Source organism: Calypte anna, chromosome 5, assembly GCF_003957555.1.
Source record: "Calypte anna isolate BGI_N300 chromosome 5, bCalAnn1_v1.p, whole genome shotgun sequence".
Taxonomy (NCBI): Eukaryota; Metazoa; Chordata; class Aves; order Apodiformes; family Trochilidae; genus Calypte; species Calypte anna.
In genome coordinates this window covers 575,019-642,958 of record NC_044250.1, presented here as the reverse complement: position 1 = coordinate 642,958, position 67,940 = coordinate 575,019, and the positions used below count along the sequence as shown (strand labels likewise).

Sequence of the window (67,940 nt, the reverse complement as noted above, 5' to 3'; positions counted from 1 at the left end):
AGTCACAGTGTGTTCAGATTTCTGGAATGATTTATCCAGCAGTGGAATAGTTTAGAAAGCTGATCTATAAACCCCTTGAACAAGGGCAGTTTACCCCTTTCCAGTATTATTTCCAGCTGTCTGTATCACTTCATGACTTTACTGTGTGGATTTACATCTGGTTCTTATTTTGTTAATTACCTTTGTTGCTTGCTGAGCTCCTGCCAGTGCCCTCAGCCATCACTTCCACAAAGTGAGTACATCTTTTGTACAAAAATACATGCTTTTTCTCATGTAAAAGTATTGTATTTCAGTTCCATCATCTGCTTTCTTATTTTTGCCTTACAAGGAAATGAGACACTTAATAAGTCATCTCTGTCTTTATCTCTGATCTTTTTCTTTTCATCTGTATGATCCCTCTGCTCAACTCTATCCTCAGAACTTTCCCTCTCTAAAGGATGGGATATTTTCCTCTATTTTTCTCCTTGGACTTCCACACCTACTGGAGTCTTGTTTTCAAAGCAGCTCAAAATCCCCAAATCAATTCCTGTGACACCTGGGAACTCGTTGTTGCTACAAACTTGGTTTCAGAACCAAAGAGTCCACACTGACCTCTGATTTTCATGGCAGTCTTGCAAGCAGCAGTGGCTTTGCCCTGCCACATGACAGCAGGACAGCTCTCATCAGCCTCATCCTCACTGGCTCTGCCAGCAGCACAGCTGGGAGCAGGGAGGGAGCCTTGCTGCAGACAGCCTCCCTCAGCACAACCTTTTTTATTGCTCATCCAATCCCTGAGCTCCCTGACACATGATAAATGTTTTAGGAGGTGCTGGGCTACTTCCAGCATCAGACCTTCAGTCTCTTATTCACTTTTTTGCTCACATCTGTGTAGCTGTGCTGGCAGAGCCAGTTCCTGACTTAGTCTGATGGGTCCAAGAGGAGGAGAGGGTCCCTGCTCTGTAGCTGCTGTGTCTGAGCTGTGTGGAGAGGGTGGGAACCTCTTTCTGCATCCCCCTGGGGACACACAGCTCTGGGTTAGGTCCCTGCTGTAGCTCCTGACAAGTTCTGCCACCCTTGGTAGGACCCTTGCTACTTCTGTTCTTCTTGACCCAAGTGAAGCCCCATGTTGGATCCAAGCAAGGCTCTGCTGCCCTCCGTGGGTGCTGCTAAGGCCTGAGAAAGGTGCTTCATGCAAACAAATTCATCTGCACCCTGCAACAGGGAACTCAGGGGGAGTTTCCACAGGGTCCCAGCAAAAAAATCTCAGAGATCTGTTCAGTGGCCATGCTGCAAAACCCTGGCAGAGATGTGAGGGCAGCAATGGGATCTAAGTGCCAGTGCTCTGTGCTAATACAAATCCCCATCTAGGACTTGAATTCTGAGCTCTGGATTATGGAAACAGCTCCTGGGGACACAGCCTTCCTGTGAGAGCCTCTCACTCTGCACGTGGAACTGCTTCAAGTAGAATCCCCCTCACACACAGAGCTGCAGAGCCATGAGAAACCTTGGAGGGTTCTCTCAAGCACCTCCTTGGTAAAGCTGAGGCAGTGATGAGGAGGGGTGGATTTTGATGTACCCTCTGTTCTAAGAAAAACCCAGCATTTTCCCCCTGTATATCAGGAGGGGGTTTGGTTGTGTTGGAATAAGATTTCATCTGAAGGGGATGCTCAGGCAACTGGGAATCTGTCTGGAACAAAGGAAATGAGAGGCCTCAGCCCCTTTCTCCTGAAACATCACTGTGAAAGGTGCATTATTTCCTAAATGATTCAGTTTTGTCAAGATAACATATAATGGCTTTACAATAGTACAGTGATTGTGGCCTGTTCCTTCATGGAAAGAAAGGGTAACTGGTCATGGAGAGACAGAAATGAAAAGGCATTTGAGGCACAAAATCAGAAAAATATTTCCAAGCTGCCTCAGAGGCAGAAATGGCTCTCTGCCCCTTGTTTACAGCCAGGGTTTTCAGCACTCCTACCCCAAAGCAGCAGGGCAGCAGGAAGGGTGGGGTTTTGCTTCATTACCCTGGAGAATGTTCTTGGCTTGGACCTCAGTTCCAAAAAGCCCACTCTGGTTTTGTGGGCCAAGCACGTTGCTGTGCCTCAAAGGGGCCCTGGGGGAGCAGTGTTTGCTGCCACAGCTCCCTTATCCCAGTGCTGCTGTGGCAGAGTTGGGAGCAAAGCCTGGGGCCAGTGAGGCTTTCCCTCTCCCTCCCAGCTCCATGGGCAGCACAAAGGAGCTGTGCTCACCTGGGCACTGTGTCTCACCAGTGTCTCCTTAGTCTGAACAGCTAAAACTGCCTCCTGTATCCTTTTGGAACACACTCTACAGCAAGAACCATCACCTGCAGCAACCTTCTGCCTCCTGAGACTCACTGCCTGGAGAGCTTCCCTAAGCTCCCATCCAGGAGCCTGTGTGTGCACACAGACACCACAGTTTTCCAAAGAAACCCCATTTCTGATCCTCATTCCTATTTATCTCCCTGGCCAACCTCACAGACACCAGTGAGAGCAAAACCAGTCCCCTGGGATACAGTCCCAGGGAAGAAAAGAGCCTGAAGCTCCCCCAGGCACACACTTCACTTCCTCAGCCATCCTGCCAGTGCCAACTGCCGAGGGTCTGTCAAAGCCTTCTTGGCAATTCAGTCCTGGAGCTGCCAAAAGGATCCTTAGAGCTGAACTTTAGCAGGGACAGGGTTGTCCCCAGGAGAGGATGTTTGGGGATTTCAAAAATGAAGTGGTATTTTCAATTATTCTTGTCTTTTTGCACAATTTTTAATTAAGCCAGCAAATACTGGGTCACATTTCCTGCCCATCACATCAGCAGCTGTGGCAAACACTGGTGTCACTGTTTTCTTTTGTATTTAGGAATTTCTGGAATACAGTAAGAGGGAGAAATGATGCTGGTTTTACCACCAAACACCACTGGCTTCCTGGGGAACAGCTGGGACATGAATCTTATTTCCAGACATAGCAACATGGTTTAACAAAGAGTTTCCCTGACGAAGGGAACTGGCTCCACGTGGCTGGGTGAAGCTGCTGGGAGTTTTAGCAAGGCCTGGGGGCTGATTCCTGTGAATCAGACATGGGGAGCAGTGAATGGCAACTCCAGGTGAAGGCTGAGGCTGTGCTGAAGGATGGAGAAATGACAAAAGGAGCAGAGAAGGAACCATTCCCTTCAGAGAGGAGGCACCAGGGGACAAGCTGAGGCAGAACAGAAGCCAAGAGGCTGCAGTGCAAGAGAAATCATCTTCCCTGCTCACCTTGCCTTTGTTGTCCATGGTAACAGCCAGCTGCATCCTCTTCCCCATCCTGAACGTGAACATGTGATCAGCTTCCTCCTCCTCCTCCTCTTCCTCGCTGCCAATGGTGTACCCAGAGCTTGGAGGACAGGGGCTCACCCATTTCTCACTCACCACCCTTTTGTCCTGGAAAACAAAGGATTTTGTTAGCACCCCAGGTGCCTCAGCTCAGCAGTGTGGTGCTTCCCTTCCCCACACACACCTCAGCCAGAGGGAAGGGGACCACAGCCCCAGGAAGCTCTCTGTGCCCGGCCTGGTGCCAGGACATTCCTGGGGAACAAGGGGCTCCTTGTCTGCTCAGCAGCAAAACCCACAATTACAGCAGGCCTGGAAAATCCTTTGCATTTAAAAATGTGACATTTCAGCCTAAAATACCAGAGTTATGGGAAACAAATGTCATCCTCATCTCTTTCTGCAGCACTGTGAGTTAGGTGGGGAAAGCCTCAGTCCTGATGGAGGTGGCCTTGGAAGCCAAGTGCTTCTGAGGAAGCTTCAAGAGCTCCTGAGGGTGGTGCTCACCATGGAGAGGCTTGGGCTATCTTCTCCATAGTGTTCAGTCTGGGTAATTGCATCTTTCAGGTCCTGTATGAGAGAAAAATGTGTGCAACAGTGCACCCCAGGAGAAAAGCAAGGGCTGCTTGCTCGCCTCGTTCCCACAGCCTGGGCAGCCCCTGGCTTTGCTGTGCCTGCAGCCATCCCCAGAGGCATTCCTGCTGCTGACACACACATGCCTGGGAGGTTCTGCCTGTGGATTGCTGCAGTGGTGACACCTGGGACCAAGCAGGTTCACACATTCATTCTCTTAGTTCTGGGAGTTTGGGCTGAGGTGTAAACTTCTGCTGAGCAGTTAAAATCACCTTGAGCACACATCTCCCTTTGTGAGAACTCTGGAGCTGTGTCCTGTGCCTGCAAAAGCTTTGCTGTGGAGGCTTTCTGGTTCAGAAATGTCACTCTGCTGAGGTAGGACTGGAGTGAGAGCTGTCCCCTGGGGGAGGAGAGGCAGCACTTACATTGTGAGCCTTGGTGATGGTAATGGTGAGTCCATCATGCTTGGGCCTCCTGGAGGTGACAGCCATTCCCTCCTGCTCTGCTCGCTTTTTGTCCTCTTCTATTTCCTGAAACACACACAGAGCTTTACCCCCTGACTGTGCCTCTCTGTCTGCAGATCTTGTTCATTTTCCTGTGTAGGATTTCTCCTGCATGGACCCACCACTCTAAGAGGGAGTGGACCAACTCATCTCTCATCCACGTGCCCTTGGAAGGGGTGACAGGCAGCTGTGACAGACCTGTGTTCAGCCTTCCCAACACCTTCCTGCTCTGTACCACTTTTTGCTGCCACCAGAAAAGGTCCAAAGGGGCCTCTGTGGTATCAAAGGAAACATCTCCTAAGAAAGACCCAGCCCAGAGCAGCACTCAGCCTCTCAGCTCTGGGTCTTCCACCCAGCCAGCAGATGTTAAAGAGCCCCTAAAGCCAAGGGGCCTTGGGCACAGGCAGGAGAATGTCCCAGACAAGCCAAGGAAAAATGCCCTTGCCAGGAGCCCCCTCAGGCTGCCCTGCTCTGCACAGCCATATTCAGATGGTTATGGAGAAGGGTAAATAAATCTACAGAGAAAGCTCTAGGTTACCACCACATCACCCAAGCCAGCTCCCACACATCTGGGTGTCTCCTGCAGGCCACTGGGGAGTCTCTTGGCCAAGGCAGGATCAAAAATGCAGAGGGTGGAGCTGGAGTACTTCCTACTAACTCAGAAGGCAAGCTGCAGCAACCAGCAGGCTGCTAATGCCTTCATTTCACTTTATTTTTTTTTTTAAGCAGTCTTTTCTGGACACCTCTGTGTTCCACAGAAGCTCTGGGATCAGCCAGGAACCAGGTTCCACCCATTCCACTGCCCTGGCAGGGAAGATAAACCCATGAAGTGTCTCTTGAGGATGCAACCTCCTACGCATCCAAGAGTTAGATAAGTAGGAGGCACTGGGAAGGACAGATGGGGGAAGAGTCAAGGGAGATGAAGCAGTGGGAAAGTGGAATTCCAGCTCTGTAGCTGAAGGCAGAGCTCTGCCCACCTGCTCCCAGTGCTTTCAGAGGTAAAAAAAGTTACAGCCAAGTGACTCCAACACTGCAGATTGTTCTCCTCTCACGGTGGGTTTCAGACTCCAAAGCAGAGGCAGGGAAGGGCAGAACCTGGAGGCTCACCTGGTACCTCCGGATCAGCGCTTCGTTCTTCTTCCGCAGAGCCAGGATTTTCTTGTCGAGTTCCACATCTTTCTGCTCCTTCTTCCTCAGCATGGCATCATCCACAGCTGCCTCCTGGGAACAGAGAAGCTCTTCTCAGGCATCACACCAATGGGACAAAACCTGCTCCTTCTGTGTGGGCAGGGTGGGCAGTGGAAGAGTCTTTCCCCTCCATTAGAAAGGGCTCAGTGTCTGATAAATGGAGCTGTTCCTGGCAGAACTGACCTCCTGCTCCCCACAGGCTGTGACCAGCAGTGGGGCAGGTGGAGCAGAAAGCTGATGTCCCCCTGTGGTGGCTGCTGGTGGGCTCCAGGGCTCACACACTGCCAGCTGCAGGCAGTACATGCCCCCTCTCCCTGCTGCTGGCTCAGGTGTTCTCATCAGTTCCCCTCCATTTACATTCTGAGAGCACCGTGGTTACCACAGGGAGAGAAAATTGGATTTTTCTGAGCTCTAGTGACAGCAGTGTCTGGCAAAAATTCATGCTGGTGGGAATGAGCTGCAGCAAGCTGATCCATCTTGTCTAGGCTCTGCCTGGTGCTTGCATGAAGAGCAAGGTGGCAGGGCTGAGGTGTCCAAGGCTCTACAGGTTTATTTTTAAACAGCATTTTTGTGCTCTCCTTATCGCAGAGCATCTGCATGCTGCAAAGGTCTCACACTCCCTCTGCTCAAATAGAGAGAGCAGGAAAAGATAAAGTGAGATAAGGGAAGGGAGGAAAGGAAACCCAAATCTCCCAGTGGGCACTGAATGCCTGGATGTCTGTTCTGCTGGGAATGGAACCCCATCTGACTGCTGCCTTTGCCACTGGGCCCTGTGCAGGGAGTCTGCTGCTGCAGCACTGCAGCAAATTCAGGTGCTGTGCAGAGTCCATATTGCCCACAGCACTGGGAAAGTTTGGAAGAATCAAGAAGCAAATTAACCAAAGTGTCACCCATATCACCACAAGTAGGTGTTGTTCCTGTGGGTGACTCTCAGACTTGTGCACCTCTGCTCTGGAGAGCAGCTGAGAGAGTTGGCATTGAGAGCCTGGAGAAAGATCCAGGGAGACCTCAGAGCACCTTCCAGTGCCTGGAGGGGCAACAGGAAAGCTGAGGAGGGACTTTGGACAAGGGCCTGGAGGGATGGGATGACATGGAATGATTTCAAGCTAAGAGAGGGAAGATTGAGATGAGATAATGGGGATGAAATTCTTTAGTGTGAGGGTGCTGAGCCCCTGGCCCAGGTTTCCCCCAGAAGCTGTGGCTGCCCCATCCCTGGCAGTGCTGAAGGTTGGATGGGACTTGGAGCACCCTGGGCTGTGGGAGGTGTCCCTGCCCATGGCAGGAGGGTGGGACTGGATGATCTTTAAGGTCCCTTTCAAGCCAAACCAGTCTGGGATTCCATTGTTCTGTGAAGGTGGAGCAGCCTGGTGCAAGGCCTGTTGCTGGTGCCCAAGGGCTGGTGAGCAGGTCAGTGTGTGGCAGTGTCCTCTGGGGCCAGCAGTGCCCACCTGAGGCTCTGGCACTGCACTTGGCCATCCTGGTCCCACCCTTGCCTTGGCCCTTTTGAGGTGTCTGGGGCCAGCGTCAGACCCTGCTCCAGGGGCACCTCAGCCCCAGGGACAGGGAGAGGCTCCCACCCTGAGGGGAGCTGAACCCCACCTTCCACCCCGGCCTCAGAACCTTCCCCAGCCCGGTGCTAACCTGATGGTCCTAAACCCAGCCCAGCTCTGTGGGTGCACTGGGCAAGCTGGTGAGGTCTGTGCCGTGAGGGGAGGCTGCGGGTGCCCTGTGAGGGAGAAGGCCCCGACTGACCAACCCGGCAACAACCGCTCCCAACCGCCTCCCTCACGGCCTCCCGCCTGAACTCAGCCAATCAGGAGAGGCGACGGGGGTCTCTGAGCCAATCAGAGGAGGCGGCGGGATCTCTGAGCCAATCAGGGGAGGCCACGAGGCCCCAGAGCCCTGAGGGGAGCGATGGCGCCTGTGTGGAGAGGCACTGAGGAGAAAAGGGCGGGAAGGGGGAGGTGGAGAAGAACAGCGATTGACTGGGGAATCAAACTGATTAAAATCCCCCCAAACGGGGACGTGGTTCTGCTCGCCACGCACAGGCAAGGCAGCATCTTCTGCCCATCCCCGTTGGCTTCCTTACCAATTCCCCCTCAGAACCCTCAGGTTTCCCCATTTCCAGGGCAGTGAATCACTGCTGCCTCCCTGCCAGTGTCCTCAGGGCCAGCAGCTCCCGGCTCTGCCCACCCCAGGGGCAGAATCCCCAGAATCATCCTCCATGGCAAGCCCGGGACTCTTCCGAGCTGGGAAGAGCTTCTGGTTTTTCCTCCATGAGTGATGACACGGCAGGTGTGAGCTGCCTCAGGGAAGGACACGTCAGGGGACAGCCGGGCCAGCTGGGGACACGGGATCTGTTCCCAACGCCAGCCCTGCCCCGGGTGCCTTCCTCCTGGTGCTCGGGCTCTCCATGGCTCAGCCTCCAGCAGCAGCCAACGGGCTTGCAGAGCCCCTCTCTTGGGAGGGTTTCTCCTGGAGACCTCAAGTTGCCTTTTGCCTGGTCCTCATGAGGAAAAACTGGAGCTGTGGAGGCCAAGAGGAAGGGCTGGAGGCTGCTGTCTAACACAGCCCTTCTCCAGCTGATCAGACATGCAGGGAGAAGCCCAAGGCTTGAAGGCAAAGGGTAAAACCCCACATAGCTGCTAAAGCCTTTGACTCTGCTCCATGCTCACAGCTACATTTGTGAACTTTATCCAGAGATGTAAAGGGGCTGCAGCCCCCTGAAGAGTTACATGTTCATAGGATGCCAGGGTATCAAACGGGGCACAAAACCCCCTTCATTTCTTGTGTGCCATGCAGCATTTTACCTCCTTAATGTGGGAAGGTTTTCAGGTAGCTGGGAGATGGACACCAAGTCAGAAAGTGGGCACTGGCCCTACAGACAGTGATTCCTGGGAATTCAGGCAGGGATTGGCATCAGTGAAGTGTCACCAGACCCCTGGAACCAGGGATGCAAATCATCCCCTGGGTGCATGGCCAGCACTTGCCTCCACAGGGGAGGATGCAGCTGCTGAACCACTGCTCATCCTTGCACCCTACATCTTCCTTCCAAGGGCTTTATGTTAAAAAGAAAAACCCCAAAGGTTTTTGAAACTCCATTTCACCTCTGATGGAGAAGATCCGTGCTTGATCTGCGGAGTGTAGGGCTGTGGATGGGGGGAGAAGTCTGTCCAGGTGATGTTCTTTGGAGACAAGGGACAGAGGAGCTGTGCTGGGTCTCAGAGAGGGGAGAGGCAGGAAAACCAGTTTTCCAAACCAAAAGCAGCCCTCAGATCCTGCCCAAGTGCATCTTCACTCTTATCCCCCACGGGGGGCATTTTGTCAGTGCTGATTTAGCCACTCTGACCAGACACAGACATGCATTTGTGTTCAGGTGGAACAAGAGGGACATTTAAACCACCTCTGCAGCTGGACAATGGGATTTTGTCAAGGTCTGCAGAACGAAACAGGCTTTTCCATTGCCATCAATCCTCTGGGTACATGACAGATGAGTACACTGTAGCTGTGGGTGGATACACTTTCATGGCCATTTTGCAAGGCTGATTAAAGCTGAATTCAGTGTTTACCTGAACAGAAGCTATTTTGCGAGCAGTAAATTGGCAGGTTGGCTCTTTGCTGAGTGCTGGGGCGTTGGCTGCTTGAGGGTGGGATGAAAGTGGTGCATGCCCTCAAACACACCCTTTTCATCTTCAAATTCCTTTGAAGGAGGACTGACAGAGCTACCGGCTCAGGAAGGATTCAGTAATTCCTGCAGAGGCTGTATCTGTGCTCTTCCCTTTCCAAAGGCAAAGGATGGACAAGGCTCTCAGGCTGCTCTCCCCACCCGAGCTGTGCATTTGTCAGCATTTTGTCGACGTTGCAGCACAGTGTTGGGGAGGTCAGGGGGGGTCTTCCCACTTCCAGCTGGAAACAAGTCACTGGGAGGAAAGTTTTGCTGGTATTCAGCGCTTCTCCTCCCCTTTATCAGTGAAGGTGTTCATTTCTTTCTCTCTACACCATCTCAGTGAGTGCAGGTGCCTGTGGTGCTGTGGTTGCTCTCAAAGGCCTGGGTGGTGTTTGGAGCCCAGGCAGGGGCTCAGCCCAGTCAGCGTTTGCTGCGATACCGGGGGGGGGACGTGGCCTCTGCTCTGCTTCTGGAACCAACACCCAGCTGGAGCTGAGGTCCCCGCAGGAGCTGAGGATTGGGGTGACAAGAGGCTCTGCCGTGCCCTCCCCGGGGTGAAGCTCTTCCGGGGACCCGAGGCGCCCGTATGTCACGGTGACGGGCGGGTTATAAATGGCTTTGGCAGAGCCAGCGTGCGATGGCTTTGAGTCAGAAAGCAGCCGAGCCCGCTGCCTGCCAGACAGCGAGGCAGAGCAGGACAGGAGGCCCCTTCCTACTGCAAACAGAAATGTCACAAAAGGAGCAGTGGCAAGCTGGAGGCTTGGTGCTCCAGCCCCGTGACGCCATCCCCTCTGCCATCCCCCTCTGCTCGGTGCCACACGCACTTTGCTGCGCAGCTCCTCGGCACCCACAGGGACACCTCGCTCCACGCTCTCTCCGTGCGTGGTGTTCTCCCACGCAGCCCTACGGCCCCTGCTTCTCCCGAGAGAGCCCTCGGAGGCAGCAGGGTTGGAGAAGTGAGAAAGACAGAAGGTGGGGGGGAGGGAGGGGAGAGGGGAGAGGAGCGTGGCCCTCGGCTACCCCTCTCCCGCGTAAGGAAACGCATCCGCTCCTGTTAAGAAATACCCTCTGGCTTGACAGCTGCGGCTGAAGCCCTGGCTGGAACAGGCATCCAGCACTGCCCGGCTTTCTGTTTGTTATCCACAAACCTCCTGCCCTCCTGGAAGGAACGTTGTCCCGAGTCAGACCCTGCAGCCTGCCCCGGGGATGGGCACAGAGACCCCATACCCACCCCCCGCACACCCCCCCGGTGCCCTACGCCTCCTGTGCTCCCAGTGCCTGCTGGCAGCCCAGCAAGGGGAAAAGAAACAACAAAGCGACAGCCACGGAAAGGACAGCCTGAAGGAAGAGGCGAGTGCCAGTCGTTTCGTGGCCTTTTCGGGTGGGGGACCCCCCCACCCCACGCCCCTCCCGGGCCCCTCGCAGCAGCACTCACAGCTCGGTGCATGTTGGACATCGGCGGCGGAGTGGGGCGGATTCCAGAGCAGAGCTAAAAGAGCAGAGCCATCAGCCGGCCCTTCGCAGCACTGGTTGCACAGCATACGAGATCATGTTTTGATTACAAAAGCCTCGTCTGGGCTCCCAGCCAAGAGCACTGGCTGCCTAATATACCCAGCACAGACAGGGTTTGGAGTGCCTGTGTCCTCCTCTCCGCTCTCACTCTCTTTTAAAAAGAAACACTCCCCCTTCCCCCACCCCCCAACCTCCCTCCTGACTCCTTTTAACTTCCTGATGCCACAAGCCCTGGTTCAAAGTGGGAAAAGCCGGGGGAACAATGAGGAAGGGATCAGGCAGCCAGCTTGACTTCACTTGGTGGCCATTCATGGGGTGGTGGTGTTTGTTCTGCATGGTTAGCTGCACGCCTGGCAGGGAACAGGGGAAATATCTGGGGTCCTGGCTGTCTTGCCAGGGCCAGCATGTGCAAGAGCCTTCATGGGGAAAAAGCTTGTCCCTGACGTGCCTTGTTCTGTTTAATTTCAGTATTCCCCAGGAATTATTTCCCTGCTTTTAAAATGGGCCTTTCTGTCAGGAGTGATGCTGTGGGGTGAGCATTACCAACCAGCACCATGGCTGGCAGAAAGCCCATAGGCAAAGGAGAGCCCCCACCCCATAAGTCTGCAGCCCCCAGAAGAGTCCCAAAGAGTGGAGCTTTGGGAAAACATCCCAGGCTGCCCCACGTGAGCCCTTACTCAGCCCCACGTCCTGGCTGGGTGTGCTACATCCCCTCAGTGCAGGCTGCCTGCCCCTCCAGGAGGTGGAAGCACACAGGGGAGTATTTTGCTGCCCGAGGACTAATGCACACCCCAACATTAATGTGGGCCCCACTATGTTGCACAGGTTTGCTGCTGGCACCCCTCCCCTCTAAGACCTTTGACCATGTCAAGGGTTCACAAAACCCAAGTTCAACCCAAAATCCATCCTGGTTCAAGGGAAGCCTACAAAAGACTTTGAAGAACTCAGATTTTGGCCCCTCCTCTGCATGTACCTCTGATCACTGGAGATCAGGGTTAAGGCTCAAAGGAGCCAGACAAATAACTTGGTAAAAGCACTTAGAGGGAAAGACTGACCCACATTCATCAGTAGCAGCTCCAGTGATGAAAGGGAACTGAAACCATTTCCCAGGCAATGCCTCTGGATTCAGGCTTGGGAAGAAAACCTCAAGCTGACAAAGTCCCTCGTGAGGGTGGAGTGATGGCCCATTTTTGGTTGGGTTGGTGGCCGGAGGGAGAAGCTCAGTGAGCAGTGCCATGAGGAGGCATGAAGAGCCCCCAGACACCCCCTCTGCCCTTGCCAATGTCTCTGCAAGGAGAGCTGCAGTGCTGGCTGCTCCACTGCCCCCAACACAAACAGATGTCATGTTACCACATCTGAGTGGCATATGTGACAAGCACCTACTTTGCATCCTCATCATCTGAGGCCACTGAGAAGATGAGTGCTTGGCTAAAGACACAGAGACCCAGGGGCAGAAGGGCCCAGTCGAGGGAGCAGCATTTGCAGCTTCAGCACTGGGGCAGAACAGGTTGGTCTGGGGACCTGTTTGTGCTCTTGGGACTCTCACAGGACGTAGAAAACAGAACCTCATAAATATGCTGAGATTTATGGGCTTATGGATATGCCCATGGATCTGGTTACTCCTGGTGTCATGGCCAGGAAGGACTGCAATAGCACCAGGGCTGTTCTCAGCTCGAGGGCTTGCTCTGGACTGCCAGAAACTCTGATTTGCTTTCAGGTGCCACCTCAGTGCCAAGGTCAGCACTGCCTGCCCATGGGGTCTGTGCTGACCTCAGGTAAGGGCAGTCCCCCAGGAGCACCCATACCCAGAGGTCTGTCACTGGGGTAGGAGAGGAGCTGAGATGAGCCCCAGTCTCCTGCTCCAGTGGGAAGGGTGTGCTGGGTGCCTGACATCTCAGGGGTCCTGCAGGACCTGAGGACACACCAGATCCTGTTCACACCCCATCTCAGTGCCTGAAGTGCACCAACACTGCTCCCCCAGGCAGCTGGTGGCAGCTCTTTCCCAGCGTTCCCAACTCAGCAGAGTACTTGAGACAGCAAGGGATATTGCATCCATGGGCAGGGTATTTGATAAGATATTTGGTGAGACCAGCTTAATTGATCAACCAGGGGTATGTCCACCATCCCTACAGTTCTTCTTTGTACTTCTAAAACCACCAGGAGACTTTCCATAACCTGGATGTCCTGATCCTGGGCTCTTTATTGTGCTCTGGCTGCTGTGCAGTGGCTTGAGCCATCTCTGAAGCCCACTCAGCCCAGGAGCCGTGGGGCTTTGATACCCCGGGCTGGCTCTGGGGTTTGTCCTTCATGGGAAGGGATGTGTCAGCTCCTGCCAAGGATGGCAGCCCCTGAAGGAGCAGTCCCTGACATGGACTGCACGTTGGACTGGAGCAATCAAGAGGACCTCAGGGGATTTTTGCAGCCTTGTCTTGCCAGGACTGAGCTGCTGAGCTCCAGCACAGCCTCCAGCTGCTGACTTGGAGCCCTTGCTCTCCACTCAGGGCAAAGTTTGCTGGAGATTTTTCTGGAGCAAAGGAAGGAAATCAGGGCAATGACCCCTCTTATGACAGTGAAACAGTCCCTTTCTCTAGCTGTGTGCTTCAAAGCTTCTCCCTGACAGGTTTCAGCACAAAACCCCTCCATCTCTGGCAGGAGGTTACAGTCTCCCTGCTCCAGGGCAGCACTCAGCAGCCTGCAGGGAGCATCACCCCTCGTGTGACAGCAGGACAAGACTCCTTGTTCCTTCTCTGTCTCTCTGCCTTATGCAAAGGCTGGAGGAAAGAATTCGATTCTTCAGCAAACCCAAACCTGACTGCCACAAGAAGCATTCCTGGCCTCCTCTCATCAGCCCTTCCAGCAGCAGGAACCCTCCTTCCTTTCCCTTTGGCACTCTGGGAAGCTCCTCCAGAGCCACTCAGTCCCCTGCTGCCACTTTTCCCGAGTGCACTTCACCCATCTCCACCTTGGCTCCGCTCCATTTTTTGCACGGTCTCTCTTCAGTCAACAGATGGCACTCGGGAACTGCTGGGAGAGGTGGGAACCGGCTGCCAACGAGCCCCCTGGAGCAGGAGCCTCCCCTCTGCCTGTCCGGGTGGTGTTCGGTACCGGGTACCGGGACTGCGGCTGAGCCGCCCGGCCCAGCACTTCCTGCGAGGCTCCTGAGCGGAGGGAACCCCCCCTCTGCAGGGCTGGGGACAGGCAGGGTGGCAAAGGAGGGAAAGGAGAGCTTCCCGGCAGCCTGGAGGCACCTTTGGGATCGATCAGAGGGCAAAGTGCTCTGCGAGAGGCAAACTCCTCCCTTGGCCCCCCCGCTCCGGTCCTTGGGGCGGAAAGAGGAGGCAGGAGGGAGGTCAGCACCTTCCCCAGGCTGGGAGAGGGACCAGCCAGGAACCTGGCATGGGATTTAGCTGGAGGGACTCCCAGAGGGATCGAGGGGGTGCTGGGACATCGGGCTATAAATGCACCGAGATACAATGAAGATGAAAACTACCAAAGGTTGCAGGGTGTCCTGGCAGCTCGGCTCTGCCTGGGGTCAGTGAAGGTCCTCGCTGCCTCCGGGCACTCCCCACAGTGACACCACTCCTAGCACCAGCACAAAAACCTCTCCAGACACGCAGAGCAGCCCTGCTCCCACGAGTGGACATGTTTGTCCCCTCCTTCCCCCTCCCAGTGACACCATCCCAGCCTGCAGGTTCTTGCCCCGGGTGCAGTGGGTGAGATCTGTGCCTGCCCCACGCTTCATGGCACCTCCACTAACTCCTCACCTCATCCTCTCATCCTCTCACCTGCCAGTTTCTGCTCCTGAGAAACGGGGAACTCCAGTGCAGGCTCTGGAGCTGAGGGAGCAATAGGAGGATCTGTGCTTCCAGTTCTCCCCTCTTTGGGCCACGCACAGCAGGGCCAGGTGCAGGTTTGCTGACTCCATTTGCTAACCCAGCCTTCAGATTAAGGACACACAGCCCAGGCTTGGGAAGGGTTCCAGGCTCTGGAAAGTGGCCGGGACAGCCAGTCAGGCAGGTTCTTGTCATCTCTTATGGAAATGGAGTCCTTGGGGAGAGCATGGAGAGCTGCAGACAGCACCTGGTTTTCCCTGGGTGAAAGCTGTCACCAGCAGGGGCCAAGGGAGGTTCTGCATTCCAGCCCATGGCTCCAGCCCAGACCCAGGAGCAGCCCTGGAACTCACAGTTCACAAGCTACAAATGAACATGTCAGGAGCCAGCTGGCCCTTGGCACCTCACGTGCCCCTTGGCACCCTCACATGCCCCTTGGCACCTCACATGCTCCTTGGCACCTCACGTGCCCCTTGGCACCTCACATGCCCCTTGGCACCCTCACATGCCCCTTGGCACCCTCACATGCCCCTTGGCACCTCACATGCTCCTTGGCACCTCACGTGCCCCTTGGCACCTCACATGCCCCTTCTGAACCACAAAATGTCAAAATCACTCAACACAGAGCTGCTTTGGGGCTACACAACATGACCCCCTCCAGCCTAACACAAGAAATGGTAAAGAGAGTGGCAGTTCTGCAGCCCAGGGGTGCCTCTCATCCCACCTGAGCTCAACTAAAACCTAACAAACCCTTCATTTCCCTTTGCCAGCAAGGTCCAAAAGCAAACTCCAGAGACCAACCTTGGCTCCAGGGTCCAAGGCAGGGTGCAGGCTCTCCATGGGCTCCAGCTGGGCCCCAGCACACGGATGCTGCATGGACTCAGCTTGGGATTTCCTGGCGTGGGGTTAAGGTCTGGGGATGATTTGAGGAAGAAGCCCAGGGAGAGGGCAGGGGCCACCCTGTAAGAGGCACAAGAGATGCCTGCAAAGGGAGGAGACAAAAGGGGAGCCAAGGTAGCAATTAGGTATTAAAGGACCTGTTGAACAATAATTAATACTCGGGTGAAGAGCTGGGGTGGAGGGACATGAAGAGCTTGCAGCCTCTTGCTGCACTGTGCCTGCCTGGCCAGGTGCTTCACTCAAGTGGGAGAAAACTCTTGAAACTACAAAGACTCCATGCTCCAGCAGGATGGGAATCGAGATTCAAGAGGGATGAATTAAAGCCCAGCTGGAGACCCTGGTCCTTCTCCCAGCTGTGGTCAGAATTTGAGCCATGTTGGCCTTGTGTCACCCCCTGCACAGGCTGGGGAGGTTCAGCTTGTGATAAATTCGTGGCACATTTACTGGAGATCCCACAAAACCTCCTGGGAGGTCCCAAAGTGGACACATCCCCTGAAAATCCCCTGAAAAACCCTTAGGGAGCCATGGTGGGACTTGTCCTGTTCTTACTCCTCTCTGAGCATCCACATCAGGTGTCTGTGTGAGCTCCTGCCTGGACCTGCATCCTCTCCACCTCCAGCAGACCTCGTGTGGGCTGTGCCCCAGCACTGAGTGTACACAGGAAAAACTCCAGTTTCTGGGGTAGGCACAGGATGAGGAGAGTGGGAATAACACCACGCTGGGCCTCTCCTGAAGACTCAACCCCTGCCCCCTCTGCTTCCTGCCAGCACACATTTTGGAAGGTGGCAGCTCCCACCCCAAGTGGTCACAAATGGTTTGGAATAAATAGGTCCCGAATCTTGGTTTTGTCCAAGTTACACTTCTCCGAATTCCCAGCAGCAGGGCACCTGTGAGCCAGAAGAAGGAAACCACGGAGCAGCTGGTCTGAGGTCTGCAGATCAGCAGCAGATCAGAGGGGCTTCATCAGGAGACCCCCCCCCAAGCCAGGCTTTTCTCTCTGGGCACCCAGCACCAATGGTTTTGGCACAAGGCTCAGTAAATGGTTGCTCAGATGCAGAGGGCTGACTCAGGTCTTGGCATTCAAATGGTGACTAAAGCTCATTTCTGTCTCTCAATTAATCCCCCCTGTGGCTGCAGAGGCTGAGTAGCTACACTTGCCTGTAAAACAAGTCCTGTGCTGTGAGGGTGAGTGGGGCTTCAGCTGCTAACACAGCACCAGCCCCTCCACAGACCTGCTCTGGCTCAGGAGGCAATTTCATGGGCTAAGACAAGAGGAGGTTTATGAAGCAGAAGAGGTCAGGACTGCTGCTGCTGTACCCATGGAAATCTCCCAGCATGGGAGGTGCCTGGTACAAAAATGCCCTCACTGGTTTCTGGCTGCAGGGCAGGGTCTGAAGGCAGCTGGGAGCAGAGCTGGCAGACACTGCAGACTGCCTGGAGATGGGCAGCCTGCACAGAGCCAGCACAGCCCTGCCCTGGCTGTGGTCACTGAGGCCTTGGCTGGCCAAGAAACTCCTGACACCAGTGATTCTGGGCTGCCCAGACCATCAGGGTGGTGTCAGCACTGCAAGCAGGATGCTTGGGATGTGGTTTTCCTGAGAGCCAAGGTAGCACTGCCTGAAGGAGGGGCAGGGGGGGCATCCCCACCCCACAGCACTCTGCCTCCCCCCTCCTGCCTCACCCATCCCCTGGGAGCTGCTGGGAGCTGCTGGGAGCTGCTGGGAGCAGCCCTGTGTGCCCAGGTTTGGCAGCACAGACACTGCTGGGGGCCCCACAACAGAGCTGCTGGGCTGGGATGTAGAGGGGGAGGGAGATGATCACAGCTCACTCTGGTTCTGAAGTCCCACCACGAGCCTGTGCACAGCTCAGTGATGTTTTTGTGAGTGGGAACCTCTTCCCACAGAGGAGCTGGATGCTCTTGGGTACTTTTCCTGAAATGAGGAGCAGATGATGGATTCCTTGAGTTCCTCAGGGTCAGCAGCAGCAAATTGCTGCCTGACAAGACAGAGAGCTCTTTGCAGCACAACAGCCTCATAAATCTGCCTCACCCCTCAGCCAGCTCTTACGTCACTCCCAGTGCATCTTTGTCCTTTCACCTGTCCATCCATTCCCCTTCTCCTTTCCCCCTCTCTCCTTTCTCTGCTCAGCAGCTTTTTCCTCCTTTCCACACACATCCATTACTCTCTGCTGGGTTTTGTGATACTCCTGACCTTATGCCTCCTTTTTTGCTGTCCTCTCTTTGCTCCTGCTGGGTTTTTTGTCACCTCTCTCTCTATTCCTCCACTCCTCCACCTTCCTCTAGGCTGGAGGAATGCCAAGAGCAGCTGGACCTGCCTGATGCTGGTCTGGGCTGTGGGTTGCCATGGCAAAGAGACAGCTCCCAAGCTGCTGAAGAGAGAAAAAAAAAAAAAAAAAAAAAAGCCAAGGTGATGTACTGACCAACTCCTCCAGCCCTGGCTGTGTAACAACAGCCCTGTGTTTGCAGCTAGCTGGGAGTGTCAGCCCTGCTCCTGTCCCTGGGAAAAGGCAATTAAAAAAAAACAAAATCCATTTGTCAAATACTCTGCAGGCCCCAGAGGAAACCTGCCAAGATGTGGGAGTGAGGAAGTGTGATCACCCCCACTTCACAGACAAGGAGTTCACATGAGGGGCTGAGCCAAGCTCCAAGCTGGGTGATGCTGCCTGTCACAAGTGGTGGGATGGTTGCAGCTCAGCCCATTCCCACCCCCCTCCCAGCTCCCGTGGCTTTATTATTGTCAGCACTGCTGCCTGTGGTTTTATTTAGCACTGGGGAGAAAGCAAAAGCAGCAGCACCCGTATCCTTCCCATCACAATGCCAGCCAATCTTCTCAGCACTCTCTGGGTCCTGCTGGGCCACAAACCCCAGCTCCAGATCTGACCCTACCAGAACAGCAACATTGCTGTGGCTTGGGCTGAGAGCAGCAAACTGATCCCCTCCAGATCCCCAGCAGGGAGCAAGGTGCTGGGACACTGCCTGCAGCCTGTCCTCAGAACTGCCTCCTGGGTCAGGCTCTGGTCACCCACCCTGGTGCTGAGGAAAAGCTTTTTGGTCTTTAAGCCCTCTCAGGCACTGGAGTCGTTAAGGCAGGAAGGGCTTACTGTGAGCAGGCAGAGGATTAGTGGGAGTTACAGGATACTCTCCAGTCTAATGCTCTCCCTTGTTGCTTCAGCTTCTCTGCAGCATGGGAGGTGACCAGGATGCCACCCTGTGAGAAGCAGGGGCACTGCCACAGCGAGGGCCACAGGCACGGCCACGAGAAAGAGCAGTAAAAACCACAGACTGCTTTGGGCTGGAGGGAACCTGAAAGATCATCTGAATCCTCCCTTCCACCAGGCCAGCTTGCTCACAGCAGGGGTGTTGCCATCTCCATGGCCACACAGAGGATGATGAGAAGAGAGGAAGTCAGTTCCACACCCCTGACCATCCTCAGGGCCATGAGGGAGGCAGAGGCCCCTCCTGGCACAGGGCATGTCCTGGGCACTGCTGTGGGAGGGGATGTGTGAGAAGCAGACACCTTCCACAGGCCACGGGTACAACTCAGGGCAGAGTCGTGGTACCAACAGTGGGAGTGATCCTGCCCTGAGAGGAATGGCTCTGATCTCCTTGAGTCCCCTCTGCTTTCAACTCACTTGTTTCAAAACTATCGACTGCATCAATAAATTGTTTGCTTCTTTAATGCTACTGAGACCCAAAGAGTGAACCCAAACACGTCAAAACGCTGCCTGCACCTGCACACGAGCCCAGGAGTGCTCCAGCAGCTTCCCCACCTGGGCTGGAGCAGAATCACCTCTGCTGCCAGGAGAGTCCTTCCACCCAGAGAGCTTTGTGCAGTTTTGAACCTGACACCCCCACGAGAGCTCGGGAGCTCGGGCTGAGGGCCTGGGGACTGGGAAGGCGATTTGGGCGCCAGAAAGGGGATTTTGGGGCTGGGCGAGGAAGTTTTGTCCTTGGAAAAGACCCCTCTGCCTTCCCCCTCCCTGTCCCGGAGAGCGGAGGATGTTCCCCATCACCACCACCACCTCCGCACCCTGCTCCCCGCACCCCCTCCCCGAGCAGCTCCCCGCGTTCCCCCCGCGGCTATTGGCCACCCGCGCCGGGTTCCGCCTCCGCGGCCGCGCAAGCGCCGGGCGGGTGAGCGGCGGGTGCGCTGCCGGCGGGAGCGTTCAGCACCTGGGGCTGCGGACAGCGCCCGGGCCGCGCTCAGCACCGCGGACAGCGCCATGGAACCCGCGCAGCGCCCGCAGCCCCGCGGGACGCGCCCCGCCTCGCCCAGGTGAGCAGCGGCGGGACCGCGGGAAGGAACGCGGGGGGTCCCCTCCTCTGGCAGGCGGAGCAGCCGGAACCCCGTCCGGGCAGGGTGCGGCGGGGCGGATGGCCGGGATGGGGCGGCAGCGGTGCAGAGGGGAGGAGAAGGGTGACCGGGGGGTGGGACATACCGCCCCGCAGCCTCCCCCGGCTCTGTGGGTGCCGAGGTGGACGGTGCCCCCCGGGCTGTCCCCACTGAGGAGTGGAGAGCAGGGGGCAGAGCCCCGCTGGCTGCTGCCGAGCTGCCTGCCCCGCGGTTCGGGGCTGCCCGGGCGGTGCCCCCGGTGCTCGGCATGGGGCCGGCGGGCGAGTGCCCGGCTCGGTCTCCCGGGAAGGTTTTTAACCTGCAGCAGGGTGAGGTCTCCCTTCTGCAGTGCCGGGTGAGCTGTTGTTGTTGGAACTCAGTCCTCATTGCGCCAGGCTCTGGGCGGGCACTGTTTTCACTCCAAAGGTCTCCTCTATAAACCTTGCAGCCCCCGTCCTCTCCCCCCGGCACCATATGCTCCCCTGCCTCCTGCCCTAAACCAGCTTGGCAACCAAGAGCGTTTTCTGGAAAACGTCAACAAGCCCAGGGCCACGGGCAAGGAGCCATCCCCAGATTTGCAGGCACATTCCCATTTGTTAGACCGGAGACAACAGATCTGAGCAGGGCAGAGCCCGAGCTCAACAGCACGGGAATTCCTGCTGAAACCCGAAGAGTTTCGGGTCTGTCTGATACAAAACTGGTGCTGAGCCATCCCCACCTGCCCGGGGAGCCAGCAGGGCAGTCACTGCTCTTCAGGCAGCCCTGAGGAGCTCAGCCAGCAGCCGGGGTGCTCACTCAGTGCCTGTCACACAATCCAGCAGGGGTTTACAGCTGGGGGGTCGGGGGGGTCAGAGCCAGCCCTGCAGCCCTGCTGGCTGGGCTTGCCTCAGCAGCCCTCACTCACTCAGACAGACAGACAGACAGGGGATTTGGAGGGAAGGCTGCAGCCTGGACGAGCTGGGTTACAGAGAGGAGATAATCCAGGTGACACAGGTGTGGTCTGAGCCCCACTCGTGCTGCTCCCTGAGGAACAAACATCCCTGGCAGCACGGGTGGGAGGGAGGGAGGGAGGACTCTCCCTGCTGAGCATGCGTCTGCACAGCTGCCTCTCCGTGTGGCTGCTGAAGGGGCAGCTCTGCAGCCCCCTCCTCTGCTCCCAGAAAATGCTCTGCAGCAGCTCTGCTCAGCTCCTCACCACAATAACTCACACACCTCTCCCCCTTCCTTCCTCCTGTGCTGGCACAGGGACACCCAGGTGCTCTTGCCTCTCCTCGTTTCATTGTTTTCCTTTCACCAAGACAAGGCTTAGCAAACAGGGTTTCACCAGAGCCAGGGCAGACAGAGCAGGCTGCAGCCAGAGCTGTTCTGGTCCCAAAACCTGGGTGGGGGATCTGGAGCCCTTTGTGTCCCACCACACATCCCTCACCCAGGGGGGAAGGGAAGGCTGTGCAGAGAAGTCAATGGAAAGGATTATAAAGCTCAACTTTTCTTGGCAGACACCGTGGGAGGCAGAGTTGTGCAGTCTCATTAATTTTTCATTATGATTTAACATCCTCAGGAGTCTCATTAACCAAAAGATTGTAGGTTTTCTCAAGGCTACACACTACCCTGCTGCTAGACTGGGAGAGAAGCACAACAAACAGCAACCACGCAGAATCTTTTCAGTGCCTGAGCATCTGACCCTGCTGAAGGAGGAGAGGGATGGCTCAGGAGGGGCCTGTCCCTCCCTGCCAGCAGCCAGGGGAGAGGGAGAGGGAACAACCCCCTGGCTGAGCTCCTGTCTGCCCAGGAAACACCAGCACAGAAGCTCTTTCTTCTCCAGAGCTCCACTGCTGCTGTAATCTTCAAAGTGAAAGCCTCCATTTAAATTCCATTACAAAAGCCATTCCTAAAAAGCCATTTACAGCTCTCAAGGAAAAAGCCATTCATCTAGGTGGAAGCTGACCTTGGAGCACATGGGTTTAATTCAGAAAGAATTCGAGTTGTTTTGTGGTTGGTTTTTTTTTTTTTTTCCATATGGGAAAACCTGTGCAGCTGACAGACAAGCAGAACCTTGCCAAAGAAGAAGAAGAAGAAAGAAAAAGGACAGGAAAGGAAATCAGGTTCTTTTTTGTTTTGGTTTTTTTTTTTTAATGAATGAATGAAATTCTGCAGTGCTTAATGTGTAATTGAGCAAAGGTTCCTGGGGAAAGCAGGAGGTGGTTCTAGGCAAGACATAGACTCTTGCCCTTTCTCTGCCTTGTTTTTATTCCCCCCTGAGCTTCATCTGGCAACAAGAGAAGCTGCAGTTGGCTCAGGCACCAGGCAGCTCCATTCCCTTGGTCAGAGGTTCCCATCTGCCACATGCCAAGTGCTGCTTCCCTCAGCCTCTCCTTAGTGTGCACAGGGGGAGATGATCTGACCCTTAAAGAAAATCAAGAAGTGCCTCCAGAACTGGTGTTGGGATGAGGGAGGAATCAGCCAGCCAGTCCTGCACAGTGCTGCAGGCTCTGCAGTGCCACCCACTGCTCCCCAGCCCTGCACAGGGGGGAAGGCAGAAAGCTTTCCCTCTGGCATGGGGACTCCTCCTGCCTGTCTCCTGCTGGGAAGAGGCTCTGAGTGTCTGCTGGCCCCTCCCGGGAAGGAGCTGCCTCTGCCCTGGCTGCTCTGCTCCCCCTGGCTCCGGCAGCCTCGGAACCGGGATTGTTTGGGGTCTGGGCAGCTGAAGGGGGAAGATGGGGAAGCAAATGGTGTGAGAAACGCAACCCTGGGTAACAGGAGAAGTTCAGTGCCCTCTGTCCCCCACCCAGCACCTCCCTGTCCCCTCTGTCCCTCACCCAGCACCTCCTCATCCCCTCTGTCCCTCACCCAGCACCTCCCTGTCCCCTCTGTCCCTCACCCAGCACCTCCCTGTCCCCTCTTTTCCCAGCATCTCTTTGGTTGCACCCAGCTGAGGACCCACGAACACACCAGCTGTGTCTGTAGCTCTGTCCCAGCTCTCTGCTGGCTTCACACCTAAAATTCTCACTGCAGGGGGGTTAATCCAGGGAGGTCCCTCTGTTCCTGGACTGGCACACTGTGCAGGTGACACCAGTGGGGTGCCTGGGCCAGGAGTGCCCACAGCAGCACTGGTGTGGGTGCTGCCAGAATCAGGACTCTGCTGTAATGCTGTGAATGATCTAAGCCCATTTCATCCAATCACAAAACACCATTTCTCAGGGTCAATAAACTCCATTGATATTGGAAAGCACACGCCACAAGTTGCCAAGGCCAGGGTGTCCTTCTGGCTGGAAAAATAATGAGCTAACAGGATTCTTCAAATCCCTTTTGTCATTTTTATTGTCATGCTGCTCCTGGTGCAATTCCAGACTTGTTACAGCCCAAAGTCTGCCTTTTTCCATGGCTGTCTGAAAAAAGACACCAGAAGGGCTCTAAACATTTTCAAAAATATTCCCTTCTCAAACCTTTTCCCTTTGCTTTTCCCCCCATCACATCACGTGCCCCAGGCTGAGTTCATCTCACTCTCTTCTTGCTCCAGCACTCGTAATTCTTTGATGACTCGAGACACTCTGTGATTCTAGCTGGCCTGAACCATTTCTCATCCTTAATCCTTGGTGCCAGACTCTCAGGCAAGACACATAAATCAGCTGTGGATACCCTGGCACGTGCTCTGCACAAGGACCAGAGGCTGCTGGTGCCTCCAGCCTGAGCTTTCCTTCTGAATTTCTGACCCCTTGAGCAGCCTCATCTCTTGAGACAGCAATTCTGAAGGTGTTTGTGGGGTCAGTGTGACCTCAGTGTGAAGGGGCTGTGAGTGTCACACAGATTAACCAGCCCCTCCTTGTGTTATTCACACCTTCTTCAAGCTAACAGAATCTCTCAGGTTCCATAAATTATCATCTGTAGGAATGGGATTTTTTTTTTAATTCCTGGGAGAGAAGAGAGAGTATCCTGCAGGGACCTCATTACTGGAAACTGAATCCTCATTACTGGAAACTGAAGTCTGCAATGTTTTGTCTCAGTAAATGGAGCAGTCAGAGGGAAGTCAAGCTTCAAGAGACCTTGAGAGATCCTAATCCTGCATACCAGGGCCAATAATATCTGTTGCTGACACCCTTGGGAGATAGAAGCCTGAAATGATCCTGAGAAGTCCACTGGAGAGTCTGCAGGTGACAGAGGCACTGGGTATGTGCCAGGCTGGAGGCTGAAGCCCCTTTTACACTGTCACATCCCTCAGGTTCACTGTTCAGCACAATTCACCCTCCTGCTCTCCCAGCGTGGAGCAGAGCCAGTTCTTCTGCAGAGCAATGAGCCAGATTCAGCTCTCCAGAAGCACAGAGAAGTGTCCCTTCCACATCCTTTGGTTTCCCTGTCCCTAAACCTCTGTGTGCTCCTGAGGCAGGACCCTGCTGCTGTCACCACCACCCAGTGTGTTCTGCCCCTCTGCAGGGAATAGCTGGGGAAATCTTGGAGGGGATGTTACCCAGTTTTTCCAAAGTTTGGAGCAATGCACACGAAGCTGTGCTGGGGTCTCCTTTAGCTGGGTCACTCCCAGGTGTCTTTAGGGAAAGCATCATCCAGCTCAGCCCTGAGCCCAGCTCTTGGTCCAGCAAGCAGTGGGTGAGGTTTTCCCACATCGTGTTCCAGGAGAGTCTCCAGCTGGCAGGGTTGTGCTCCCCCTGCAGAACACTGCTACTGCTCTGCTGCTTCACCACAGATTTCTTTCCTCTCACAGAGAACACCAACCTGCAGGCCCCTGCCAGACCTGCCTCGCCACGCCAGAGATGGGGAACACGGAGCCCAGCTACAGGGGCACTTCCTGGGACAGGATCTGCCCGGTGCACCACTACCCCATTCCTGCATCCCCCAGGCTGGGGGCAGAGCCCCTGCCCTCCTCCAGCCACACTCCTGGGGCAGTGCCCCCCCAGTCCAACGGGCAGGTGCCAGCCAGCTCCCAGGACTCGCAGCACCATCACCTCTATTTCCCCTGTGAGCAGCAGGAGCCCCGAGGCAGCTATGCCTTGCCCCCTCTGCCCGGGCACGGCGAGAGGCCCCTCTTGTGCTCCCACCTTTCCAGCACTGATCCCGTGCCAGCTTCCCACCACGAGGTCCCAGAAACCCCCTGGAAGCAGTGGTCCCCCGGGGAGCGCCGTCCCGAGCAGCGGCACGTTGTCACTGTCAGGTAAGGGGCACCTGGAGAGCAGCTCAAGGGCTTTCCCCAAACGTGGTGGTGGGAAGGGGGAGCAGATGAGGAGGGTGGGCACGGAGGGATGGGATCTGCCCTCCCCACCTCTGAGGGGTGTCCAGAGAGCTCCCATTCCCACAGAGGGAGAGGCAGGGTTTGCTGCTCCTCTGGGTGAAGCAAAGGCCATTCAGGTGCTCCAAGATCCTGCAGCTCTCCTCGTGTTCCTCTTCTGGGATCTTTGTGCTTCCCCCTCTCCCACTGCAGACACCCAGCTGGCTGATCCCTTGTCCTGGCAGAGCTTCTCAGGGCTAAGGCTTGAAGTCATTTCATTTTCTGACCCCAGCCTGAGCTGCTGTCTGTGCAGCATCAGGGAGGAACACAGATGTGGGGGAGATTCTTTGGTTTGCCAGGCTGGGCAGCAACAAGGTGTAACCTCTGAGTTATCCATGGAGTTATCCATGACAGAGCTGGGCAAGCAGACTGGGCAGAGTGTGCAGAGCTCCACGGTGACTCCCTTGGGGGGTGGGTGCACTCACAGGATGGGTGTTCCCAACAGCCTGAGCTACAACCCTCACCCTTTCCAGACAGGATCCTCTGTCCTCTCTGCCTGTTCCTTCAGGAGCTGTGGTTGGCACCAAGGACCATGATCCCTGTGCTCAGCAGCACCAAAGTCCAGCAGCAGACAGCACAGGATTCCTTCCTGGCCTTTGCAGAGCCATGCAGGGTCAGGCACAGGAGCCCTTGATGGTCAGGGCAGAGGATTTACTTTGCTTGTGTTTGCAGCCCAGGCCATTGCAGGCAGAGCAGTGGGGCCTGGATCCTTTTTAGCTCGTACATCACCAGCAAAACTGTCAAATACCAACAGGTTATTTCAGTAGGAAGCAGAGCTGGATTGCAAAGCCCCAGCAGTGGGAAAGTGATAACATCAGAATGCCAGAATGGGGGTTTTAATCCAAGCAAATCTGCTTGAGAAGGAATTGTGAGAGAATGAGCACAGGAGTGCTGCCAGGAAGAGACCTCTCCAGTCATCTGGTGATGTTCTCTTTGCTCTGCATCAGTGTGATGAGGAGACACAAGACCCTGGGTGACATCTGCCATGGAGAGGGACTCCCAGGGGGAACTCTCCTGAGCTGCTTTTCCATTTCTCCCATCCCTAACACCCTCCCAGGAAGGGTGTCAGCTCTCAGCTTGGAGCTCCCCAGCCCCTCAAAGGGTCACCTCGCTCAGCAGCAGCCTGGCACTGCCTGTCCTAGGAAAATAATACATCAATGCATCTGTTTTCCTTTTCTTTCCCTGTCTGCAGGCATGACAAAGCTTTCAGGATGCCAAAAAGGTATGTTCAGCATCATGTCCTTCTACCCCATTGTCCTTGCTCTCTCACCCCAAGGTAGGGAATGCAGTTTATCTTTCCTTTCAGCTTTTCTTTAAAAGCTGATTATTGTAAGACTATCTTTTCTGGAAAGCTCAGACAAATATCTTCCACCAGCAGATAGTGCTGCTGATTTTATTTTTTTTTCTTTTTTTCTGGTAGTTGGGCATGGAATCCCCCAAATCAGCCTCCAGAAATGAGGCACACTTATGCATAAAGAATAATTTTCCTTCATTTTCATAGCAAAGACTTCACCAACAAGCTTGATGAGGCAGCCTTAAATTGGAAAAAACAACCCCAAACAACCCAAGCCAGACCAGAAGTTATGTGAGAAGCTTTCTGAGGGCTTGTGTTTGTTTCTGATGATTTTTCTAATTGCTGCATGATTTGACCAAGTGAAGTTGGAGGCAGAAGGAGCAAAAGATCAGGCAAGCAGGAACTTTACACCTTGGGGCTGATACACATTGGCACAGCCACTCTGAAGCTCACACATATTTCACCTCCCCATGAAACTCAACCACTTTTGTCAGCTATTTCTGAACAAAGAAGTTCTTATATTTCAGAAATACATCAGAATACAGGAGAACTACCCAGAACCTGCCAGAGCAGAGCAGGGACCCACTCAGGTGTCTTATATCTCAAAAGATATTTTGGAGGAGGACAAAAACAAGTCAGTAAAACCTGTACCTGTAAATAACTGTGGGATATTCACTTTAATAGGGCACCCTAGAGGGGACACAGACCCTGGATAGGAAATTCTAGACCAGCTCTTAAAAGCAGAAGTAACTTGCAAAAATACTTCAGCCAGAGTAAACTGTGGGAGCTTTTTGTTTGGTTTTGTTGTTGTTGTTACAGAAATGACATTCCACATCCATGTGCCACCAAAGCACTCGGATATTCCCAGCACAGCCCTGGCCTGGGGGCTTGCAGGTTTTCTCCAGAACCTGAGGGAAAAGGGCTCTGCTGCATTTGCAGATGCTTTTGTTGTAGGTTCAGTGTTTGGTTTAGAGGCTGAGGTCAGGGTGAGGTTCAGGGTGAGGTGTAAGGGACCTTTCAGAGCAGCCCAGACACCACTCTTGGCCCACAGGTTGGAAATCTGCAGGCCAAAGGGTCAGGCAGCTCCTGGCTTACACTGCATGATGGGGTAAGAGAGGGAAGCTCTTTTTCAAACACAACCTTTTAAGTTAAATATTCAAAGCTTCATTTTGCCCTAGGACATGAGAGTCTGGTTTTTATTCTTTCTGTCTGAAAAAGCAGGGAAATGTGGGGAGGCAAAATGCAGCCACCTGAGTTAATGAGAATTGCCTGCAACCCCCCAGCTGGAGGGCTGTGTTCAGTAACAGCCTTGCTGGAGCCTCTGAGCTTCCCAATTAATAAATGCTCAATCCCTAATTCCTGTACCTCCTCTGACTACCAGGACATTGGTTGAACAGCAGCTTTCACGCTCACAGCAGAAGTGCCTTACCAGCTGCATTATTTTTCCTCCTGTTGCTCCCAGTTACTCCCAGATGCTGGCAGAGTGGCCCATGGCTGTCCTGGTGCTGTGCTCAGTGACAGCTCTGGTCTGCACCTTGGCTGGCCTGCTGGTTGGAAACCTGCCTGACTTCTCAGAACCCTTGATGGTAAGTCCCCACAGGGCATACACCAACAGAAACTTAAGGAAAACCCAGGGAGAGATCCTTTCCTCACCTAGATGGAGCCTGTGCTGCCTCCCTTCCCTGTGCAGCCAGTCAAGGAGCACATGAAAGCCAGCAGGAAAAGTCAGCAGCTGTCTCAGGGATCTGCTGCTCTTAACCCACCTCCCAGCACGCAGCCAAAGTGAGATTTCTTCAGGATGCACACAAAATGTCAGAGCCACGCAGGGGACAGCACAGGAGGAGCCTGTGCCAGCCCTGCCACCAGCCCGGCCCTCAGCTCCCACTGCTGCCCTCACACGGGAAGGGAAGGGAAGGGAAGGGAAGGGAAGGGAAGGGAAGGGAAGGGAAGGGAAGGGAAGGGAAGGGAAGGGAAGGGAAGGGAAGGGAAGGGAAGGGAAGGAGACATCCCAGTTTTCTCTCTGCTCTGGGATGCAGTATTTCCAGGGAAAATTCTCTCGGTGTATCCCTCCAGGAGGCAGTAACAACCCCACACAGTCTGTGCACAGGAGGAGGCTTAAGGAAAAGCAAAGCAGACTAAAATGCCAGGTGGTGACAAAACCTTTTGCTTGGCCACAGGGCTTCGAGCCACGGGACACGGACATTGGGAGGAAGCTGGTGGTGTGGAGGAATGTAGAGAGCCACACAGGCTACAGGAAAACCTTTTCCCTCTCTCCCTACACTGAAAAGAAAAGGTGAGTGTGGTTTGGAGGGGCTGAGGAAGCTGTTAAGTTACTGGTTCAACATTCCAAGGTATCCATGTGGATTGTAAGATATGTGCCAAGATTAAAAGGAGCTGGAGAGCTCAGTGTGGCACTGCAGGGGACTTGGGATGCCTGTTCTGGAAACCAGGAATCCAGCTCTAAACTCTTCAGGCATTTATTTCACCTTCAGGGGACTGCAGAGGTGACTCTGTCAGCACGAGGGGAGGCAGTTTCTGACCTAAAGCCTCACAAAGGGCCCTATAAAGAGGCACAGTCACCCCAGCAGTGAAAAGGCCACCCAAGCAATGCTCTTTCCAGCTCTTCCTGCTGCCACAGTGTCCTGAGCAGCACCAGAGCCTTGCCAGTGACCATAACTCCCAGCCAGGTGAGCTCTGGTGACACCAGCCCTCTGGTCTCTTGGCAGCTATGGTGACATTGGCATTGGCAGAGGACAGAAGGCTGCTGAGGGAGAGCAAGAAGCTAGGACACAGAGAAGGATGGAGCACATCTATGGAGCAGATGGGTTCTTCTGTGGTCCCCCAGGTGAGTGGAACCTCAGCAGGGTAGGAAATGTGACATGCACAGGATCCAACAGAATGCTTCCTTCCCTCTCTGAGAAACTCACCTTAAAAGCACCAGTAACAGGACTAATGTTTTCACCAACTGCCTGTTTCAAAAGCAAATACTCTGAAAATAACCTGTGCCCCACTTCCTCTCTCTTCCCACTCTGTGTCTGTTCCTTCACTGCTTCTTGGAAAAAGTAAGTGGCAGTAAAAAAGGGAGAGAAAAAATAAAAGAACCCCAAGACACCCAAAATTCATCCCAAAATGGGTGCTAGCAAATAGAAGAAAAAGGAACAGCATGCAGATATTTGTACTCCCTCTTCTGCTTCTCCTCCACCTCTGAAACCAGTGAAACACCAACCCACAGGTCTGTGGGAGCTTCTGGGGGCACCCAAGCCCCTCACTCATCCCAGGGGTGCAGACCCAGCAGTCCCTGGAGCAGACCTGGAACATGGCCCAGGCTGCTCTCCTGCTGCTGCTGGAGGGGTGAGCAGCAGAGGTCTGAGCACACAAGGCAGAAGCTCCCAGTCCCTGCAAGCTGCTGCCTTTGTGACCTGTTTCCCTGCAGGGACTCCTCCCCAGCAGTCACAGAGGCAGAGATATATAAATAGATATATACATTTTAATTGGGGATTGTTTGTTTTTTCTGTGCACAGAGTCTGCTCCAAACAGCCTGTCTGATTTCTCTTCATTACCTAATCCTTTTTTTTATGATTATTTTTATTTCCTTTCTTCCTCATTTCAGAAAAGAGCTATTCCCAGCTGGTATTTATGTCCACAACTGCTGGGAGCTTATGGAACCTGCAAGCCATTCAGTCCATGTGTCAGATTGAACAAGACAAGGTTAGTAACATCAGGAAGAACATACATCCACACTGCCTCTCTTCTGACTGCTGTAATCTTTAATCTCTAGTTAAAAGGAAACCAGGCAAAAATAACAAAAGCTCCAGAGCTGGCTTCAGCCTAGAGGACTCCAAAGCATTTTACCTACTTAGCAAAACAGGGATGATCCCACCTGTCCCTGAAGTCCTGCTGCAAAGTAGCAGCTGCTGTGAAACAAGACTGAAGGGACACTGAACAAGAGCTTGGCCCAGAAGCCAAGGGTGTCCATCAGCAGCTGCTGAGAATTTGGGGCAGCAGAACCTAGTTACCAAAATGCAGCTCTCATCTTGGAGACTGTGACAGCAAGTTTTGCAAGTGGGAAGTTTAATTGGATTGTCTGTGTTTGGCATAGGATCCAGATTCTCCAATCAGAGGTTACAAAAAGTAAATGATGGGCAGGATTTCATTTTTGCAAAAGGCTGGAGTGTTCCAGTGGCTGTGGGGTTTGTTACTGGACACTGGGAGGCTGAGAGCCATGGCTTAGACACCTGGAGGGAAGGATTATTGAACCCAGGGAGGGGAGGGGTACTGCAGGGAGCAAGGAACACTGCAGGGCTGCAAGACAAAACGTGCAGGGAGCATCTGACCTGCTGCTCCTTCCCTTGTGTTTCAGATTCGCTCCCACGTTCACTTTCAAGAGCTCTGCCAGCGCACTGAAACCAACGAGTGCTGCCCAAGCTGGTCCCTGGGGAACTACATTGCTGTGCTCTACAACAGGTCTTCATGTCTGGAGATAACCCAGGCAGACATCTCCCATACCCTGGCTCTGCTTCGTGCCTGTGCTCCTGACTATCACAAAGGCATCCTCACCCCGTCCTGCATAGGGCCTGAGGCTGGCAGGGAGAAACACTCCCAGTGTGCCCAGGTCCCTGAAAAATGCACCCATTTCAATGCCATCTACCAGCTCCTTCACTTCTTGGTTGACAGAGACTTCCTCAGTCCCCAGACCATGGAGTACCAGGTGCCATCTCTCAAGTACAGCCTGCTGTTCTTGCCTACGAGGAAAGGGGCTTCTATGATGGGGATCTACTTAGACAACCTGGAATCCTGGGATCTGTTTGATAACTACACATCCATCACCGGCATGGACCTGGGCCTTAAACAGAAACTATTCCAGCACTATCTTTTACTGGATACTAAGTACCCAGTCCTGGCAATACTAGCTATTTTTCTAAGCATTTCTTTTTATTTACGCTCGATCTTTATCACCCTGATGGTCCTCCTGGCGGTTGTCAGTTCTTTAATGATCTCCTACTTCTTGTACAAGGTGGCCTTCAGATTCACCTACTTCCCCTTTGTCAACCTGACAGCAGTCCTCATTCTCAGCAGCATTTGTGCCAACCACACCTTTGTCTTCTTCGACCTCTGGAACCTCAGCAAGAGCCAGCACCCCTCCGCAGGGCTCTCCCAGTGGGTGAGTCAAACCATGCACCACTTTGCCTACCTGATGCTGGCATCCTGCTTCACCACGGGCGCTGCTTTCTACGCAAGCTACATCAGCAACATCACAGCCATCCGCTGCTTTGCTGTCTACATGGGCACCTCCGTGCTGGTCAGCCTGCTCTTCATGGTCACCTGGCTGCCTTCTGCAGCCGTGCTGTACGAGCGCTACGTAGCAACCACCTGTGTTTACAGGCCAGAGAACTACTGGAACAAGAGCGGCCACAAGAGAGTGTCTCTCTCCCTCCATTACATCCTCAGGGGTCTCCAGAACACTCTGTCTGAAACCTCCAAGCTGCTCTTTGAAAAGCTTCTGCCTTGCGGGGTGATCAAGTTTCGGTACATCTGGATCTGCTGGTTTGCTGCCTTGGCCATAGGAGGTGCCTACATTTCCTGTTCCAACCCCAAACTCAAGCTCCCCACCCTGGAGACGTCCTCTGTGCAGGTGTTCAGGCTGAGCCACCCCTTCGAGAGGTACGACTCGGAGTACTGCCACCAGTTCATGTTCCAGAGGCAGGAGCGTGGAGAAGGACAACGCATGCCCGTCACCATAGTCTGGGGAGTTCTGCCCGTGGACAACGGGGACCACTTCGACCCAAAAAGCAACGGCACCCTGGTGACAGACGTCACCTTCACGATCCAAAACCCCGAGGCCCAGAAGTGGCTCCTGGAATTCTGCCAGAAAGTGAAGAACGAAACTTTCTATTACCCTGACGCGGAGCAGAAATCTACGGTGTGCTTCATGGAGGAGTTCCTCAGGTGGATGGAGAGTCGCCAGTGCTCCCAGGGAGACCACAGCTTCAACCTCTGCTGTAACCAGTTCTCCTTCCCTTACGGAGGTGAAGTCTTCCTGCACTGCATCAAAATGATGCTCCTGGAACAGGGGCGGGAAGGGGAAACGTACGACCTGGGCCTCAGGTTTGATGGGGAGGGAAATCTTGCTGCCTTAGTGCTGCAGTTTCAAACTATTTATCACTACAGCTTCAACTACAGCAAAGCCAAACAGTTCTACGAGGAAATAGACCTCTGGGTGACGGAGGAGATGAAAACTGCCCCCGTGGGGCTTCAGAATGGGTGGTTTACCAGTAAACTAGAGCTTTACAACCTCCAGCACAGTCTCAACACTGAAATGATGGTGGTCATGGGGCTCTCCATAGCTATTTCCTTCGTGGTGCTGCTGCTGACTACCTGGAATGTTCTCCTCAGTGTTTTCTCTGTCACTGCCATTGCGGGCACCGTCCTGGTAACCATCGGCCTCCTGGTCCTCTTGGAGTGGCAGCTGAATGCAGTGGAGTCTCTCTTCATTTCAGCTGCAGTCGGTCTCTCCGTTGACTTCACCGTCAACTACTGCATCTCCTACCACCTCTGCCCCCACTCCGACCGCCTCAGCCGAGTGGCCTTTTCCCTGAAGCAGATGAGCTGTGCCACAGCCATGGCATCTTCTGCTCTCTTCTCTGCCGGGGTCATCATGTTGCCTGCCACAGTCCTGGCGTACAGGAAGCTGGGGATATTCATTGTCATGATCAAGTGTATCAGCTGTGGGTTTGCCAGCTTCTTCTTCCAGTCGCTGTGCTGCTTCTTTGGCCCAGAGAAGAACTGTGGGCAGATCCTTTGGCCTTGTGTCCACACCATGAAGGACTATCCTGATGACTCCGGGCTGAACAGCAGCTTTGCCTGTGGGGGGAGTGAGAAGCAAAGCCAGTTGCGGAAGGTCCAGGAGTCCAACACTGCCAATGAGCAATATGAGCTCCAGCCCTTGTCCAGAAAACTCAGTGACAGTTTTGACAACAGCACTTCCACGAGCAAGCTGTCCAACCGGCTCTCTGAAGACACACAAGTCGAAGACAACAGATGCCCCAGAATAGGAACACACTCTTCCCTCGAAAGAGGCAGACAGAATCTGCAGGAGGCCCTTGGAGACCAGCAAGCTGGCCTGTGCCAGTGTCCTGCCCTGCAAACTTCCTCTCCCTACAAGCACAGCAGCTCAGGAGTAGAAATTCACAGGGAGAGACTCTGCCGGGAATGTCGATGTCGAAAGTACGGCCCGAAAGCTTGGGACGGGTCTGGGCTGGACAACATCCAGCCAGCTGGCACGAAGGAAGAAGGGCAGCTCAGTAAATCCCAGTGCTCCAGTGACACTGCCCAGCAGCAGGTGGATTATACCTCAGACAACAGCCACCTCCCTGCTGCTGACATCTACAAAATTCACAGATGCCTTTGTTCTCTGGGCAGCTCTTTTGACATGCTCAACATCTCCAGCGAGACGTCCATCAGTGATTTTGAGCAAGGCCTAAAGCTTGCTGAGTCAGCCAGCTCTTGTCCTGACGTCTTAGAGCTGTCAGATTCCTACAGCCAGACAGAGAGAGGGTACTTGAACGGGAAGAGAGATACCCTGCGGCTGGACCTGAGGGAAACTGTCTTTGATATCTCCCCAGCAGCATCCCAGCAGAACAGCTCTTCGTGGAAAAACCGATTCGGATTAGGGAGCGAAGGTCCAGTTGTGTTACCAAACAGCCAGCCAGACATGCCTGATGTCTGGATCAAACGATCCAGTGCACAGAGTTCTGCTTACAACAGCTGAAACCTTGCAGAAAGCAAAACTACCCTGCTAGGGAAAGGGGAAGTCGAGATCTCCTTGGAACTGTAAATATCAGGTTTTTGCCTCCCACTTCTCCTAGAGCTGAGAGTAGGATTCTACAGCTGTGCAGATCCCTGTGTTTTCACAGAACCAGCAAATCTGATACCGGTGGGAGGATGAGAGATCAGTCGTGGTGCAGTACAAGCCCTTTGACCTTCCTGTGTCTGGTGCCATATTCACACATACTCACATATATACTGCAGCTGTACGGCAAAAAATTTCGAGTAAACCTGTTTTGTCCTTTCCTACAGGGTGATTAGGTTTTATTTTCTTGTCAAGGTCACACATAATGAGGTGAATCTCCCCAGATATTTAGCAACAGAGAAAGAGGACTCATGTCAAAGAAAAATAATCCAAAGCCCATGGTTACTGAAAATCTAGTTACTGAGTGAAGAATGTGTTGCTTATAAAGAAAGTGTCTTTTCTTTCCTATTGAATCAGAAGCTGCTTTATGCAAAGCCCTGGTTCACAGGTCTCATCAAAAGAGTTCAGATGTTATAAAAAAACCTCATTGAGACTGTTGAGTTGATACAGTCTCAGTGATCATGGAGAATGCATGTAGAATTTGGGCTGGAGAATGCAGCCCAAATCTATTTTCAGAAACAATTTCTTTGTTTTATCAGAAGAAATTCTAGTACTGCCAAAGATCTTCAGTGTGAGATTCCTCCTCTGAGAAGTGTCCTCATCCCTCAGTGACTTGGGTGCTTTGTGTGTCATTCCTGGCTTGCTTCCATTCAAGGCATTCCCCACAATCATGTAACTTTTTAAAATTTGTGGATCTGGTGAATCTTGAATTTTACTTTTTTTTTTTTCTTTTTTCTTTTTTTTCCCTCTACCAGAACAAACAGGAAAACAAGCACTTCTTTGCCTTTAGCTGTTGAAAACGAGAAAACAATCTCTATACGAATTGACAAAATAAATGCTTGTGGACAAACTTTCCTACATCTGAGTGCTGCCTCACTTTCACCAAGAACATTGTGGTTTGTTCTCTTCATCTTTTACATGATTAATTATCTTATGGCATAACAAGCAAAAGAAAAGTGTACACCTTAAAGAGATTCTGAGACCCAGAGCAGTTTGCTGTGCTCTGGGGGAGATGCCAGGTGGGGATACACTCTTTTAATGCAGTGCTTTTAATAAAGCCCGTAGCTCAGGATGCTCGTTCAGTGTTCTGACACCGGGTGTCCAGGTGGGCTTTGGGGCTTTGGGAACCGGAGAGCCCCTCAGGCTGTGACCCCCTCCACAGGGGAGCTGCTGCGTTTTGGGGACAGGACGGACTTCTCAAGGCATTTTGATGGAAAACCCTGCAAACACCCCTGTAAAAGTCACAGAACTTTATAACGCAGCTGTGAATCACGGCATGGTTTGGGTTTGAAGGGACTTTAAAGACCCACGCAGTGCCAACACGGGCAGGGACCGCTCCCACTGGACCACCCTGCTTCAAGCCCAGCCCTCGACACTTCCAGGGGTGGGGCAGCCACAGCGGACATTTATCTCACCGCTCTGAGGGTTCTCCTCCTCAGGTCTCACCCCCATCTCCCTTCCTCCATTTTAAACCCGTTCGTTCCCCTTTGTCCCAGGTCCCCACGCACCGCGGGATGCGGGCAGCCCCGCAGCCTCCCTGAGGTAAACGGCTGAAGGGCGGGAAAACGCGCGCGCCCCCTCCCGCCCGCCGCTGTGCGCAGCCCCGGGCCCGCTGTGCGCATGCGCGGGGCCGTGACCGTTGGCGGCGTTTGCGTTCGAATCGCGGGCGCCATGGGGGAGGAAGGGTCCCGCATCCCCCTCTGCACCGCACTGCACCGACCCCCGCCTCACACCGGTGCGTACCCCCCCAGCATACACACACACACCTCCGGGCAGGGGCCTCCGGCATCTCCCCGCCGGGGGAACGCGGGAGGCGGGTGGTTGGGTTAGGCCGAGGCGGGACAGGAGGAGGGGAGGAGGCTGCTGGGGAGCGCCTTGGTCTGTGGTGGCTGTGGCTTTATTCAAGTGTTCTGTCTGTGTTTACAAAGGTCGGGGGTATTATTATTATTATTATTATTATTATTATTATTATTATTATTATTATTATTATTATTATTATTATTATTATATGAGCAGGGCGGGAGGGTGCTGGCTCCCGCTCCTGGCTGTGTGCCTGCTGCCGGCCTGCAGCAGCACGTTAAGGGCTAAGGACACTTTTCCTTCAGGGGTTCTTACTTCTGGAAGTAGCATCTGAGAAGTGTGAGGCACCCAGGCTCAGCCTTAGAAACTGGTCTGTGTATCACCTGAAAAATGCTTCGCTTGAGGGGTAGGGGAAAAGCTTCCTAAAGCTGCTGTACGAATGAAGCTCTGTATCCTCAGACAGCTGTGGGTTAAAGACCAGTTAACTTTCTGAACAGAGCTACTTCTCTGTAGTGCTGCTTTAGAAGTGCACCTACAGGTAGTGAACTGAAATGTGGAGCTCTCTTACCAGAGTTTCACATGGGCTGTGTCTGTTTTGCTTCCAGTAGTGACCAGCTTTGCTTTGGCAGTGTGAACAAGTGTGCCATGCTGCCTGCTTGATCTTGAGACCTTTATTATCATGCCTCTATCACCACTTTCAAACTTCCTCTCATTAGTGCTAGCCTGGTAATGATGTTTTAATACTGTCCAGTGTCTGAGCTCTCTGTGGCTTGGTCTGGACCCTTGGCCCTGGGTAAAGTCTGGGGACTGTCCTTGGTTGTCACTACCTTAAAGTCTCCATTCTAGACAGATACAGTTGTGATTTGCCTCAAGTTGAAGGCTTAAAAGATCAAATGATGCTGGATATTCTGGTGTTACCTTCTCCACTGCAGTGTTTCCATGGTTGTCTTTACCTTGCAGAAATGCAGGTGGCTTTTCCTTCAAAAAAACAATGTGTCAACAAAGCAGCAGATCTGGAGTTGAACAAAGACCCCAATTTTAACTTCAGCTCGCAGATCCCAGCAGATGGTGTCTTCAAGGCTACAAACCAAGGGTAAATGAAAGTAAAATATTGGTTTATATTTCTTGGCAAATGTCCTCAAGATGACTTAGCACTCTGCAGATCTTGTCAAACTGACAGACCTGGTAATCTGCAAGAATACAGTGATCTTCTGGTAATTGTATTTTATCCGTCTTTTAAGGTTGCCTAAATCTACCAAGAAAGTGGAACCAGTAGCAAAGAAGGCAGCTATCAGAGGGTATGTTTCCTCAAATTGTTATTAGTTGTCCTCATGCAGTAAAGTTCCCTCTTGGAGGGTTGTGATGAGCTGTCACTCCTGCACAGCTTTCTTACCAAGCTTGGTGATGAAAGTTCTTGCTCAGAAACAAGAGCAGATGCTTCAGAAAAGTGCATATTTGTGGCAGTAAAAGAGAAAGTGTGTGATACTGATATTTTTGCCCCCGAATCTGACTCCACAGGCCTCACAACAGATACAAAGTAGAAGCAGAGCTGAAGGCCAAGAATCAGCTGTTAGAAACAGCTAAACAACAGCTACACTCCAGGCTCACAGCAGCACAGGTAAGGAAAAGGAGGGAGGGATGGAACAAATAAATCATTGGATGTTTCTAATATTCTGATCCCTACAGAGTCAGAGCAAAGGATTCTCTTACACAGTTTCTGTTTCCATCAGAAGTCAGAGATTGGGTGGGTTGGATTTTGTCCTCCAACACCCATGGTATCTGCTTGAGCCTGGGACTCAGCAGAGCTGCTGCAGGTGTATTTGGATGGGTAATGCATCCAGGTCACTGCTAAAGAGTCACCAGAGCTGTAATTCCATTTTAAACTCATTCTGGGAGAATATTTCAAATTTGCAGCTCTACACTTGCATGAAGTTTTATTCAAATAACCTCGATTTTGCCAGCTGCTTCCTCACTGTCAGAGCTCCCTTTATTATCCCAGTTCTCCACCAGTTATTAATCTGCAACAAGATCATTCCTCTTATCTCACAGCTTGATTTCTGTAAGAGCCTTTGAGCCCTCCTATGAAATGTTCAGAAAGCTGCTGACAGGATCAGCTGGATCACCCTAATCCACAGGCTTATTGATTCTCTTGGAGAATTGCATCCCACTTGTGAGGTTGATCAGCTTATCCTCTTCCCTGGTAGGGAATAATGCTGTGATTTAAAGAGTCCAAGATGAACCTTTTCTTCCCAATTCTAATGTGCTCTTCAAGGCATCCAACTCCTGAGTTATAAATGTAAGAGGGAGCAAGAAAAGAAATGCTAGGATTGCCAGCAAGGACTTTATCTCTGGGATCTATTTGTTTTTTAGTAATTGCTAAGATGTGTGAATGTGATCAATGTATTAACCCTGTCAGGGTGCATGAGTGAGGGTCTGCAGCAGACTGGTTGGTTTGGTGGTAGAGACAAGGGAAGATGTGATTCTTGGTGCTGGTGGGGCACCTGTGAAGCCAGTAGCATCACACCCAGTATTACTGGTAAAGAGAAGCAAGATTTGGCAACTTGATGCACTTACAGTCTGTGTTAATGCCAGGGAACTATAAAGGAGCTGAAGGAGGAGAATGAAGGCCTGGTCCAAGAAGTTGAGAAGCTCAAGAAGTTTCAGGAGACTTGCATGGTGATTTTAGAAAGCAGAAACATTGATCCTGGTAAGGACTGTGCACACCTCATGCTTTTCCAGTGCTCACTCTTCAGACACTTTTTTCCCTCCAGGGCATTGTTTTGTTTCTAGTTCAGGAGAAGCTGCTGCTCCCTGTAGCTGCCTTTGTCCTGGATAAACCTTGAAAATAATTTGGTCTTTCTTGCTGTAGAAATTTACTTTGCAAAGCCACTGCCTGAGCACTCACACCCTGTTCAAGGAGGCACCCACAGCTGTAACTGCTTGGGCCAGAGTCCCTTTGTAGTGGGTGACTCCAGTCCCTTTCAACCCCTCACTCTTGAGTGCTTCCTTCTTCAGGCTTGACCTCATGTCTAAGACTCAGCTCCAGGAAACCTTAGCTCTCAGTTCTTTTTAAATCTAATACCTCAGATGGTACAGCTGCAAAAAGCAGCCTGAGCTGCTGCCTCCAGAGAGTGACTCAGAAAAAAAAAATCCCCCAACAATTGTACCCTGATGATCCCTGCACCCCCCTCACGTGCTCTTCATGAATCTTTTTAGTCCAGTAGTGACTTCTGGTCTCATATCACCTTACTGGGCTCTTTCTCTGCCCCCAGCCTGGATGTTAACTGGTTTTATCTCTTTGAGTTGCAGCTTTTGCTGATGGTTGCAGCCTCTATCTTCTGGTTTATGCTTCTTGTGCACCTGGAGCACAGCAAAATGAAAAGTCCTGGGCTTAGGGTAAACATTACTTAGCAACAGTTAAAACATCAGTGGGTTATCAACATTATTCTCATACTAAATCCCAAACACAGCTCTGCACCAGCTACTAGGAAGAAAAATAACCTCAATTCCAGCTAGAAGCATATCTCCATGATAGGCCACAGCTTGGAGCTAAGGCATCAGTAAATCCAGCTGCTCATGTTTGTGTTCAATGAGGGATTCATTTTATTTCAAACCTACCAATTTTAGCTACAAGCACAGCTATCTCAGCATTAGAGGCTCATTAACACATCTCATTAATCAGTTACAGGCAGCAGCATTGTGGAGGAGGAAGAAAAGACACGAGAATGCCAGGAGCAGACAAGGGTAAGAAAATGGTCAAATGGCCTTAGGAGTGAGAAGGGCTTTGAGAGGTGTTTCCAGCTGAGGGTGTGCAAACATCTACTGAGACTTGCATTTAATGGCATCAAATTCACCATTTTCCTTTGGGCTCCACAGCTGCTAACTGAGAAGCTCATACAAGAATTGAGGGTGTTTAATCAAACAGCTGCAAAGGAAAAGGAGGAGCTCCAGGTAAGGCTGGGGCTTGGTTTGACTCAACCAGGTAAGGGGCTCGTGGAGCTCAGTGAGGTGCTGCAGGTTATGTTGTTCCTCCCAGTGCTGCTCTGGTCTCCAAGAGAACCAGCCAGTGAAACCTGCAGTGTTACCTTCTGTTGTACATAGACCTGTGTTAGGTAACTGGCTGAGGTACTGCCCTCCTAAACAGGGCTGCAACCCAAGGTTGTGGTGGAGCAGCATTCATGCCCCTCTCAGCCTGGAGAAGAGGAGGCTCAGGGGAGACCTCATCACTCTCTGCAACTCCCTGAAAGGAGGTTGGAGCCAGGGGGGGGTTGGGCTCTTTTCCCAGGCAACTCTCAGCAAGACAAGAGGGCAGGGTCTCAAGTTGTGCCAGGGGAGGTTTAGGTTGGAGATGAGAAAGAATTTCTTTCTGGAGAGGGTGATCAGGCATTGGAATGGGCTGCCCAGGGAAGTAGTGGATTCTCCATGTCTGGAGATCTTTCCAAAGAGCCTGGATGTGGCACTGAGTGCCATGGGCTGGGAACCACGGGGGGAGTGGAGCAAGGGTTGGACTTGATGAGCTCTGAGGTCCCTTCCAACCCAGCCCATTCTGTGGTTCTATGATTCAGGCATTTCAGGCTGAGCTGTACACAACTGGACTTGGCACAGGGTGGAAGGGGGGAGTGACATTGGTCACTGACACCTGAGTCAGGTGAAGATGGATGTTAGGGCTGGGAAGGGGGCTGGCTCTGCTTGGACCTCCAGGGATCTTTGGAGACTGTGTCAGGTATTGGTAGCAGCATGGCAGAGCTGATCCCCAGCCTGGGGAATTCCTGCTGGAATTCAGAGCACTTGGTCTGGTTTGGGGAGTGTTGCAGAGCAGGGATGTCAGGTCATAGCCTGGGAAGTGTGCAAGCACAGGCAGCTCCACTGCTCCAGTGACTATTTGCTGTCATTAATTACAGTTCTGCAGTTCTTTGCAAGAGCTAATTGTTGGCACTGCTTTTATATCAGACTTGCTAAGTTTTGGTCACAGATAAATTGCCATTTTCCTCAAGGAACAGAGGTAAAAGCTGTGCCAGGCAGGGCAGGCTGAGCTTAGAGCAGCTGCAGGGTTTGAGGTGCTTTAGCTGGGGCTGCTGTTGAACTTGTCATTGCTCTCCAGTCCTGCCAGTAACATGTCCCGTGTGCTGCCCTCCCCACAGGCAGCCATGGCCAAGTGGAAATCAGCTGAAGAGGAGAGGCAGCAGTCCCTGGAGAAGCACTGCTCCTTCCAAGCAGAAATCAAGGAATGCTCTGCAGTACTCGATGAGCTGAAGCTGCTCCTGGCTATGTGAGAACGAGGAAGGACTCTTACTTACCCTTTGGGGGTTTTTCCTCTTTTATTTCTAGTTCAGCAGTCCCTGCTTTACATACCCAGTCGGTCCAGTCGGTGCCCGAGCCGAGGAGCGGGTGTGCCCCCCGGAGGGACGGTGCTGGGGGGAGGTCACCCGTGTGCCAGCCACTCGGGACCTCTCCTTGCTCTTCCCACACCCGCCGGGGCTCTCGCCGTGCCGCTGAACGGCTCCTGGGTTGCGGGCCGTCGGGGTGTTGTAGCTGTCGGTGTTTTTAACGCATTAAACGTTCTGGAAGGCTTCGCACACGCGGTGTTCCCCCGGCTTCACCGGAGAGGCGGGCGGAGCCTTGCCGTGCTCCGGGGCCGCTCTGCGCCTGCGCGCCGGGGGCAGCCATGGCGGTGGCGATCGGGAGGGCGGCGGTGGGCGCGGGGCTGAGGAGGAGAAGGCTGGAACTGGTGCGGAGGGGATGTGCGGGGCTGGCGGTGGACGATACGGTGAACGGGCTGAGCGAGGAGCAGCGGCAGGTGGGGCGGGGAGCGGGCTGGAAGCGGGCCGGGAGAGAACTGTGAGCGGGCTGAAAGCCGGTTGGGAGCGGGACCGGGAGCGGGTTAGGAGGGAACCGGGAGCGGGGTGGGAGGGAACCGGGAGCGGGTTAGGAGCGGACCGGGGCTGCGAGCAGCGGGGGTGGCGGGGAACGGGCTGAGGCCCCGCCCCACCGGGGGTGTGTCGCGGTTGGTGAGCGCCGATTGGTTCCGGCTGTGGGGAATCAGCCAATGGGCGGGCGGGCAGGAGGGGCGTGGTGGCGCGCCCCGGGCACGTGTCCGGAGTGCCCCACGGGAGCGATCGGGAAGAGATAAGGGAAGAGGGAAGGGAAGGGAAGGGAAGGGAAGGGAAGGGAAGGGAAGGGAAGGGAAGGGAAGGGAAGGGAAGGGAAGGGAAGGGAAGGGAAGGGAAGGGAAGGGAAGGGAAGGGAAGGGAAGGGAAGGGAAGGGAAGGGAAGGGAAGGGAAGGGAAGGGAAGGGAAGGGAAGGGAAGGTCTCTCCTCTCTGGCGCCGCTTCCCCATAAACTAAGGCAACACTGCATAAGAACTCCGTGGTGTTCCCACTGGGCCTAAGGAATGGGAAATGCGATCAGAAACATCACCAAAGCAATTAATTAATTTGGTCTCGTCACAGTCTGGTTTGGGTTGGAAGGGATCTTTAAGATGATGGAGCTCCAAGCTCCCTGCCATGGGCAGGGACACCTCTCACTAGAACAGCTTGGTCCAACCCCCACCCAACCTGACCTTGGAAACTTCAGGGGTGAGGCAGCCATCTCACCTAGGGCAGGGGCTCACCACTCCACAGCAAATAATGTCATCCCGAGGTCTGACCTAAATCCCTGTCTTTCAGCTTAAAACCATTCTCCCTTATCCCATCCATCTGAGCTCTTGTCTGAAGTCCCTCCCTAGCTTTCCTGCAGCCCCTTCAGGCACTGGAAGATGCTCTGAGGTCTGAACAGCTCTACCTCATAGGAGAGGTGGTGTAGAAATCCTTTCACAAGAAGTGTTGCAGTTCTCCTGGTTTGTTCTCTTGCCCAATGGGGGACCAACACCTTTAGGATAATAGTTCTTTACTCTTTCCTCCTGCACAGCAGCTCAGCAGTTGCCATCACAGCTTAGCTGTTCTTTGTAGATAATCATAACAGTGCCAGTGCACAGGTGTACAAAATAAATCTGCTCATTGTCATTTCTTTCTTAGTGCAAAATGATTCTTTGCCAGGTTGGTGTTCATGGTTTATAGCCTTGTCTGCTCAGATCAGCCTGCCTCTACGTTCAGCAGGTACAAAAGGAAAACATTGTTGTAGTTCACATCTAGCTGGTGGAAAAAATCAGCACTAAATCTGCAGCAGCACTGGATGTGTTACCAGTGTAACTTACACGTGGGCTTAGAGCATCAGAGGTGTCTGGGAGTCTAAGCCTCAATCTCTTTTAATTTCTGTTTTATGGTTTTAAGGTGTTGTGTTTTTCTTGTAAGCTTTATGCTCAGGTTTCCTGCTGCCAGCTTTGTAACAGGGAAAACATAGATAATGTTTTAAAACAAAAAAAAAAAAAAAAAAAAAAAGAAAGAAAACTCAACAGGCAGCAAACATGTTTGGTGATACAGGAATCCAAAGTCTGGATAGCCATGGGAATTGGTGTCTCTTTTTGGCAGAAAAAAAAAGCCTGGTTGGCTGTGGGCTTGAGAGAAGGACAGAGAACTTGGGCATACTTTGGTGTTCTGCTTCTGCCCCTTCTCTAGATTCTGGTTCTGCAGCAGAGGCTTCAGTCTTGAGGGCTGTTCCTTCACCAGCCTTGAACTGTAGGAATAAAGAACCAGAAGGAGAAACCATGTTATTGATCTCAATCATAATCATAAGACAAAGTTTTTAAATCTTTATATAAAAAGCACTTTAAAGAGATGTTGTACATATTTGCTTGGTGTGCTCTGGGCTTTGCAGAACGTGTGCATGGGGATATTCAGGTTGTAGAATTCAGAAAAAGATTTAAGACTGAGCACTTGGCATACCTGGATTGATCAGATTTCCCTGGTGAAGAAGACAGGAGGATAGCTGATATAGTTCTGGTTTGATCCACTCATGCATATTAATTAGTGTGCATGCCTATTGCAGACATCTGCATGTAATTAATAAACCTGTAAGCAGGTGCTGGATGGCAATAATGCATCAGCAGCTTCCAGAGCTTCCTGACCCAAACCATCCCCTGAAGGTGGTGCAGGCAGTAGGTAAGAGGGGTTCTGCCCTGTTGGGGTCAGGCTGCTGAGGTTAAATGCTGAGGGGAACTTAAGTACATCAGGATCTTCTCTTTAAAAGACTAAAGGGCCTTTCATGTGGTCTCACAGCTGTTAACCCCAAACAGCCATTTGGGATCCTGGAGTCTCCTGGCAGAGGAATGTTGGCAGTGTCCTAGGGGGGAAGATGGCAATGTATTGATGAGTTGTAACACGTGTGTTTCTCCTCATATATTTTCCCAGCTTAGACAGACCATGACAAAGTTCTGTCAAGAGCATTTGGCTCCCAAAGCCCAACAGATTGACCAGGAAAATGAATTCAAAGACATGAGGGTGAGTATTTCATGTGTGTGTTTAAAATAGATGGTAGTGAAAGCTTGTCTGGGCTTTGATCTGGGGCTTAGTCCAGACACAGAATCCCAGGACACACCACAGGAACATGTGCATTAAGTTTTCAAACTTGAAAGCCATAGAGAAAATTTTTGATTTCCTGTTTTATTAACAGCAACCTGAGAGTCTCAGCAGAACAGCACCTCTCAGCAGAACCCAGCCAGCATGAAGCTGGGAAAAATCCAGGATTGATAATGGCCTTGTCTGGATTCTCACCATCATATTTCTGTCTGGCTCAGGTCAGACCTTTCCCCTGATATGACCTTTGTGTTCTCCTCACCTGGACCCTTCCCTGGACATCTGAGTTTTCTCTTGATTTCTTGTGACTGCTGAAAGTGCCACTAGTCTGGCTGTGGAGTTGAAACTTGCCTTCCTAATAACAACAAATTCTGTGCAACAGGAGGATCTGACTGGTGAAAATGAGAGATCTAACTGTTGGTTTTCATAAACTCCCCAAGATTTAAAGGCTCAGAACATCTGCCAAGATTTCCCAGAGCTCTGATGTTGTCATTTTCAGGGATATATGCACAGCTTTGAAGTTCAGTGTATGAATTTAGTCTGGCACACCAGATGTCATCCAGAGCTATTGGATAATACTTCCTGAGGTCTGTGGAGGCTGCTCACTGGTAATTATCTCCTCACTGGATGCTGAGGCCATGTCACAAGAGTTCACCTGTGTGTCCATCACACAGTGGTGGAGAAGCAGCAAAGCTTCTGCACTCCTATTTTCCTCTTTGCTGACAGTCTTTGCTCCTGCCTGATGCCATGGCTCATCACTCTGTGATTCTGTGCCTCAGGAATTTCCAAGTGCCAGCCAATAGCAGCTCTTCTAAATATTTCTACATTAATTAGTCATGGTTCCTGCTATTTGCTGCAACCAATCTTATGCTGGTGTCCTGACTGCAAGCCTGGACTCATTGCTTGTTCTGTACTTGTAGGCATTTTGGAAGAAACTTGGGGAACTGGGAGTTCTGGGGATCACAGCTCCTGGTAAGTCTGTTCCCACCTTTTACCTTGCTGGGTGATTGTTCAAACAGGAGATGAACTATTTCAACTCCCCCTTTCCAGTTCATAACAACCTTGGCTGGGATGTGACATACATTTAGTCCAACAACTCCCATTCTGTGTTTCTTAAAAACTCTGCAACTTTTGTTGTTATTCACTGACTCAGAATCCTTTTTCCTCGTTAGACTTCTGTACAATTAAAAACTGGCTTTTACAGCTCAGAAGTACTGCTCAGAGATGGTTTCCCCAGATGTATGCAGATATATGTGCCCGTGCTTCCCTAATATGAAACCTTTGCTGCAAGTTCTGAAGAACGAGAGCTAGAGATAAAAGTATCCTAGAACAAACATCCATCTCTAATGGGAGAAGTTAAAGGGTACAAAACAATGCTCTGAAAAGCTGTGATAACTAATGGAAAGCTCACCACATCCAACCAGTCAGAAAAAAATCAGGGTAAATCTTATTCAGCCTCGTCCAGGTTAGCTGAAAAGTGTTTTGATTAATGTTATAGATGAGTGAGGCTGCTGTGGTCATGCTGAATGCACTAACACAGTGTAATGAGGAGAAGCCCTTAGTGGAGAAAAGCAGCCAATGGGCCCTTTATGTCCCCTCGTAAAGTCTGTGTTCTGGATGTGGCTCTGCAAAGGCTCCAGCAGCAGCAGACTGAATAGCAATGTGTTGAAATAATGCCTCTGCATTTCTTTCAGTGGCACTGAGGCTGCTTGAAAGAGTCTCTATTTCTGCTTTCTTTCTCTTTACTCTTCCCAATTTACTGCTGCTCCTGTTTCTTCTCACTCTTACCTTCTTTCTTCTTTGATGTTGTGCCTGAGGCTTACAGCAGTTTCCCACATTATAAATAAGCCAGCCCCTCCTGAGCCCTGTCCTTCTTGATTTCCTCAAAGATTTACCTCTAAAACCTTCCTAGGACTAGAAGTTTTTTGCCTTGTTTTTTATTCTGTAGTTGTGTGCACTTCACTGGCACTGGTTTTGTTGCAGGTGGTGAAGACTGGCATTGAGGATGTGAAAATAATGTGGATTCTTATGAGGGCATGTGCTCAATGAAATGGCATGTTTGGGCACCCATGGATCAAGTCTGTCAGGAGAGCATTTTAAATGACAGTGCTTTTTGTTTCCTTCTTAAAACCAATAAAACTATATTGGTTTGCAATTTTTTTTTAAGAGCTAAGTTAAGAGATGCAAGTATGTAGTTGCCATGGAATGATAATGTGGGCACCTCATATATAGAGAGTAATTCTGCAGTGGCACTGGTTTTAGGCTCAGCTCAGTGTGCCTCTGAGAATTCCCAGTTACAGTGGCCACGATGCTTTCTCTCACCTCATCCTCTCTGGAAATTCACATCCTTGCCACTGCTGAATCACAGTGTTTATTTTTTTTTTAATGTATTTTATACTTTTATATTGCAGCATTTATGAGTCATGCTCATGCTGGATCAGCCCCCTATCAGAATGCTGGTGCCCTGCACGTTTGTTGGCACAGAGGAGTTCCTAGTGCCCCACTTTTTGAGCAGTCTGAGTATTCCTCACTTGTTTAAGGCTCCTGGTTATGACAAATCTGCATGGACTTTACAAGCTTTCCCCGTGCTCCTTTGTCTCCTCACCTGACACAGGTTGCCACTTTGATTTAATCTGCCTGATAATAATGAGGTTGTGCTTAAGGATGGTTAACAGGAAGGACTGACTGCTGTGCAAGTGTCAGTGGCATGGTTTAGATGTATCCTATGGTGCAAATTCTTGATTGTGCTGCAGTGGTAACATCACTGTGCCTGTACAGTTCAGAGAGGAGGGGGAAAGCCAAAGGTTCCCAGCTCAGAGACAGAGTCAGAAAAGCAGAACCTCTCCTGCAAGTGTCCCAGATCTCATTCCAGACTCAGCCCAGCCCTGGGACCTTGTGGAGGTGTGCTGTACTCCAGCGTGGCTAACAGGAGGTTTCTCTCTCCAGTGGAGTATGGTGGCTCTGCTCTGGGGTACCTGGACCACGTGCTGGTGATGGAGGAAATCTCCCGTGCCTCAGGAGCTGTGGGGCTGAGCTATGGGGCCCACTCCAACCTCTGCATCAACCAGCTCGTGCGCAACGGCAGCGAGGCCCAGAAGAGCAAGTACCTGCCCAAGGTCTGTGGCTGGGAGAGGGAGGAAACTGGGAAGTATCTGGAGTCTGTCTGCATGCAAGGATGTGGCATTTTAAGCACTAGCTGGTTTCAGTCACCCAGCCTCCAGCTTCCCAAACTTGCCCTTCTCTAGCTTGATAATTTTTCTCCTTTAATCCACGTTGACCTCAGCTGAGCTCTGTGTCTGTGGGCTCTCTGGAGCTGTGTCAGTGAGGTTCTGAGGTGCCACTGGATTATATTCTTCCAGCTTCCCAGATTGTTTCGAGAGCTCTGGATGGAAGTCCCTGCTTTCCTATTTTCTGTTCTCCATTTCTCACTGCCTACATGCTTGGTTTGCCTGTGCTAATTAACTGCACATGACACCTGATCGTTTGGGGCGTTGATGCTTGTGACTCAAAAGCATGTTAAACACATCAGAGTATTTAAATGCATGGAAAAAATTAACTAGGACATTGACTCCCAGCTACTGAAGTGATCAGTGAAATGATCAGTGCAAGAAACCTGATTTAAACCACATGCAAAGTAGAGTGTTGCTTCCTGCAAGCCCTCTGCAGCCTGCTAGTGTGTAATTGTCCTTGCTGCTGACTGTCTGAATGCCCTCATTTGCTGCATTTCAGTATGAGATGTGCCATCACTTTGGTTCTTGCTTGCCTTGGTTCATGACAGAGAAGTTACTCAAGTAGTTCTGTAGAAATAAACTGATGGGATGAGTTGGCTGAACATATATCTTAAGTGTTGAGGCTGTTTTTTAAAAAAAAATAAGATATCAAAAGGAGGAGAAAAATAATAAAAACACACCAGGAGGAAAAAAGGCAAGGGGGAAAGGGCAGGATGAAAGGAACAGTGAAGAGGAAGCAGCAGCTATGGCAGAGCCTGGTATGAGCAGGCACAGAAGGAGGGTGTCCATCTGCTGTTGTAGTGTGAGTGTGGAGGAGCTGGGCTGGGAGAACATCACTGAGAATGTTCCCATCTCCTATCCCCCTGCCTGGCCCTTTGTGTCTGACTGCTCTCCTTGATCTAACAGGGCAGTCATAAAGCACAGAGCAAGGAGCCTCTGAAAGGCATATGGCTGCCTGCATGCTTCTTTTGGCACCTTCCTGGAGATGGTGTTTTACAAGCAGGGCTGGACTCTGGCTCAGACAGGAGCTGAATCATCCTCCTGATCCCACTGGGCCTTGGTTCTGTTCCTCAGCACAGCAGCACGAGGGAGCTCCCTGCCAGGACTTTTCCAGGAACAGCAGCTCTTGGTGGTGGTTTTTCCACAGAACTGCTACTCTGGAGATCTGTGCAGGAAAAAAACCAGGATGGCAACACAAGAGGGAGCAGCAGCAATGCCACTTCCTCCCTCCCTATTTGTCTTTTTTTTTCCAGCTAATCAGTGGGGAGCACATTGGAGCCTTAGCAATGAGTGAACCCAATGCTGGATCTGATGTTGTGTCCATGAAGCTGAAAGCAGATAAGAAAGGTAAAGCCTGTCATGTGCTGCCTGGGTAGATAACTGGTGCAAATAATGCCTCCTGTAAATTTAAACTGACCTCCCCAACAGCCCTGGGACTGGTGCTGAGTCCTGGGTGTACCAGGCCATGTTTGCAGGCTGCTGCTGCCTCCCAGGAGATGGGATAAAGGCAGGCAGTGAGGACACAAAGTGGAGGGTTGAAGGTCTAAAAGTGGACTTCTCATTGTGCTGGTGGGAGTTGGTGGTGTGATGGAGCCAGAGGTAGGTGCCTTAGTTTCTCAGGCATTTGTTAAGCTGCCTCTGACCTCCAGAAACAAAGGAAATGACTTTTCTTGAGCTTGGGAAGGGTTTGTGGAGGTACTGCTAAAGAGCATCCTTGCAAACCTGTTTTGAAATAAATGGAGTGAGGATGTAAGTGTTGCTCTGTTGTGAGCTAACAGATTGCATCTCTTTGCTTCTAGGAGACTTCTTTGTTTTGAATGGGAACAAATTTTGGATCACCAATGGGCCAGATGCAGATGTTCTCATTGTTTATGCTAAAACTGATATGAATGCTGTGCCAGCCTCCCGAGGTATCACTGCCTTCATTGTGGAGAGGGTGAGTTTAGTACCTCTCACAAGCTCATTGCAGTGTGGTTTTAAAGCTGGCTTCTTCACCCTGACTGACTCATTCAGAGCAAGTTTTCTGTCTATATCTGTCAGCCCCTTGCTCAAAGACAAACTACTTTCTGCCTGAATGTTATAAACCCAGGGGATGAGCCTTCTGCCCCAGTGGTGTGGCACACTGCACTGCATCTGGGCACCCCTGGATTCTGGGATCTAGGCATGGAACCAGTTTTTAGCACTAGAAATGTAGAGAGAACAGTCAGGGAGGTTTCACAGACACCCAGTGATTTTATCCAGTCTGTCTGAATGTGATTTGAGGTGTATTTTAACTCTCCTGGCTTTGCAGGGAATGCCAGGCTTCAGCACAGCCCAGAAGCTGGATAAGCTGGGGATGAGAGGGTCTAACACCTGTGAGCTGATTTTTGAGAACTGCAAGATCCCTGGTGAGTTCTGTGATCCTGTGAGTTGGATTCCATTCATGGCAGTGTGCTTGTGGTGGTTTCCTGCCTTTTTGATCAGATAAATTGGATGGCTAATTACAGGCATGTTCAGGCTGTGACCTCCAGGGCTTTGCAGATGCTTATCTGCCCTTTGGCAGCCTCTGAAGGGAGTTGGGGAAACTGGAAAAGTGCATTCTGCTGGAGTGCAGGGAATGAGGGCTCTCTCCTTAGGTCACTCCTCTTCTGCCCTCATGGACCCAACTCTTAACCCCTGCTTCTGCAGAGCCCAGGTGGGGCTTCCAAAGGAACTTGTTTGTTTTCATTAGATCTCCCCATCTTGCATACAGAACAACTTGAAACTTTTTTGACTTTTTTCATTCCAAAATCACAGAAACTCTCCAGCAGACTTTTGGTTTGCCTGTAACAGTTCTGAGTTCTTTTGGGGCCAGGGCCTGAAGATGAATGTCCTTTTCCCTGGTAGTTAATCCAGCTGGGGTTACTCTGATGGCCATTTTTATGACTGCAGTGGCTGGTTTTGTTGATAGAAAAATTCCAGCCTCTATCTTGCAAGTGGAGGAGATGCCTTATCTGACTGAACTGATGAAAACTCTGATTGCAAATCTGCAGGCTCCCCACACACCACCCAGAGCTGCTTTGCACTAAGTGGAAGGGGTTCAGCTGCAGTCTGACATTTCCAACTTTCTTGGATCCCTCCACTCTGCAATCAGAAAGGGCAGTGCCCAAGTTTTCAGATCATCTCCTGGGTGCCCATGCATACAGAACAGGATGTTCTCTTGGCACTGGGACTGACATTTCCTGATAACTTGGAGAAGCCATCACTGCAGTGCTGGAAGTTAACACACTCTGCTCTCTGGCCATGAATGCTGCTTCTGGTCTGCTGGCTTGGAAATGAACCAGTTTGATGCCACCTCAGGTGTCTGTAGGATGTTTCTCTCAGATCAAGGTGTCCTCTAGCACTGCAGTTCCACCCACTGTAAAATCCATGGGTTTCACTGTCAGCTCCATGGTGTGGCTGGTGTTTGTCTTGTGGTGAGTGTTGTCCATGGATCCATTCACTCACACTGCTTTCATTTGGGTCCAGAGTCCCAGAATCTGTGATGCTCAGCCAGCAGGTCTGCTCCCCTCCTGCAGGCAGCACTCAGTGCCTCCAGCTCACCCTATACCCATCCATCCTCTTTCCCTGGATGTACAGGAAACCACTCAGCCTGTTCAGTCCTCTTTCAGCTGTGAGATGTCATCATGAACAGCTTTGTCACTTTATTATTGCTGATGCTGGCAGATGGGTGTTTTTCTTCAAAGTAATGATGGCTATTGGTGCTTTTCTTGTCTGTGGGGCTTTGGAACTCTTTCTCTGAACACCAAGCTTCATTCTTCTTCCAAATTCTAGCTCCAGTATCCTGATGTTGGCCCTGCAGAGACTGCACTTCTCCATATCCTGCCTCTCCATGCTCTTCAGGAAGCAGGAGAAAATGCAGTCCCTGAGCTTCTGCCACTGAAAAATGGACTGGTTATTTTAGGAGACTCCCTGCAAGGGTACAAGTCCTGTCTCATTTTCACTTTGCATATCACACCTCTTGGATCTCTTGTGATCAAAGCTTGAGTTAAATGTCAGTTCTCCTGGCGTGATCAGGATAATCTCTGTCCATCTACAAAGCACAGTTGTTAGGCTTTAAGTTCTCTTCTGATTGTAGGAGTGCAGCCTTGCTGGGATGAGCCTTTTGTTCCTGCTCCTCTTTTTATACTTGTTACCATCAGCATGTGCTTTAGATTGTCCCTTCTTGAGGTATTTTGAGGTATTTTTCTCAACCCATTATCTAATGTGACTATTTTCCTGTTCCACTTTCACAGAAATAATACTTGTCTTCTTTAGACATTTATTTATAGCAGCTGCAATGTTCTGTCCAGCCCCATCACAGGAGGGGGGATAATGACTGTTGGTATTCTCCAGTCTCAGAAGACTCATATATGTCCTCTGGGGTGTGATAAGTGGTTAGCTGGACTTCTTACCTGTGTCAGCTCTGGTTCCTGGCTTGGGAATGCTCAGAGAGGTGACCCCAAGCATCTCTGGGCAGGAGCTGCAGACACAGACTCAGCAGACATCGTGTGGGTCAGGTACAACTCATGGGATGGTGAAAGGGGCTCCCAGTCTGTCCTCCCAGGATATTAAATCTCCAGTTCTTGGTACAAACACTGAGCTGGGAGGTGTCTGTAGAGCACCTTACCCTTTAGAAAATAGGCAAGAGCAGAGCAATTGCAGCTGCACTTTATAACCTTGTGCTGCCTTTTCCTTTCTGGCTTTGCTGGGATTGAAAAGATACCTCAGGGGTAGGGATATGTGTGTCAAAACACAGTGCCTGTCTGGGTCATCCTGAAAGCTTGTGTCTCCAACCAAAAAGGAAGGTAAATGGGACTGAAAATTGGAACCCTCTCCCTCCCCAGTGACCCTTGGACTGTCTTGGTTTAGCACATAAATTGTTGGGGAAACAGTTCAGAAATATCCAGGTTGTGAGCAATCCTGACTCACTTCACCTTAGGCCACATTGGGTTCATGGTTATTGAGGCCTAGTTAGAGGCTTTCTGAGAATGAGCTAATGGGAAAGAGATAACTTAATTGGCAACAGAAGAGGAAAATAATTATGTGAGAAGAATCTTTCCATGAGAATGGTATGTGTAATTGGAATACAAAGCCACCTGCATGATAAGATGGTGTAAACAAGACTTCTCTATATAAGTGAGTGCAAGTTGTTACTAAAGGATTTCATACAATCATATTGATGTGCACATGGAATCCTTAAGCCTCCACAGACTGTTTTCCCACAATAAGTAAATCATTTTCCTTTGATGATTGCAGCTGAAAATGTCTTGGGGACACTGAGCAAAGGAGTCTACGTTCTGATGAGTGGGTTGGACCTGGAGAGACTGGTGCTGTCTGGTGGGCCACTGGGGTAAGTGCTGGTGCTCCAGCTGTGTTGTAGCTGCTCATGGACACCTGTAGGGTGCTCAGCTCCTCACTCCTGGCTCTGCATATGCTCCACCTTTTCCTTCAGAGCACCCTCTGAGAGACAAGGGGTAGAAACAGCGATGCCAGGAATCTGAAGTTTGCAGATCTCTGCTTTCCAGTGCAGCACAGCCACAGCCCCTCCAGGGTGGGCTTTGGAAAGTGTGAGTCTTGACGTGAACATTTCCAGAGATCTGTCTTGGTCCCTGCTTGCTTGCTTGTGTGTATTACTCTGGGAATAACAAGCTCATTTGAATTACTGATTCCTTAAAATCTAGAACACTATCCTGACTGTCACACAGAAGGACCACTGGCCTGGCTAAAGGCTTCATTTCTCATTTATTTAGTCCTTTAGCTCCCCAGTGATTAGTTTTACCCTGCAGTCCTTGTGTGCTCCCAAGTGGTGTCTCTGTACCAATCCTCATGTGAAAAATGCATCTTCCACAAAGCAGAAGGAGGATTTTTCACCCTGCATGTTCCTTCCTATGCTTTTTTTTTTGTGGTGCTGGCTGGTACTCCTCCAGTTGGTGGTCTCTGGAGATGCAAGGCAGCACAAGCTGTTCTGGCCACAGTTGTAGGAAAGATCCTCAGCTCTTTGTCTCAGTCCCCTGAATTAAAAAGGTGAGACTTTACCAAGAGATGTCCCAGATGAGCAGTGTGCAGACCACTCCAGGGAAAAATGGGAACTTTAGAGTTTATTCTGAGTATTGTTTGAGTGGAGCTATAGGGATACAGCAGCATGTTGTAGGTATGAGAACCTTTTAGCCTTAGATTGCACTTCCAAGTTTTAATTAACTCCTAGTTCTGTTGTTTTCCCTTTCCCTCCATATCTGCTCCTTAGGCTGATGCAAGCTGTTCTTGACCACGCCATTCCATACCTACACGTGAGAGAAGCCTTTGGACAGAAAATTGGCCACTTCCAGGTGAGGCAGAAAAGGAATTTGAAAATGTTGTCATCTTGCTTTTCTCTTCAAAACCAAGAAGACAAATAGCTCTGTGGGGGGGGGGGGCTTTGTGTGGAGAAGGCTGCCTGGAGCTGGTTGGTGTCATGGTGTGGTGAGGAGGTGAAAGGATCTCTGAATGTGTGAGGCCACTGGGGCTGGTGCCTGTCAGAACCTCCAGCTCCTTCCTGGATGTAGATGTGGCACCTTGGGATGTGCTCTAATGAGTGATACAGAATTTGGCACGTGTATTGTATTTGGGGGGATGTTGACTGTTGGATGTGGTGACCTTAGAGGTCTTTTCCAGCTGTGGCAATTCTGTGTCTGCTGAGTCCACATCCTCTCCTTTGCCTCATTTCTCTGGGGGGGTCTGGGGAACAGGCAATCCCTGGTGCTCAGGCAGAAGGTAATTTTCCCCTGGTTCATGTTCCCATCTCTCTTGTGCTCTGCCTGCAGCTGATGCAGGGTAAGATGGCTGACATGTACACACGGCTGATGGCGTGCAGGCAGTACGTCTACAACGTGGCCAAAGCCTGTGACCAAGGCCACTTCAATGCCAAGGTGAGATGGTGTTGTCACCTGCACGCTGCCTGTTGGGGGGGACAGTCCTTTCCTTTGGTCCCAGATGGTGAGCAGGGTGGAGGCTCTGTCCTGGGGGTTACTGTGCCTCCCTCACAGCCCTAAGTGCTCTTTTTTTCCCCTGAAAGGAAAAGAAAGCTTCATCCTGCAAGGCAGCAGATGTAGCAGGACCAGCAGGTGTTTGTTGGCAGCCCCAGCACAACAACCTGGCTGTGCAGGAGGCTGTAGGACTCGTTCTGAGGTGTTGTCATCTCCAGAACCTCTACTAAAGGAGGGGACTGAGTGTTTGACAGTTGGAGCACAGAGTCCTGCATCCCAAATCAAATCACATTGGTCTCCTGTGGGGATGATGTGCATTCATGAGACCAGCTCCCCTGCTGCACTCCTTTTTATTTCTTTTTCCCTTTTTATTTCTTTTTCCCTTTTTATTTCTTTTTCCCTTTTTTTCTTTTTTCCCTTTTTTTCTTTTTTCCCTTTTTTTCTCATCTTGTTGTTTCCTGCCTTCACACGGCCTTTGCAGACCTGACACGAGCGTTCTGTAGTGACAGAACAACTGCTGCAGCTTCTGACTGCTTTGTGATCAGGAGTTCAGGCTGGTTAGCAGGTGTCTGCAGAGCTGATGGAAGGTCAGGGCCACACAGGGGTTGGACATGGGGAGGTGACACCTTCCCTGATGTCCCCACGTTGCTTCTCCTTCAGGACTGTGCCGGAGTCATCCTGTACTCGGCAGAGTGCGCGACCCAGGTGGCTCTGGATGGGATTCAGTGTCTGGGTGAGTGGTTGTGGTTGTTTCTGGAGAGAGCCACCAGCAGTGCCCCGGAAATCAGAGAGGAGGAATGAGTTGTGACCTGTTTTGGCTGCAGGTGGGAATGGTTACATCAACGAGTACCCCATGGGGCGCCTCCTGCGCGACGCCAAGCTCTACGAGATCGGGGCTGGCACCAGCGAGGTGCGCAGGCTCGTCATCGGCAGGGCCTTCAATGCCACCTTCCAGTGAGGACCCCTGGGGAGAGGCAGCACCCACACCACCACGAGGCCTTTGACCACAGAGGCTGGAGAGCACAACTCTTCTTTTTCTTCTTCTTCTTCTTCCTCCTCCTGATTCTGGCATTGCCGCTCGGGGACTCTGGCTGCACGGTGAGCGGGTGTAGCCAGACCAGGCTTTGGCAGAATGAATCAGATTGGTGGTGTGGAAGGAAAAGTGGTTGCTTTTTTCTTCTCATGATCATCCTGATTCATCCTGTTCATAAGCCAGCCTGATTCTCAGCATTACAGTCCTGGGGTTCACCCAGGGGACATTTCACCATCAGAGGAGGCTGGTGAGCAGTGTGCCTGAAACAAAAGGCAGCCAGTGCTGAGCACAGAAAGTTAACCAAAAAGAAAGCAAAAAGGGAACAATATTTTTGTTTGTTTGTTCTTAAAAAAGTCTGCCATTAAGTAGCAAGTGTTTGCCTGTTGCCACTGGAAGGTGATATTTCCTGGTGTGACCTTCCAGTGGGATTAAGAACTTCCAGTTTGGAACCTCTGTGCCAACCACGTCACAGGGGTGGCTTCCATGAGCACTCAGGCATCATCAATGCACAAGCCAAGGTTTTGGGTGATGATTCCTAGAAAACCTTCTTGAAATGCCACATCTGTTCCTTCCCTGACTTCCTTTCCTATTCCTGCTGCTTCTCCAGACATCTCAGCACAGTCCCAAGTCTCTGCTGCCCTGACTGGCAGCCTCCCCCTGTGCTATTCACCCCGAGGTGTCACCATCCATCATTCTGGGAACAGTTACAGTGTCAGACCTCTATTGTGACACCCCTGAATGAAGCAGGCAGGAGGAGGCTGACTTTTGGGGTTGGGGTTATTTGTTGGGTTTTTTCCTGAAGGTTGTTCTTTTGGTGGCAGTCTGTCCTCACAGCCCACTGCTGGCTCCAGGAGCCAGGGTGGGTGCAGCAGTTGTCTGTGGGTGTTTTCATATTATAGCCAGCAGATGGAAGTTTATTAATGAAAATTGCACAGCACCCAGCCTTAACACGTGGATCACAATGAGAAATCATATGTTGTAAATATGACAGGATGATTAAACAGTTGCCATGTAGGCAACCTCCCAGCAGTTTTAACAAAAAAGAGCTCAGAGCCTTGTGTGGTTTGTTTTTTTGGTTGTAGCTGACATCTGTCCATGTGAGCTGACAGCAGACTAACAGAGAACATTAAAACTCCACAGTCTGAAGAAAAATTCACTTTCCTGAATCACCAAGTAGGTCACCAAGTGTCTAGAAAGTTACAAAACTTCTCATCAGGAGAGGCAGAGCTTCTGCAGTGCTGGTGGTCGTGCCTTCTTCCTAAGCAGGGTGTTTGTTCCTCGGGGTGGGGGGCTCTCACTCTGGACTTGTCCCCAGGTTTAATTTTCAGCCTGAATCTCTGGGTGGAGGTAGCAGAGAGGGGACAGAGGGCAGGAGTTTCCAGCTGTACCAAGCTCAGCTGCTCTCAGCAGCAGCTCCTCTGTCTCAGTAAAGGGGAAATCTCTCTGGGGAGGAGGTTCTGGACCTGTTTTGAGCTCTGGCAGGGTGGGAAGGTCAGGGTCCTGCCCAGGGTGATGCCACAGATGCTGAGCTCTGCTCTCTGCCAGCTCCTCCGGGGTTTGGCAGGGCTGAGGTCAATGCTGACAGCATTTGCACCAGGAAACCTATTCCGTGGCCTGAATCCTTTGCCTGGAGGAGAGGGCAGCCTGGCCTGGAAGAGCTGGGCTTGTGCTGAGCTACAGCACTGCCAGAACAGGTACCAAAATCTATTTGCTGCAGAAAGTCCTTTCAGAGGGGGTGGGAGAGGGGGGAAGAGACATTCTGTAGCAACTCTGGGGCCCTGCATCTCGGGGCAGGTGGGACTGGGGCTTCTCCAGGCTGGGTCCAAACCCAAATCTCCTCTGGTCTGGTGAGATCCCAGCAGGATGCAGGAGAGGGCCCCAAGTCTGAGCCCAGTCCCAGTCCCCACTTCTCAGCAGAGACCTGGGGGGGTTGATTTCCCCAAAAACACCTCCGAAGCCCCACGGGTGGGGCTGCCGGGGGGAATCTCAGCTCTGCTGTGGGATCTGATCCCTGTGGGATCCCCTGAACTCTGCTGGGGAGCACCCGGAGCCCCCACGCTGTCCCCACCACCCCCCCGGGGACCGCGGGAGCCGTCACCCCGCATCGGGGCAGAGGATGTGGGTGCCGGTCCGTGGGGCTGGTCCGGGAGGGGAAGGGAGGTTTTGGTAACACGGGAGGAGGAAGAGAAGAGGAGGAGCTGGCTGTTTCCCTGCTGCTCCGGTTCAGCGCAGGGTGACACAAAACGAAAGTGTCACCCGGCCTCGTGTTCACTGCACAGGGGAGCTGAGCCAGGGCTGAGCCCTGCAGGGCAGGCAGAGAGCAGGATCCCTGGGGGATGCAGGGAGAGAGCAGGATCCCTGGGAGGTGCAGGGAGAGAGCAGGATCCCTGGGAGGTGCAGGGAGAGAGCAGGATCCCTTGGGAGCTGCAGGCAAAGAGCAGGATCCCTGGGAGCTGCAGGGAGAGTACGGGATCCCTGGGAGGTGGAGGCAGAGAACAGGATCCCCTGTCTGACAGCATCTGATCCAGGCAGCTGCCCAAACCCTCCTGCAGCTCCTTGGGCCACGCTGCCCCTCGCAGCTACCCAGGGCTGGGTAGGAAGATTGGAACAGAATTTCTTTTCAGTCTAGAAAAGAATCCACAACTGCCACTGGGGAGACAAAAACCCATTCTTGAGCCAAGGGGACAATGTTGTGGTGGGGGGATCTGGAGGGGGGGATTTCTGCTGCTGGGCCCAGAGCTGTGCTGCCTGCACCTGCTGCTGCCTGAAAGGCCAATGCTGAGCAGCTGATGCTGAGGCCCAGTTATCAGCCTGAATGACAGGGGGGAAAAACCCAACAAACCAAACCCACAACAACCCCACGATCAGGGTGTGGGGCAGAGGAAATGGCAGGAGCCCCATCTCCTGGGCTGGAGGAGGGAGTAGGGGGAGGAAAGAAGCTGTGTCCCCTGGGGCAGGCTGAGGGCTGGGGGGTCTGCATCGTCCTTCCATAGAACCATGGGGTGGGATGGGGTGGAGGGACCTTAAAGATCACCCACTAACCCCCCCTGGTTCCATCCCTCCATGCCCTTGCTCCTGGAGGTGTGCATCTGACAGAGGGAGGGTTTGGGATGCTGCAGCTCTCCCTTCAGTGAGCCCTGAGGGGAGAGGGAGGGGGGGGAGAGGACTCAGAAGCCGATGCTGAAAAAGTCACAGAAAAGCTGTTTTCTGTGAAGCTCGGGAAAAACCAAACTGCCACAATTTTCCATAGCTCCAGCTGGGGGCTGTCACGGGCAGGGGTGGGGTCCAGCCCCAGGGGGATCCCCGGACTGCAGCATCCAGCAGGATGAGCCCAGCGAGCTCCTGGGAGCCGAGGGAATCATTAACTCCAGGGCAGCTCCGAACCCTGCCCGGTACCCGCCTGACCCAGCGGGGGAACTTCTCCCAGAAAGGGAGCAGCTTGCCCGGGGTCAGCGGGGTTGTCTGCAGCAGAGCAAAGAGCAGGTGGGTGTCAGAGTCACGCTCATTTTTTACCCATCCTTGGGGTTAAAAAAAAAAACCAGCCTGGGGCTGGATTTGGTGTCCAGCCATCAATCCTTCTTCTGCCTTTCCCTGTGAAATTAAAAAGCCCTTTAGTGCTCCACATCTCTCAGATATTGCAGTGAAATCCTCTCCCAGCACCTCGGTGGGGAACCCAGACGGGTTGAGCTCTGGGAGCATCTCATGATGGAGCTTTTTCCCTGGCATGAAATAATTCTCCTGTTTCCTCCCAGCAGCTCTCCCCTTCCCCACGGTCCCTCCCCAACCTCAGGCTCCCAACTGCAAGGGCAGTGCTGGACCCAGACCCAAATCAGCTTCATTTTTATTCCTTGCCTGATGATGGAGGTGGGACAAAGAGGCAGAAAACCCTCGGAGCTGCCAAAAGAAAAAAAGAAAAAGGCTGAGGAGGGGCTGCAGGCAGGAGAGTCACTGCTGCCATCAGAGCAGTGTCTTTAATTGCAGCATCCCCTGGTCTGCCCGTGCCCACAGAGCTAATCCCAAGTGATTACAACGGACAATGTCATTTAAATCAATTATCTCTCCATTCAGAGCCATCCACCCTCTCCTTCCCCCACTGTACATCCACCACAGCTCCATAATTTATTCATCCTGGGCTGCACTTAAACATCTGCTCTGGTGCCATTTGACTTTGGCAGAGCATTAGCTTTAAAATTTTATGAAACTCGGTGCAGGTGGCAAAGTCAGAAACTCAGGATTGTCATCCCAGGGAAGGGCTGGGGAGCAGGATGCTGCCTCCCCCCGGGGCAGCTCTGGAGGAGAGACAGGAGGAAATCTCCTGAGGATTTACCACCCCTCAGGTGCTCACATCAGATCGTTTTTTCCTTTTTTTCCCATTTCTGAGCAAGAGGCTGGGGGGAGCTTCACATCCTCGCTGGATGCTGAAGGAAGCAAGGAGAGGATCTTGTGCTGGCTGCAGGGCTGGGCTGCTCCGTCCTTGCTGCAGCAGAAATCCTCTGGCCAGGGAGTTGTGTGTGTGGGTGATGTTCCTGCAGCCCCTCTGCCTGCTCACAGCACACCTTTTCCTTCTCATTGCCAGTTTTTCCATGACATTCTGCAGTAAAATGCAGGTCCAGGTAAGCACCAGCCCACCTGGCTGGGGAGATGCTGCCTGCTGGGCCACGGGGTGCCATGGATTTGGGGTGCTCCTGCTTGGCCAGAAAGTGAGGAGGTCTGGCAGGGTCTGCAGATAAAGATTTCCTTAAAACAGCAGAAAATGGAGAGGGCCTTTTCATTTCCCATTGTGACAGGATTATGGCTTTAAACTGGGAGAGGGGAGACTGAGATTGAATTTTGGGAAGGAATTCTTTGGGGTGAGGGTGCTGAGCCCCAGGGTGCCCCCAGAAGCTGTGGCTGCCCCATCCCTGGAGGTGCTGAGGGTTGGATGGGGCTTGGAGCCCCCTGGGTGTGGGAGGGGTCCCTGTCTTTGTAGCTGAGGGACAGAGGTTTGGAAAGGAAACAGCAGCTCCAGCAGCCCCTCTCTCTTGTTAACCCCACTCCCCAGCAGCAGTGGGAGGGAAGAAAATTCTTCTGGCTCCCAATTCCCCTGAACAGACCCAATTCCTACGCCCTAAGCGATTCTTTTTTAGCGATTTCTCCAGCGAACTCTGGGCGGTGCTTTTGTGGGATGGGGCTGGCTGGTCCCTGCAGCAGTTCCCAGATTCCCGGGCAGGTCTGGGAGGATTTCTCAGCTGCAGCTCTCAGGAGGAGTCTGTGTCCTGCCTGGGGAGGGGTTGCCCCACCGGCCCCTCCCGCATCTCCAGCACCCCCGGGGGTTATTTCCAAGAGGATTCGGTGCTGTCAAACTCCCCCTTGCTGCTGCTAAAGCGCAGGGAAGGAGCTGAGCTGCAGGTGAGGAGTTGGGGACGGGGCTGGGAGGAGAGGGAAGGATGCAAGGGGGATTCTGCAAATCCAGCAGAATTATCCGTGTCGGAGGACCCTGGAGTGCGAATCCCGGTGCCCTCAGCCCCTTCCAGCTGAGCCGGGCCGGCTGGGAGCTTCATTTCCAATGCAGAGAACGCTTCCACCGCCCGCCTGGCTCCATCGCTTCCATGGAGTGATTGGCAACTTCCCTGGTTAATTGTCGATTCCTGTAACTTCTCCCCCGTTAATTGCGGTGCTCAGCCCAGGGCAGCCATCCCTGTGCCATGGGACTGCTCCTACCTAGGCGGCGGGGCCATCGCAGCATCCCCATAGCAACAGCCAGGAGGCTGCAAAGGCAGAATTATGACTTTGTTCCCCGTTCTGGCAGGAGGAGAAGCCGAGCTTTGCGGGATTAGGTAGATCCCAGCTCAAACATCCAGGGTAACACTGGGGGCAATAATGAATGGTAATAGCAGAATAAATGGCTTTTGATACAAGGCTCTGTCCAAACAGCACTAAGAACCCACCTTGGTGAAGCCTGGTGGATGCTGACAGGGTTTCCGTGCTGAGTGTGAGCCCTTTGGGGACTTTGGAGTTTGTTCCCACAAACCAGGACTTGGCAGAGTCTCCTGAAGGCAATTCCTGAGCACCCCAGTCCAGCCCGTTGCCAGGACCTGCATCACCCAACCCCAAACCTTCTGCTCACCTTGGATCATTTCACCCAGCCCAGGGGGTTGGTGCTGAGGTGGGGTTTTCCCCAACACAATCAGCCCACAGGGGCTCCACCAGCACCTCAAGCTTCCCGGGCCAGCCCTTCCCCATGGCCAAACCCAACCAGCCCACGTCTGGTGACTGAGCAGGGAGCCAAATCCAGAGCCAGAGATGGAGGAGAGAGCACAGAGCAGCTCAGGATGAAACACAAGTGTCCCTCTGATGGCTCTGCTGGGGGCCAGGAGCAAGGCTGCACCACCAGGCACCAAGGTTTGGGGAGCTGTGCATTTCCTGGCTGCTCCCAGCACCCCAGGACAGGGCACTAGCAGGGGCCCACGGTGTCTGTGCAAGGTCCCAGGGGTTTGGGCTCTCCTGGACACCTCTGTCCCCACCCTTTGGCAGATCACATCTGGTGAGCTCAGAGCACGGGGCAGGACATCTCCATCCCTGCCCAAAATCCCACCCAGCCCCTCTGCTTTCCACATTCCCCATTTCCCCCTCTTCTCCCCATTACCTCTCCCTCCTCTTCTCCTTCCTTCCATACAAATCCTGCTCTTCCACCACTTTTCTCCTCCACTCTTCAAATTAAGCTCATTCCCCTCACTTTTACCTTTTCTCCTCTCCCTGGAGCTTCAAAATACGGGTGCTGAGCCTCAACTCATCCCATGGGATTAAGCAGAAGGTAAGAGGTGACCTGTGGGTTTTCCTTCTCCACTGAAAAGGTTTTGGTGCCTTTTCGAGGCTTTTGGAGCCTTTTTGGATCTCCCCAGCCAGAGGGGGTGATGCTCCCTCCTCCTGCTGCTCTCACCTCAAGAAAATAAAGAGTTAAAAAGCCAGCTCTGGGTGCTGAGGGCATCTCTGACTGGGACAGACCTTGGGAGCTCAGGGGAGAGGTAAGGACAAAGCACCCGGGATTTATTTCACATTAAAGAAAAATTAAGAAGTCAACACAGGGTTTTACAACGCTGAACCAAACCTTTGGGGTCTGGAGGCTTCCAGTGAGGTGGAGGGGGTGGGTGGGTTCGGCTGCTCCTGGGAACCCCCTGGGTGTTGGGCTGAAAAACAAACACCCCAAAACCATCCCGGGGCTTCCCTGCTCAGGCCTCTGGCTCTGGGCTCATTATCCCCAAACCCGGCCCCAAGATGGATCCGGGAGATTCCCCCGCTCAGAAAGGGGGAACATTTGTAGAAAATAATTTTGTTTTGCTTTGTTTTGTTCGTTTTATCCCATCTCTTGGGGTACCAGCAGCACACACACAGACACAACCCGCAGCTCCCGGCACCGGCAGGGATCGGAACCGCCCCTGACCCGCTCCCTCCCCGGCTCCGGGTCCGCCCCTTCCCCTCTTTGTCCCGGCTCTCCCCGCCCCGGGACCGACACCTCCCCCGGGACCGACACCTCCCCCGGACCGACACCTCCCCCGGGCCCTCCCCGACGGCTGTAAGGAACCCAGAGACCCCGTCCCTTCCTCCTCACCCCCAGCATCCTCTCCCTGTCCCCCCCGGGGGGCACAGAAGGGGCTGAGCCCCTTGGGGCAGCGAGCAGCACCAGGCAAACCTTTGCTGGGCTCCTTTATTTCATCTCCTAGGGCAGGATTTGGTTTATTTCCAGTTTCCCAGGGGTGATGAGAAGGGGTCAGCCCCTTCCAGGGGCTCCGAGGTGCTGGTGCTGTTGCTTCAGCCCAAGGGCTGCTGCCTCAGCCCCTGTTTTATGGCTGAGCAAAGAGCTGCTGGCATCTTTTCCTCCAGGATAACAGTGTGGGAGTGGCAGGGATCAAGGTCCAGAGGCTCTCCAGGACACGAGGCTCTGTGTGAAGTGGTACCAGCACCAGGGGAGAACCCAGTGGAACAAAACCAGGGCTGACAAACAGAGCTCCAGGGGGGCAGAGGTGGTGTCAGGGCTTGGAGGTTCCCACCGTGAGCCCCTGAACACCAAACACCATCAGAATGGAGAACTTTTCCCTGGCTGTCCTAGGAGGTGTTTGGGGCTCAGGTACCATTCCAGAGGTTTTATTTCATTGAGCAGGGGATGTGGGTGGATGTGGAGTGGGATGAAAACTGGAAACTCCCAGGGAACCTCCAGCTCCCCTCCCCAGGACACGTCCTCTGTGCAGCTCCTGGCAGGTTCCCCTCCCTGGCTCTGGAGGTTTGGTAGAGCCAAGCCCCCTGTGACTCAGGTTTCATGATTCTCACAGCACACACCACAAGAATCACCATCAATAATTCAAACACAGCTACAAATGATGAAACAACCCAGCAAAGCCCATCCTGAGCAAACACTGTCTTCCTTTTGGTGTCTCTTGCCTTTGCTCAGGTGCTGATTCACAGCTCCAGCTGTTTGCAGCTGGATTCACCACGAGCCAAGGAGGTTTCACACCACAGCATCTCTCAGTGAACCCCAAAATTCAGGCAGCAGGAGGGCTCTTCCTGCAGAGCCACGAACTTCCCCTGTTCCCAGTGAAAGGAGCCAGGGCCAGGGTGCAGGGGACACAGCTGCAGGGGTTGCAAAACCTCCCAGCCCTTCATCCTCCCTGCTCTGCCCCCAGATCTTCACCTCCCTGCCAGCCCAGCAGCCCCCCAGGGGCTTCCCCTGCCCAGGGATGTCCCTGTCCCTGTGCTGGCCCGAGCTCACCTGGGGGACATGAAGAGAAGGGGTGGAAGGTTTTGTGATGCTGCAGCTGTTTCCTCTAGAAACACAGATGGGCTGAGCTGCTGCCTTTGGGATTTCTCCTCAGGTTTCCTGTATTAGCAAGGAAAAAAAAAAGAGAAGAGAAGAGAAGAGAAGAGAAGAGAAGAGAAGAGAAGAGAAGAGAAGAGAAGAGAAGAGAAGAGAAGAGAAGAGAAGAGAAGAGAAGAGAAGAGAAGAGAAGAGAAGAGAAGAGAAGAGAAGAGAAGAGAAGAGAAGAGAAGAGAAGAGTCTCTGTTTCCAGCTGTGACCACAGTGCTGGTTTTATCCCCAGTGACCACCCCCAGCTGGCCACAGCTAGCCACCAGCCCTGGGGCTGCAGGGCTCTGCCCAGCCCAGCCAAGCCCCATCCCTCAGGGTCACTCTTTGCTTTCCCACCCTCTCTGGTTTTGGGAGATGTGTTTTGTGTTGGGGTTGCTCCAGCCTCCCTGTTCCTGGGAATCACACTTCATACAACAGTGGCTGCCCAGGGAAGGGGGGCAGAACATTTTATCCTGTCCCTGCACATGGGTTCTTCCCTGGCACCACCACAGCTCAGCTCATGAAGCAGAGGCCTCACTTTTAATCCTTAGTTTGCAGCAGACCCAAGCACACACCTGCATTCACCTCTGCCCAAGGCACACACAGAGGTTCTGGGTTCAGCTCCTGTGATTTTTTTTTCTCTAATTTAGTCCAGGTCTCATTTCCTGGCTGTGCTGGTCCCCACCAAGCTCATCTCCAGCAGAATTCATTCTCCCTCTGTTTGTTGCTTTCCATCAGTAAGTCTGGTCAGTGGTGTTTATGTATTTCCCACTGAAGCACTTTGAAGTCCTGAGATGAGAGAGAAAATAGGGAACACAACACAGGAACCCCCTTTCTCTTGCAGTGCTCATGGGCTGAGCCTTGCTGGCACTGCTGCTTGGTCATCAGCAGGATCTGCCACAAACAGCAGTGACTTTTCTACAGCAGAAATTAAACCCCCATAGCAGTAAAAAAAGGTAAAACCAGCAGGTGACTCCTGGAGACACAAACACAGGACTTCTTCTTGGCCCTTTTTTTCCAGGTAGGCAACGGGATCACACGTGGCACTGCAGTGTGATCCCACAGATCACAGAGCCCTCCCAGCCAGCCCCGACCCCTCCTGACTTCTGATGGAAAAGGGGAAACATCCCAACTGCAGCCAAGGAAAAGCTGATGTGAAAACAGAACCCTCAGAGGGAGATGTCACCAGGGCTGCTGTGCTGCCTACCTAGAGACTGACACCCAGATGGCTCTTTGTGGTGCAACCTAATTCTGAGTCAGCCAACAGAGCTCCCCCAGGAATTAATTTCCCTTTTGTGCTTACTGGAGGTGGGAAGAAAGCAGGAGGGGGATCACTGGAAGGCACCTCCTTGCCACTGCACAGCACAAGCACTTTGGTGCTGAGACAGGGGGTGGGGTGGGATGGGATGGGGTGGGATGGGATGAGAAGAGATGGGATGGGATGGGGAGGGATGGGATGGGATGGGATGGGGTGGGATGGGATGAGATGATGGGATGGGATGGGATGGGATGGGATGGGATGGGATGGGATGGGATGAGATGGAATGGGATGGGATGGGATGGGATGGGAGGAGATGGGATGGGATGGGATGGGATGGGATGGGATGGGATGGGATGGGGAGGGATGAGGTGGGATGGGATGGGATGGGGTGGCTGCTGATGTGGATTTGGGAATGGGATGGGGTGGGATGGGATGGCTGCTGTTGTGGGTTTGGGGGTGCTTCCCTGGTGCCAGCCCATCCAGGGAGATGCCAGGAAAAGAGGGAGCTGCAGGGGATGCTGCAGAGGGTTTGAAGCCATCCCTGACACTGCAGTCACGGAGCAGCCACCTGAAGACAGGGCCAGGAGGATCCTGAGCCCCCTCCAAGCCCAGGGAGGCAGCCAGGAAAGGGGGGAGCTGCTGATCCTCCCCAAGTCCTTCTCCCAGGCCCTGATGGAGGAACCAGTCAGTGCAGAATCCTCCAGATTGCTGCAGATTGGTGTTTCCAGTGTGTGAGCCTGCAGAGCCCCAGCCTGTTGCTGTTTCCCTGCCTGTCTGGGGGTGCCAGGGGAATGGGCTGCAGGTGCCTGGGCTGTGCACAAACCTCTCCCTCTTGCTGTTCCAGCAGCTCCTGCCAGCTCCAGCCTTCCTTTCCCTGTCCTTGCAGCATTGCTGGGGGATTGGTTTGTTTGGTTTGTTTTTTTCCCCTCTTCTTCGTTTTTTCTGTGACTCTTCAGAACTTGCCTCACTTGTTCCTGATGGGTGGAAGGGCTCTGGGTGTTGCTCTGCTTGGGGTGCACCCTGCAAACACCCCTTCTCCCTGCTGGGAGCAGGCTGAGCCTGGGCTTCATCCCCAGGCTCTGAGCTGTTACACCCCTGCAGGACAAATCAAGCTTTTTCTCCTGAAATGAGTCAAGAAATGCAAAGCTCCTTTTCCCCCAGCATCCCCATGTTCTGCCTTGAAATCCTCTTTGCCCTTCCTCCCCTTCCAGCCCTGGATCTCTCCCACCACAATACCTGTTAAGATGAGGGGTGCAAAGAGGGAACATTTCACCCTTTATTGCTGCCCATGCCTCAGCTCCTCCTGCAGCTGTGGGGCTTCAAAACCTCCTCTGAAAAAAGGGGGACGAGGCCAATGAGCCACTGCTGGGAGCCCAGATAGTGAGCTGGGGAGTGTGGCAACAGAGATCCCTGTTCTGCTGCTGTTCAGCTCAGTGGAGCAGCCCTGGATGTTGTCCCTCTCCCACAAAAGAGGCCAGAAGTTGGGGTAGAAGGATCTGAGGTTGGGGCTCTGGTGGTTTGTTCCTAAGGATGAGGATGTCCCTGTGCCTCTGTGCTGACAGGCTGAAGAACAGCAGACACACAGCCTTATTGTTCTGTAATCAGCAATTACCTTGATTATTTTTTTTATTTTTTTTCTCCCTCATCCCTTTGAGAAAGGGACAAGGAAAGGCCCCACTTCAGAATGGATCTGGCTCTCCAGAGGGAGGGAGCTCTGCAGATGCCTTTGTCCTGGGCAGCTCTATAGCACCCAGCCCTGCACCCTCACCCTGGCCCTGCTCCAGATGTTCTCCTGTCCCAAACACCTGGAAGAGGGGAGGTGGCCTCACCTCACCTCCACCTCCACCAGAAATCAGCTGTTAGATGTCTGCTGCTTATCCTTATCTCAGCATTCATCCTGTCCACGGATTTGCCTCCTGAGTGCTGGGAGCTGCAGGTTTCTTGCTGGCTGGGGCTGCAGCACGGCTTCAGCTGCCCCAAACCTGGCCCAGGCAGAGCAGGAGGAATGGGTTGGGGGGTAATTAACAACAATTAAAAGGTGGGGGTTCCCTCCTGTGCCCCAGCTCCTCCTGAAGTGCCAGAGTTCAATGTGTG

The 67,940-nt window shown here is 52.5% G+C and overlaps 4 protein-coding genes across 5 annotated transcripts in view; 3 read left to right on the top strand and 1 right to left on the bottom strand.

Moving 5' to 3' along the window:
- The window catches only part of CCDC9B (coiled-coil domain containing 9B), a 33,765-nt gene extending 22,939 nt beyond the window's left edge, over positions 1–10,826 (bottom strand). Inside the window, exons 1-5 of one of the 2 annotated variants that reach the window (XM_030451066.1) lie at positions 10,656–10,826; positions 5,473–5,586; positions 4,288–4,392; positions 3,797–3,859; positions 3,239–3,403 (exon numbers count right to left, since the gene is read on the bottom strand). In XM_030451066.1, coding sequence (XP_030306926.1) covers positions 3,239–3,403; positions 3,797–3,859; positions 4,288–4,392; positions 5,473–5,586; positions 10,656–10,676 — 468 coding nt within the window. In that variant the 5' untranslated portion in view covers positions 10,677–10,826. The remainder of the gene's footprint in view (positions 1–3,238; positions 3,404–3,796; positions 3,860–4,287; positions 4,393–5,472; positions 5,587–10,655) is intronic. The other variant, XM_030451067.1, reaches the window with a different exon arrangement.
- A 13,103-nt stretch (positions 10,827–23,929) lies between these two features.
- DISP2 (dispatched RND transporter family member 2) lies at positions 23,930–34,151 on the top strand. Its single transcript, XM_008506009.2, has 8 exons — positions 23,930–23,978; positions 24,441–24,975; positions 26,282–26,311; positions 27,846–27,969; positions 28,561–28,676; positions 29,110–29,228; positions 29,994–30,091; positions 30,744–34,151. Exons 1-8 carry the CDS (start codon positions 23,930–23,932, stop codon positions 34,149–34,151), a joined length of 4,479 nt encoding a protein of 1,492 aa, XP_008504231.2.
- A 1,754-nt stretch (positions 34,152–35,905) lies between these two features.
- KNSTRN (kinetochore localized astrin (SPAG5) binding protein) lies at positions 35,906–41,663 on the top strand. Its single transcript, XM_030451083.1, has 8 exons — positions 35,906–36,027; positions 37,053–37,185; positions 37,334–37,390; positions 37,611–37,710; positions 38,685–38,799; positions 39,775–39,836; positions 39,969–40,043; positions 41,234–41,663. Exons 1-8 carry the CDS (start codon positions 35,913–35,915, stop codon positions 41,363–41,365), a joined length of 789 nt encoding a protein of 262 aa, XP_030306943.1. The 5' UTR covers positions 35,906–35,912; the 3' UTR covers positions 41,366–41,663.
- Positions 41,664–41,740: 77 nt separating this feature from the next.
- On the top strand, positions 41,741–56,811 carry IVD (isovaleryl-CoA dehydrogenase). Its single transcript, XM_030451077.1, has 12 exons — positions 41,741–41,889; positions 44,378–44,467; positions 45,463–45,514; positions 47,489–47,658; positions 49,026–49,119; positions 49,572–49,708; positions 50,063–50,159; positions 53,029–53,122; positions 54,017–54,098; positions 54,573–54,677; positions 55,395–55,467; positions 55,559–56,811. Exons 1-12 carry the CDS (start codon positions 41,758–41,760, stop codon positions 55,690–55,692), a joined length of 1,260 nt encoding a protein of 419 aa, XP_030306937.1. The 5' UTR covers positions 41,741–41,757; the 3' UTR covers positions 55,693–56,811.
- The last annotated feature ends 11,129 nt before the right edge of the window (positions 56,812–67,940 follow it).

Excerpts from the sequence above, each read along its gene's own strand:
- IVD (XM_030451077.1), top strand. The coding sequence starts at position 41,758 with ATGGCGGTGGCGATCGGGAGGGCGGCGGTGGGCGCGGGGCTGAGGAGG. Across the intron at positions 49,120-49,571 it reads GCTGAAAGCAGATAAGAAAG|GAGACTTCTTTGTTTTGAAT; the intron begins GTAAAGCCTGTC and ends CTTTGCTTCTAG. Across the intron at positions 53,123-54,016 it reads CTGTCTGGTGGGCCACTGGG|GCTGATGCAAGCTGTTCTTG; the intron begins GTAAGTGCTGGT and ends TCTGCTCCTTAG.
- DISP2 (XM_008506009.2), top strand. The coding sequence starts at position 23,930 with ATGATCCTGAGAAGTCCACTGGAGAGTCTGCAGGTGACAGAGGCACTG. Across the intron at positions 23,979-24,440 it reads GCAGGTGACAGAGGCACTGG|GAGAGTCTCCAGCTGGCAGG; the intron begins GTATGTGCCAGG and ends ATCGTGTTCCAG. Across the intron at positions 29,229-29,993 it reads GTTCTTCTGTGGTCCCCCAG|AAAAGAGCTATTCCCAGCTG; the intron begins GTGAGTGGAACC and ends TCCTCATTTCAG.
- KNSTRN (XM_030451083.1), top strand. The coding sequence starts at position 35,913 with ATGCGCGGGGCCGTGACCGTTGGCGGCGTTTGCGTTCGAATCGCGGGC. Across the intron at positions 37,186-37,333 it reads TTCAAGGCTACAAACCAAGG|GTTGCCTAAATCTACCAAGA; the intron begins GTAAATGAAAGT and ends CCGTCTTTTAAG. Across the intron at positions 37,711-38,684 it reads CCAGGCTCACAGCAGCACAG|GGAACTATAAAGGAGCTGAA; the intron begins GTAAGGAAAAGG and ends TGTTAATGCCAG.